The 72089-nt window shown below is 43.4% G+C and overlaps 1 protein-coding gene across 1 annotated transcript; it reads left to right on the plus strand.

Annotated features, from left to right (window-relative positions):
• The first annotated feature begins 5591 nt into the window (after window positions 1-5591).
• LOC126263515 (UPF0605 protein CG18335) lies at window positions 5592-58604 on the plus strand. Its single transcript, XM_049960607.1, has 5 exons — window positions 5592-5635; window positions 26120-26243; window positions 32956-33049; window positions 45698-45828; window positions 58542-58604. Exons 1-5 carry the CDS (start codon window positions 5592-5594, stop codon window positions 58602-58604), a joined length of 456 nt encoding a protein of 151 aa, XP_049816564.1.
• The last annotated feature ends 13485 nt before the right edge of the window (window positions 58605-72089 follow it).

The following is a 72089-nucleotide window of genomic DNA, read 5'->3' on the forward strand; positions in this document are numbered from 1 at the left end:
TCTGGCTCCCCCAAGGCCGTCAGTAGTTCCAATGGAATGTTGTCTACTCCGGGGGCCTTGTTTCGACTCAGGTCTTTCAGTGCTCTGTCAAACTCTTCACGCAGTATCGTATCTCCCACTTCATCTTCATCTACATCCTCTTCCATTTCCTTAATATTGTCCTCAAGTACATCGCCCTTGTATAGACCCCCTATATACTCCTTCCAACTTTCTGCTTTCCCTTCTTTGCTTAGAACTACTTAAACCTAACTAACCTAAGGACAACACATACAACCATGCCCGAGGCAGGATTCGAAGCTGCGACCGAAGCAGTCGCGCGGTTCTGCACTACTCAAGCGCCTAGAACCAGATTTAGGTTTTCCGTGATTTCCCTAAATCGTTCCAGGCATTCAAATGCCGGGGGGGGGGGGGGGGGGGAGGGCTTCCTTTCAAATGCCATGGCTATCTTACTTCCGCACCGTAAATACAAACCGAGCTTGTGCTATGTCTCTAATAACCTCGAAGCTGATGGGACGTTAAACCCAGTTTTCCTTTCTTTGTCAACAATCGAGAAGAGCACTGTTTGCGTAGAGTTGTCAGTGGTAACAGATAAGCAACACTATATGAAAGAAGCACAGAAATCAGTGTGGGACGCATGACGAATGTGTCCGTAAGGACAGTGCGGCGGAATTTGATATTGCTGGGCTTTGCCAGCAAACGACTGACGCTAGTGTCTTTGCTAACAGCACGACATCGCCGTCAGCCCGTTTCCTCGCCTCGTGGCTATATGGTTTGGACCATAGACGATTGAAAAACCGTGGCTTTGTCAGATGGGTCCCGATTTCAGGTGGTAATAGCTGATGTTGGGGTTGGTGTGTGGCACACCCCACGAACCCATTGACCCAAGTTGATAACAAGGCACTGTGCAAGCTGGCGATGGCTCAATAATTCTGTGGGCCGCGTTTGCATGGATTGGCCTGCGTCCTCTGCTCCAACTGAAGGGATCATTGACTGTAAATGGTTATGTTCGGCTACTTGGAGACCATCTTCAGCCATTGATGGACTTCCTGTTCCCAAACAGCGATGGAATTTTTATGATGATAATGCACCATGTCACCAGGCCTTAATTGTTCGCGAATGGTTTGATTAACAGTCTGGAGAATTCGAACTAATGATTTGACCACCCACATCGTCCGATATGATTTACATCGAATCGGAAACACTTCACAATTATGGACGGCTATACAGGCAGTATGGCTCAGTATTTCTGCAGAGGACTTCCAAAAGACATTTTATCGGTAACGCCCGGGTCCGGACACGGTCTCATGTATACTCACGTGTACTCAATGAATGTGACGAAAAGAGTGTAAGATCTTACCGCCTAACTTTATCGACATTTACGCCCGGCAAGAGCGTGAATAGAGCACTTCTTTGGAGGAGCGGACACAAGAAAGAATCATGATAATATGTGGGACCTGAATCTGTACTTTCGTAAAATAATTTTCTGAACTCCGATTACTTAACAGCGCACGACTCACCGTGTTGTTAATATAGGATTGCGAGAGGCGCTTTCCGAATTTGTTGAAGCTGATGTCTACGTCGAGCGATCATACTGACACAAAAAAACTTAAACATAATCCCAGGGATTGTATTTCGTGTTATCACGTTAAAATATTGCTGCAGGATATCTTTACTGTAGTAAAGTTTAATTAAAAGCAACCATGTAATGAAAGAAAGTATTTCCCTTTTTTAAAAGTAATAATCTTCGTCTTGCCGAGAAGCGGCCAATATCTGAACCTAACTGGATGTTCTTAGTTTTTACCTTAATTCCAGATAAACTAATATATTCACTCCCTTTTCCTAAATAATTATGTGCGAGTCTTTTAAAGCGTCGATTGATGACGGAACGCAGTGAAATTATAATGAAATTATTCCTACGCAAGAGGTCTGCCGAGAATTGTCGATAGTTTGGCTGTTCTTGTTAATTACCCAGCTTACTGAAAACCTTACAAATAATACGAGGGACGTTCAGAAAGTAACCTCCGGTTGATTTAAAAAAATACACCAAGTTAAATAAAAATATTTTAATATATACATCTTACAACTACATGTTTGCACTATTTTTCTACATAGTCTCCATAGCGATTGAGGCACTTATCGTATCTCTTCACAAGCTTTGAAATTCCTTCTGCATAAAAATCACCCGCTTGTGCCTGGAGCCAGCCTGTGACCGCATCTTTGAGCTCTTCGTCGTCATCAAACCGCTGTGACCCGAGCCATTTCTTCAAATGCATGAAGAGGTGATAATCACTTGGCGCCAGGTCTGGGCTGTAAGGTGGATGGTTGATAACGTCCCACTTGAAGGACTCAAGAAGGGCCGTTGTTCTGCGACCAGAGTGAGGACGGGCGTTATCGTGCAAAAAAACGATACCGGAAGTCAGCATACCACGGCGTTTGTTCTGTATAGCCCGTCGTAACTTTTTTATTGTTTCACAGTACACGTCTTGATTAATGGTCGTACCACGTTCCATGAATTCAACCAACAACACCCCTTTGGCATCCCAAAACACCGTTGCCATCAGTTTTCTGGCAGAAAAATCTTGCGAGGCTTTTCTTGGTTTGGTAGGAGAATTTGAATGTGCCCACATCTTTGATTGTTCTTTTGTCTCAGGGTTCACGTACTTAATCCAGGTTTCGTCACCGGTCACGATTCTGTTTAACAATGGTTCTCCTTCGTCCTCATAACGTGACAGAAAGTCTAATGCAGAGGCCATTCTTTGAGTTTTGTGGTAGTCGGTAAGAATTTTGGGCACCCATCGTGCACTGAACTTACGGTAACCCAATCTTGCTGTCACTATCTCGTACAAGAGAGTCTTAGAAATCTGTGGAAAACCAGTAGACAACTCCGACATTGAGAAACGTCGATTTTCACGAACTTTTGCATCAACTGTCTGAACGAGTTCGTCAGTCACCAATGATGGTCTACCACTCCTCTCTTCATCATGAACGTTTTCTCGTCCACTTTTAAATAAACGTACCCATTCACGGACAACTCCTTCACTCATAACTCTTGGTCCGTACACGGCACAAAGCTCATGATGAATAGCTGCTGCAGAATATCCTTTGGCTGTAAAAAAACTTATGACAGCACGCACTTCACATTTGGCGGGGTTTTCTATTGCAGCACACATTTCAAACTGTCACAAAAACTAAACTAGCGCAGGTACGACGTTCACTCGACCACGGCTTGATGCCGACTGACCTGTTGAGTGCGTGAACGCACAGATGGCGTCGCTACTCCCCCCACAACCCGCACTGTGACCAATCGGAGGTTACTTTCTGAACCGCCCTCGTATTTTTACTTCTGCATGAAGGTCACTAGGCATATGAAAGGAAAATGCACAATCAGCATAAATTACCCTATATTATTTAAAATTCAGAGCTTACAATACGAGATGTTCGCCGTATCGTGTGTTATCTCCAAGACTAGAACAGAGAGTGAGTAATACCACTACTCTTTTTAGTTTCTTTCGCCAGCAAGTAAAATAAGAATTAATTACCACAAAGGTCCTATACAGTTATCTTATAGAGTCTGTTTGTAACATTATTATTTCACTTCATTATGAATTACCGTTAGGACATCTAACTGCACACGCATTTTCAGAATTTTTTACAATTTCCATTACTTTGTTTTGTGTCTGACTTGTCGTCGCACGATTTAATATTTTGCACCGTGTATCGGTACACCATGCCACGTCGAGTTTCTGCACTTCTCTGGGTAAATGGAGGTCCGACACGACATTAGGAGATATCCCACGACTTTGTCAGCATAGTGCAGTCAGCAGCGATGCCGCCTTTCCCCACTGCACTTCAGCAAACACTGAGACTGCATTAAACGAATGATACGAAACGTATGCTGAAGGAATAATTGTACATGGAGAAAGTATAAGGATTTGCAGATGATATAGCTGTGTTACCCGAAGACAATCGGAGGCCAAACAACGTAATTTCAGCAGCTCAAAAATGGTTCAAATGGCTCTGAGCACCATGGGACTTAACATTTGAGGTCATCAGTCCCCTAGAACTTAGAACTACTTAAACCTAACTAACTTAAGGATATCACACACGTCCATGCCCGAGGCAGGATTCGAACCTGCGACCGTAGCGGTCACACGGTTCCAGACTGAAGCGCCTAGAACCGCTCGGGCACTCCGGCCGGCCTTTCAGCATCATTTAATATAAATATAAATAAGAACAGAACGTGACCGAGCGGTTCTAGGCGCTACAGTCTGGAACCGCGCGACCGCTACGGTCGCAGGTTCGAATCCTGCCTCGGGCATGGATGTGTGTGATATGCTTAAGTTAGTTAGGTTTAAGTAGTTCTAAGTTTTAGGGGACTGACGACCTCAGCAGTTAAGTCCCACAGTGCTCAGAGCCATTTGAACCATCTCTTTAGAATAGAACCTAAATCCTAGTATAAGTTCCATCAGCAGCAAACCTACCTCTGATTGAGATAGTCTGCAGCAGCGGCAAGTACCTGCGTAGGAGAACAACAGAGGGTGGTAGATCATGCTAGGAGATTAACTGTGGAACTGAACAAGCTAAAATAACATTCAACGAGACCAGAAAGCAACTAAAATGGAATAACCTTAATTTAAACAGCAGGGAACAGTATGTAAAAGCTTCTTTTTGGAGCGTTGCCATACGTTGCTGGGCGGCATGGATGATATAGAAACCAGAAGAGGTTACCGGCTTTTGTGGACGTTGTTGGAGAAAAACAAAAGATTTGTTGGACAGGGAGAATGACCAATAACGAAGCGTTCAACATCGTATAACAGAAAAGATCGTTGGGGAGGATTATCAAGGTACTGAGGGACCGATGCGTTAGACACCTATTCAAGTTGAACTTCAATAAAACCGACAAACAGCATGGACGGCTTCTTGACTGGAAATGGAGGAACAAAGGACCTGTGAACACGTGTCCGGAAACACATCGTTGCCACCGTGGATGACGCTGACGAATGACAGTTCCTCTGATCACGTGCCTTGTCTAAGTGATTGTTTTCTTCTTATAATCCTCTTTTGACAAATTTTCGACACATTTTTGCTCTTACGACCTTCTGCATATCGGTTTTGCTGATCCACATCGTACTGTCTAGCAATACATGGTTCAGTTACAACGGTTTGTAATATCAGCGCTTTTATCCTTCTAATACAAAATTCAACAGATTCCGTATAGATACACTTTCAATAATGTGGGTACGAATATAAAATGCATTACTTCTTTGATTTTGCTGTATAATTGTAACTAAACACGCGTATCCCACTGACACTGCTAGGTGGCATCCAACTGCGACGGGTTATAAACAGAAATCGACCTAAACTGTATTTTTACCTAAGTAAATCCGTATTTACTGAAACTGACGTAAAACTGTATATCTTCTATAATAAATCGACTAAGTGCCGAGAAGTATTTATTTCGTTCTTGAAAAAAATTAAGTGTACTGCTGCACAAATACTTAATACCGCAAACAATGTTCGTTCGTTGCTTAGATACGTCTCCATTCAAATTCCTGTGACCTTTTCGGAAAGCTCCTAAATTACCCATTAAAATGACCGAGTTGGTGGCCACAGCCGAGCCGCACCATTTACCTGGGTGAGTAAACGATAACTAATTGTTCATTTTCCTTTGTGTCAAGGTTTGTGTTACTTTAGATTTTAAGTAATGCAGCAAAATGTTTTCTTGCCCAGGATACGACATGAACTTGAAGTAAATCTACGGTAAACTCTTATTTATCATGCTTTTTAAAGTATTTTCCTTTAGCGCCATAACTAAACAGTACGGAATAATAATATGATTCTGGGATTTCGGTACTACTCATGTCTCCACTGTACACCCGAGAAAACACTAGCCAACTCTAAAAGTGTGCACAATATAGTAGGAACTTCCACGCCGGCATAGCGTTTCGTCCTAATGGAGAAGTGTGACAAAAGAGCGTAGAGTCGGACTAGTACGAAACACGATATAAATAAAAATATCTATACTGTTTCTAATGTATATAAATCGTGATTTACCGTAATGTTTATGATTTATTATAGACTGTAGTTGGCATCATAGTACCTCCGAGACAAGACAGTGAGTACACTTAGTTAGAAAGGTGAAGCACGTTTGGTGTGATTTAAGCTGTGATTAGTGGACGGTGTTTCACAAGAGTGTAAAATTTGACGAATATGGGAACAATACGCACAATTTTCATGTCATTCAGGCTAGCAAAAGACAGACATCATTGCAAATGGAGCTAGTAGCGTAAACATTGCCTTGTCGGGATTCACAAAAACATGGGATGTACTCAATGGAGATGTAAAAGCTAAGGTGAAAAGAAAATGGTTGGTTCAAATGGCTCTGAGCACTATGGGACTCAACTGCTGTGGTCAAAAGTCCCCTAGAACTTAGAACCACTTAAACCGAACTAACCTAAGGACAGCACACAACACCCAGCCATCACGAGGCAGAGAAAATCCCTGACCCCGCCGGGAATCGAACCCGGGAACCCGGGCGTGGGAAGCGAGAACGCTACCGCACGACCACGAGATGCGGGCGGTGAAAAGAAACTCATATTGGAAATTGTTATAAGAGACCCAGAAGACGTCTGTCACGAATGGGTCAATAATATGAAGAGCGATGACCTGTCAACATTCTTAAACTGTTTTAATTTGTGTGGCAGATCTCGTATCTCACACAATATGCGCAAAACATCTAGTTCACCAAGTTATATATATAGGACGTCCATAATTAAACTTCCAGTTTCAAAACGCTGTTCCTCAGTTTGCGTCCCAGACGCCCAGCATGACTATCTTCGTGAAGGATCACTCGCGGCATATGAAGCTCTTTTGCAAGAACGGTGACTGTTCGCCAGTAACAGAAGTTTTGGTCACTCAGGAGCATGAAAAAAGGCACTGGTCCGATGTCTACGAAGGATTTGGAGAAAATGATTACTAAATTCGAAAAGACAAGTTCTTTCGAAGAGCAATGTGGCAGAGGGAGGAGAACAGTTGATCCGACGACTATCGAAGATGTAGCCACAGCTCTGCACGAGAGGTCGAACGGTGGTGTGCAAACATGATGTCAATCGACCGAACATTTGACATGCCAGAGAGCACGGTGCAAAAAATCCTACGAAACATCCTTCACTGCTATCCATAAAAAATCATCCATTTTCAAAAGTTGCTTCCTGCTGAGTGGCCAACAAAGCAAACTTTCGCTCTGTGGTTTCTTGCTCGCGTGTATGTGGACAATGAAATGCCTTGGAACAATCTGTGGACAGACGAAGCCCATTTCCGTCTCCAAGGATATGTAAATACGCAGAATTGCAGATTACTGGCAACGGAAAATACGCTCGCATGTCATCTGGTACCACCTCATTCCGTAAAGATGACTGTGTGGTGCGAGTCGGTGGTATCGTTTATAGTAGGACACATTTTTTTCGTGGAGGTGAGCATTTTTAAGCAAGAATGAACTTCTCTGCACATTGCACAGCCAGTGAAGCAATTGCTGCAGAGATATTTCGGAAATGCTGCGCGTTTCCCTACAGCCTGATCACCCAAATCACCTGATCTTAATCTGCGTGACTTCTGGTCACAGGGTTATCTGAAAAATGTGTTCACAGCTCCATTCACGACCGTAGCTAAATTAAAGGTACGCATTACGCAATGCATTCTGAACGTGGCCCCCGAGACACTCCGATCCGTTGTGGAACACGCTGTTTCTCGACTTCAACTGGTGACATAAAACGGTGGACAGTGTACAGAACATGTCTTGTGCTAGTCTTACAGCAGGAAAACACTGATGTCATTTTGCTTTTCTTTCGGTTCTTGGCGCCAGATACAATTAATAACCAATTTTATTTTGGTTTTTATGCTATTTTTGGCCCAACGACAATTAAAACTGACTTCATTTTGCTTCTTATGTGTTTTGTGGCCTCAGAACAATTAAAACTGCCATCTCACCACCCGATATGGTACGATGTTGCCTAGGTGACTGGGCTTACCTAAGTTACTGTGCCACAACTGTTGATAGCCAATCTTGTGCAACCATGCACAATGACCATTACTAATGGTGTAATGTGCAACTTAAACTATAGCCGTCGTATTGCGATTCATCTGTCATTTTTAACTGACGCCCTGGCCCGTTTATGTTAAGACGCTTACATCGCCGTCTTCTGGTAGTATTTTCGTGTAATTCTTTCTGTTACTGTTTTCCTTTTCATGACGTCTGCCCCTGCGTCAATAATATGCTGTTCAATTTTTACATCATTCTGAGCAGTGGTACACTTTTACAGCGTTTTGGAACTGGAACTTTAATTATGGATACCTATTACATCCACATCCAAATTATGAAGGACAGTGTGAGGCGCTGTTAGAGTGATCTCTCCATAGTGCCACTATCAGGGTTTCTTCCATTTCCAGTCGCTTGATGTATTTTACGAGAGTTGCATTTACTAATTTGAATACTGAACAATTACAGCTATAAGGGCTAATATGAACACAGGTCTCATATTCCATCCTTTTGTAATACTCTTGTTTTCTGCACAACTACATCCACTTGACATAACTTGGTTGTAGCCAAGTCTTGTTATCCTCCTGCTATTTTTACCACTTACACTTCCCTCTACTGCCAGTTTAGCTACTCCTTGAGGCCTAAAAATGTTTTCTGATTTATTTGTGTCTTAAAAGTCTTTCTTCATAAGTTATCTGGTGTACCAAACTTTTCATCAGCGTTTTTCAGAGACACCAATTTCCCCTATCATACGGACTCTTCGTGTACAAGTCATCTCTTAACAGAAGGATGCAAGTAATACCGTTTTACGTCTGTTCTTGGTTATATCAGCTGGGCTCATGATTGAAAAAAGAGTTACAGACATCACTAATCGGAAAAGACAGGCTGTAGACTGTTAATCGTTCTTTACTCGTAAACAGCGGACGCAGTGCAGCCAGAAATGAGAAGAACGGAAATCCACTGTGCACAATGGACATCAAGTCACGACGTATGACGGGAATACTCCAGAGGCCTTGAAGAATCACACAAATGCTGCTTCTCCTAGTCGAAGAGACGTACCTGTGCCTAGATTCTAGCCTCTACAGCCTGCAGATATGTGCCTCCTTGGACCTACCGGCTGAGCCACGGGTCTCAGTGGCTACTGGATAGCGGAAGCCTTGAAACCTTTCCATCGAGGTTATTAACAGAGGACTTCAGATTGTTAATTACTGATTGACTTGAAACGGATCTTTGTACGCTAGGGTTGTAAGCTAGTCTCTCACGCCGGCAGCGTTTGGATTAATTTAAAGCTCTTTGACAACGCATTCAAAAATCCAGAATGAGATTTTCATTCTGCAGCGGAGTGTGCGCTGATATGAAACTTCCTGGCAGATTAAAACTGTGTGCCCGAGTTCGAGTCTCGGTCGGGCACACAGTTTTAATCTGCCAGGAAGTTGCATTCAAAAATGTTCATTTCTTTTCACTTTATGTTATTAAAAGACATGAAGTGGAGGACTGCCTGTGACTGTAGCTTCTTGGTTAAAAATTTTATAATAAGCTCTTCCAATGAATGAAATACAGGAAAATTTTATGGTTTTAGTATCTGTTGGTAACAAGTATGTTGTTACCTTTCTATTTTCTTCCTTTGTCATGGGATTAAAGAGGTGATAAATCTTATTGCGGATGATGACTAGCAAGTACTAGTGGCTGTTTGTTTGTTTAATGCAATTTCATCAACAAGATCATGCTGTGCTATTGGGATACTCACTGCCCTATTAATCATCTATATGCTTCTATTTTGTGAGTAGCCAGAAGGAATGAACTGCTGTGAACAGTTTGTTCTGTAGCAGTTTTCTTTTTGTATGTGGTGAAGGCGTGTCTGTTGTTTTCTATGCAAACAGTTAAGTCTAAGAAATTTAACGTGTTGTCTACCTCACGTTCGACAATCAGTTTTGTGTTGGGGTGGAACTGTTGAATAGTCTACACAGCTATCCTACTTCAGTGATTTTGCACTGTACAATTATGATTATCCCACCAACATATCCGTAACAGTAAATTATTTTACTAACTAACGCTGACTAGACAAAGAACCTGGTTTCCTAAATTATCAACACTGATGTCAGCTAACAAGCCAGAGAGACCTGATCCCGCGACGAGTCCATCTGGCTCTTCGTAAAATTAGTTGTTGAACTGAAAGTAATTATGGTTCAACACAAATTCACGGAACTCCATGAGAACTTTAACTTCTGTTGTTGCAATTAGGTTATTTAAATTTTTCTTAATGATGTCTAATGTTGGTTTGATTGCGACACTGGCATAAAAATTTACAATTTCAAAACATGTTAGTGTAGCTTTACTGTTTACCTGCAAGTCCTTGACCGCCTGAGTGAATTCTCTATTGTTCTTAATAGATCTGTTACTTTCAATGGTGCTTGTCTTCTTTAGAATGTTGGACAGTTTCTTCTTTAGCTACAATCCTGGGCTTCTTCTAGAATTAGCTACAGCTCTGACGGGGCACCATCCTTGAGGACTTGGGTTGGGACTGAGGTTTCAGCATTGTTATATTTTTAGTTTCTTGAATTTTGAAACACAGTGTTGGATTTTTCCTAATTTCTTTGGTGCTGTTTTTGACGAAAATCTTCACTGTTTGTACAGCTATCTACCTCCATTATGACAGTGGCATTTTCTTTATCAAATTCATCTACATCTACATCTATACTCCGCGAGCCACCTTACGGTGTGTGGCGGAGGGTACTTATTGTACCACTATCTGATCCCCCCTTCCCTGTTCCATTCACGAATTGTGCGTGGGAAGAACGACTGCTTGTAAGTCTCCGTATTTGCTCTAATTTCTCGGATCTTTTCGTTGTGATCATTACGCGAGATATATGTGGGCGGTAGTAATATGTTGCCCATCTCTTCCCGGAATGTGCTCTCTCGTAATTTCGATAATAAACCTCTCCGTATTGCGTAACGCCTTTCTTGAAGTGTCCGCCACTGGAGCTTGTTCAGCATCTCAGTAACGCTCTCGCGCTGACTAAATGTCCCCATGACGAATCGCGCTGCTTTTCGCTGGATCATGTCTATCTCTTCTATTAATCCAACCTGGTAAGGGTCCCATACTGATGAGCAATACTCAAGAATCGGACGAACAAGCGTTTTGTAAGCTACTTCTTTCGTCGATGAGTCACATTTTCTTAGAGTTCTTCCTATGAATCTCAACCTGGCGCCTGCTTTTCCCACTATTTGTTTTATGTGATCATTCCACTTCAGATCGCTCCGGATAGTAACTCCTAAGTATTTTACGGTCGTTACCGCTTCCAATGATTTTCCACCTATGGCATAATCGTACTGGAATGGATTTCTGCCCCTATGTATGCGCATTATATTACATTTATCTACGTTTAGGGAAAGCTGCCAGCTGTCGCACCATTCATTAATCCTCTGCAGGTCTTCCTGGAGTACGTACGAGTCTTCTGATGTTGCTACTTTCTTGTAGACAACCGTGTCATCTGCAAATAGCCTCACGGAGCTACCGATGTTGTCAACTAAGTCATTTATGTATATTGTAAACAATAAAGGTCCTATCACGCTTCCTTGCGGTACTCCCGAAATTACCTCTACAAATTTGGTAGTTATGTCTTTATTTTCTTTCAGTTTTTGACTAATATTATTGATTTTTTTCTCTCTTTAACTGTGACATCCTACAGTTATAAGTCCGAAGTGGCCTTATGAGTCAATATTACCTTCTCTGAGGAGAATTTTATTCCAAATTTTGCAGTTTTTGTAACAACACTGACAGTATGATCCATTATTTGTTGCTGTAACTTGTACCTAATGTTTTTACCGAGGCCTTTCTCCTGCAGACAGATTTCGTCCTTCTCAAAGTGAATACCTTTTGTCTTTATGACTGGAGGCTGGCACTTTTGCGTATGATAGTGAAATGTTGACGGATATCGTCGTGTTTTAAGCTTCAGCAGATTTCTGGAAAGAATTTCTTCTACTTTTTCGTTGTTTCTGCCACTGTATCATTAATAGTGTTTATTATGTTTTCATGTTCGTTCCTATGTGTAACCATGCCAAGTTGCAGTTGTAATGTGTATAAGACTCTATTGATATATTTCTTATTTATATAAGGGGAGTGCATTTCATAGAGAATCCACAGTTGTTTGGCACGTGCAATCATATCTGTAGCATTTCTGCCGTTAAGTTTCATAACAATCCGAGCATAGGTGGGTATTAGTCTGTTTTTGAACCATGGTCTGTTGAATGTGTTATCGCTGTCGCTAATTGAACCGACTAATTCTTTAACACATACATGCCTCTTTCTGACTGACAAGACACCTTTACGTCATTAATAGACATGAAGCTTTGGGCTGTTCGTGACTGTAACTTCTAGGCTAGCCATTATTAATTAATAATATTCAATCATGTAACCAATTAAGCGAGCTCCACCCTAAAATCAAATTCACCTAAGTATTGTTTTATTTCCTGTTTAAATTTCGCCTGTTGTATAAATGGAAATAGTTGTAAAGGCAATACTCCATTACATCACTGTAACGTAGGTGAAATATGCGACGTTTAAGTTATGTAGTGCTGTCATGTTCATGTCAAATAGTTTCAAAACGTAAGTACAAATGTGGAAATTTTTCACCAATGCAGAAGACGAATGTTATGCGGTCCATTGAAGGTAATATGTCATGAGAATTTACTTCTCTCACTTCTATAGTCTTCTCTGATTAATCCTACCTTAGGTTGGATTAGATTAGATTAGATTTACTTTCATTCCGATTGATCCGTAGTGAGGTGGTCCTCCAGGATGCAGAACATGTCAGAAGAAACAATAATACATGACAAATATTTACAACTGAAACAAATAAGCTACTGTACCTTTCACAGGTCCCAAGTGGAATGATCGTCATTTCTTTTTAATGAACACTAAATGAAAGAATCAGGTTACAAACACTCATTTACGAAGATCGCATTAATGCACTGAACTTAAAATTTAAAAAGAATTTTTTCTATTTATAATTTAATATAGATATAAAATAACTACTACAATACTTATTTGCAATGAACTCATTATTGCACTGAAATGGGGCAGAAGCTAGATTGTACTTACACACACACACACACAACTCAGTTGGTTCTACTGAGAAATTCATCAGTAGAGTAGAAGGAGTTGGCCACCAATAAATGCTTTAGGCTTCTCTTAAACTGAATTTAATTGGTTGTTAGGCTTTTTATCGCTGCTGGCAAGTTATTGAAAATGTATGTACCTGAATAGTGCACACCTTTTGTACAAGAGTAAGTGACTTTAAATCCTTGTGAAGATTATTCTTATTTCTAGTACTGATCCCATGAGTTGAGCTGTTGGTGTTAAAAAGTTATATGTTTTTAAAGACAAATTTCATTAAGGAATAAATATTTTGGGAAGCAGTAGTTAGTATCCCTAGTTCCCTAAACAGATATAGTTTATCTCGTTAAATGTACTGTTACTGGTAGGTGCAAAACCGGAAGGAGACGTAACAGTCGTTATAGTCTTACAGTCTCGAAAACGGAGTTGCATTTCTGAAATGCGTTGGACAAAAATTATTAAATAAATAAATTTTGATTGACGACGATATATTATTAATTGATAATCTCTGACCTTTTAACTTTACCTCACGGTTCAGAATCACAAACTTCGTGTAGCCTATCCAAAACTGAATTCGCAAGAAACCTTTCCCTTGATAATCACTGGCTGAAGAAAGTATAGTTCACCAATCTGGATTTAAGTGGCATGGCCACAGTTTCACATATATAAGAATACCTCCTAAGTAGAAGTCGATCTGGGCTTTGGGGGAGGGGGGTGGAGGAGGGGTGTGTTAAGCAGCTGGAAATATAAGCCGTTATCAGATGCTGAATATCGAGTCCTAAGCAGCTAACCAGTCTAACACTCTTTGACTAATTTCAAGCCTCCTATTGCGTCCAAATACAGATGTACGTCTTCATAGAAAAACGATATTGTTCCGATAAGTAAAAGACACAGCGCAGGACGTTGAGGATCCATCGGATGAAACACTTCACAATAACGACACCTAATACTGCATTAAAACATAAATCTAAAGGGACAGCATCCAATCCCAGAATTAAGATTCTTCCTCTCGAGAGATCACAATACTCAGTGCCTCATCGATTCCGTGCTCGAGACCAGGAGCTACTTCGAATTTAACTAATATGTCGCTGTGCTAATGCTGCTTTTCTCAGCGCGATTCGGGGGATGGCCTCAGCGCGATCATTCCGATGTACAACAGAAAATGCTATTTGCTTCAGTCATCAGTTACCAATTTCAAACCGAGCGAGGTGGCGCAGTGGTAGCACACTGGACTCGCATTCGGGAGGATGACGGTTCAATCCCGCGTCCGGCCATCCTGATTTAGGTTTTCCGTGATTTCCCTAAATCGCTCCAGGCAAATGCTGGGATGGTTCCTTTGAAACGGCACGGCCGACTTCCTTCCCCATCCTTCCCTAATCCGATGAGACCGATGACCTCGCTGTTTGGTCTCTTCCCACAACCAACCAACCAAACCAATTTCAAAGAGCCTAGATAGCTGACAAGATTTTTCTAGTACTTCTATAATTATAAGCCATCTGAAAAAAGCACTATTGGGTATTGTATGAATGCATGGTCTCGCGCCTATGTGAATGAATCTTCTCGACCGTCCAAGTTAGGTGGGGCAGTGGTCAGCTAACTGGATTCACATTCGGGAGGACGGGAGATCAAATGCCAATCCTACCACTAAGATCTAGATTTTCCATGATTTCCCCGAACCGTCTGAGGCAAGTGCCAGGAAGATTTCTCCTAAGAGAACGACCACTTTTCTTCCACCTTCGTACCCAACTCGAGTTTGTGCTCTTCTCCAACTACCTCGTTGTCGATGGAGCATTAAACCGTATTTCTATTTCCTTCCTTCCTCCGTGCACCCATCTGAGTCAAGTGGTCAACGGGCTGCCATCCGAATACTCCTCGGTCACTGTCAAGAGATAGCAGTGAGTTTGCAGGCCAAGTACTTATATGGTCGTGGTACTGGCTGTGGTGTACCCACCAGTCAGTACACATACAATGACGAGTCATTAGTCCTACAACCTCTCAAAAGCCTGAATAGCCACCTCTTGCAGGGCGAACCACAGCGAGACCTCCATGAGGAGAGTCAGTGAGGTTCTGTAAGCTACCGACAGGGATGTGGTGCAATACCGACTCCAGTGCCATGGCCAGCTGCGCTAGGTTTCTCGGTCATGGTCCATGGCGCAAAAAGCTCGAGCGTCGTGGTTCCACACATTGTCGACTGGATTTAAATCCAGGAGCCTGGTGGCAAGTGGAGTACGGTAAACCGAGCCTGGTGCTCCTCGTTGCACGCACGTACACTGAGAGCTATGTTGCACCTTGCATTGTCCTAGCGGTCTCGTGTCGAGGAAAAATCGAACTGCATGTAGGGGTGCATGTGGCCGCTAAAGATAGATGCGAACTTATATTGAACCAGTGTGCGTTCCAAAATGACGAGATCATTCATGGAATGCAACGATAACATTTCCCAGATCATAACGCTCCCTCCTTCGACATGGGTGTATGGTCTGAGACGTTTCATTCCGTATGCGACAAAGGCTATGTGTAGAACGGAATTTACACGCCATTACTGCTACTGGAGGTCCACTGAGCACTGCACAGACCCATACGCAGCAACGTCGTCTGAAGGGCCGTTCAGGTAACGTTGTAGCTAACACTTTGGTTCATCTGGATGATCAGTTGCTCAACAGTTGCACGTCTATTCGCCAATACACATCTCCGTAGCCATCGTTCATCCCTGTCATCTATGGCCCATGGTGCACTATAGTTGCCTCGGCGACAGTTTTGGATACTGCCATTTTGCACTGTGTACTTCGACCATGGTAGCAGGCGAACAGTTTACGAACGTAGTAGTTTTAGAAATGCATTCACCCTTGGCCCGAAAACCAACTATCACGCCCGTGTCGCCGTCAGTTTCCGCATTACGGCAATGGCTGCACTGTTTTAGAATAGTTATTGCAAGTTGACGTCTAACATAGGCCGTGGCAACGTTAATGTGACTGGACTGTGTTTGTACAACACAATCTTTGGCTTCTAGTTTGACGCGCTCGCTTTGGCCTCAAGATAGTCGGACTGCACAATGTGCTGAGCTTCAAAAATCCGTATTTGTTAGTGACTTTACCAGCGCTTTTGTCTTCTACAGATTTTTTAATTGCACTGTAGTAAAAGACATTAGCTTTCATGATGACAAGGGTCTCGTTGAGTGCAGTTTTATGTCCCTTTTTTCCAAAGAATGCCGTTGGTACATCTCAGTGGCACCCATGACGTCATCAGGTTCATGGCGGATATTTGAAACGACGGTACCTTTCCTTTCCATGATTCCCTTATCCACGGAAAACTCACTAGATCCTTCGGTGTTCCTTTCTCAGACCAGGAACTCATCCGTTAAATACAGTAATGGAAAAAAATCGCAACACTAGAAAAGATTTAATATATAGCCATGAAACTCCGGGAGTACATCTAGGTAACATGTGTAAGTGATTAACACTAGGAGGTAACAGGTTAAGATAAACGCGAGATAAGTCATTGCCAATGTGAAATGGTGATACATTAATAACTGGAGTAAACGCCAGAATCTTGAATGCAAGAATTCAAACATGCATGCACTGTTTGTACAGGAGCTGGATGTCAGCTTGTGGGATGCAGTTTCGTGCCTGTTGCACTTGGCCGGTGAATACGGGGACAGTTAGTACTGTTTGTGGATGACGCTGGAGCTGTCGTCCGATGATGTCCGTTATCTGCTCGACTGGAGACGGGTATGACGTTCGAGCAGGCCACGGCAATATGTCGACACTGGGTAGAGTATTTTGGGTCACAACAGCTGTATTTGCGTGAGCAATAGCCGGCTGGAAAACACCTGGTAGAATGCTGTTTATGATAATGATGATGATGATGCTTGGTTTGTGGGGCGCGCAACTGCGCGGTTATCAGCGTCCGTACAAAGTCCCAACCTTTGTTCCGTCCAATCTCGCCACTTTCATGAATGATGATGAAATGACGAGGACAACACAAACACGCAGTCATCTCGAGGCAGGTGAAAATCCCTGACCCCGCCGGGAATCGAACCCGGGAGACCGTGCTCGGAAAGCGAGAACGCGACCGCGAGACCACGATCTGCGGACATCTGTTCATGAATGGCAGCACAACAGCGTCCAGACTGAGGTCCAGTTTTGCCGTCAGGGTGCGTGGGATAACCACGAGAGTGCTCCTGTTGTCGTACAAAATCGCATCCCAGACCGTAGCTCCAGATATAGGTCCAGTGTTTCTAGCACGCAGACAGGTTGGTTGCAAGCCCTCACCTGGCCTCCTCCTAACTAACACATGACCCTCAGTGGCACCGAGGCAGAACCAGATTTCGTCATAAAACACAACAGCACTCTATCCTGCCCTTCAATTAGCTCTCGCTTGACAGCAATGAAGTAGCAAATGGGGGTGATTCGGGGTCAGTGGAATGCACGGTAGAAGTCGTTTGGCTCGGAGCTGTCCCTGAAGTAACCGATTTCTAACATTTCGTTGTGTCATTGTGGTGCCAACTACTGCCCAGATTACTGTTACAGATGCTGTACGATGTGTCAGAGCCATACGCCAAACACGATGGTCTTTCGTGTCGGTAGCGCCTCATGCCCTCCCGGAGCCCGACTTTGTTGCGACCGAACATTCTCGTCACCACCGCTGCCAGCAAACAAGCGCAGTGGCTGCATTATTGCCAAATTTTTCTGAAGTATCGGAGAAGGAACGTCCAGCTTCTCGTAGTCCTATTACACGACCTCATTAAAACTCAGTAGGATGTTGATAACGATGTCTTTGTCGCCTTAAAGGCTTTCTTGACTAACATCAACTCACCACGTCCAATCGCAAAGGTAACTAACGCTCAGTACCGTTACAGTGTCTATTTAAAGCAAACCTTATTTGCGTCCTAACAGCGGTGAAACTAGTGCCACTCTTATCCGACTGGCGCGAAATCTGAACAGACATTATCTTTCAGATGTAGAAACACGCATACCAACTGCAACTGTCTTTACGTCGCACAACTCCTTCTTGGTGCTGAGACTTTTTTCCGTCAGCATGTATCATCCTCTCTGATGTGTCGGCAGAAGTGCCAACACCGTGTTGTTTGAGGAAGCCGAAATGCACGCTATAAGCTCACGCAGGATGGCGTGAGGTCTGAAACAGGATACGTAATGAATGCTATAAAGAAAAGTACGTAGCTGCTGGAATACTTAACTTTAATCCACAACTGGTGAACATTGGTCTTGTTACTGTACATGCTTCATTAGATACATAGCAAAGGATAAATGGCGCCTTGCTAGGTCGTAGCAATTGACTAAGCTGAAGGCTATGCTAACTATCGTCTCGGCTAATGAGAGCGTAATTCTCAGTGAACCTTTCCTAGCAACGTCGGCTGTACAACTGGGGCGAGTACTAGTAAGTCTCTCGAGACCTGCCGTGTGGTGGCGCTCGGTCTGCGATCACTGACAGTGGCGACACGCGGGTCCGACATGTACTAATGGACCGCGGCCGATTTAAAGCTACCACCTAGCAAGTGTGGTGTCTGGCGGTGACACCACACTCTCAATCACTCATAATCAACCCTACCTATCCTGAATGAAACCTCAAACGCGTCCTTTCTTTGCCCTGATATCATGCCACTCATCTCCTGCACCTATGCTACTTACATATGACTCCTTCAAAGCATCCCTATAATGAAGGGAATGTACATCAATCACCATCATAGTTTCTAAATATCATATATTTCACCTTCTTAAATTTCTTATATTAAAAATGTGACTCATGCAGTTCTGTGACTGAGAAGCAGCATTTTGTCCACAGGTAGCCTGCTGTCACTTGAAGTAACGTAAATAGATCAGAAACGAAAAGAAAACACACAACCACAGCGACCCACCCACCCATCCACGCATGCGCGTGCACACACACACACACACACACACACACACACACACACACACACACAAACACACACACACACACAAACAAAGGTACTTGCAAACAGAATGTCATCAGCATGTTATGCCCTTAGAATCCTATCATCAGTGTGTAACATGCAGTGTTTTTTAGTTACAGACTATTCATATGTACATTCAGTTCTTAGCTATGGCATTCTTTTTTGGGGAACAAAACGCACAAAGTATGGAAACTATTTTCAAACTCCAGAAAAGTGGCGTAAAGAATCATAACCAAAAATGGTAGTCGAGCTAATTGTAGAGATCTGTTCATAACACTGGGGATTTTAAATGCTCCGTGTGAATACATTTACCAATCACTTGTACACATCAAAACTAAGATTGATAATTACTGCACAAACAGTTCTGTACATGACCATTGAACAAGAGCTAGACTCAAATTACATTTACCAAGAAAAAATAAACATAAAACTCGACACAGCATTTCCTACCAAGGTATAAAACTGTACAACAAATTACCAAAATAGACAAAACAAATTGCATAAATACATTAAAAAAGGCAGCTAAAAGTACCTGTTATGCAATACATTTTATACAGTGAAGGATTACTTAGATAAAACAGAGTAGGTGTTTGGTAAAAAAAGAGTTGTACAAATAAATAACAATAATGATTATAAAACATCCAACAATCCATATAACACCTTACCACTATATTTTTCCTTATTTTTTTTCCTTTTCTAGAAAAGCTTACCCCTAAGCTATGTACTGCACGATACTAACACCTCTTCCTCGTTTTGAGCTCAACATGTCACTCGTTATAGAGGGATGCTCACTCAGTTTTTAGGATAGCAAATGGGAAGTTGTGGTACAGAAAACGGCCCAGAGATCACCAGTGTGTGTGTGTGTTGCTGTGTGTAGTGAGTGAAGTGTTATGAAACAATGTGTGTATAGTGTGTGCAGTGGCTGATAGTGAGATATGAGTCAACAGTATGGCATTACATTCTTAACAGTTATTTGTAAAAAAAGTAATGCATACCAGGAGTAAATCTAAAGATTGTCTCTAACTATAAATCTGTAAATGTATGTGTATACATGCTAACTTATTTTAAATTGGTCTAAACTTGTAAATACTTTGACATGTCCTATATCCTTGTAAAAAGAGATCTACGTGTGAATAAAGCTACTACTACTACTACTACTACTACAACGCGCCCACACACACGACTGTCATTTACCACATCACAGTTGCCGAGAAACACTCTGCTCAGTGCTCGTGGAGGTACAACCACTTGACCCGATTTACAAGTCCTATAATGTTTCGTGTATTACTGAGTAGCAATTAAACTTCTGGCTACTCTTTTTGCGTTTAAAATACGAACGAAATATATACCAAACTGAGATACGATACTTACACCGCGATATTACTCATGGTAGGTCAGATAAGTCTGCAGAACGGAGACAGCACTGACATAAATCATTTTACATATTTTACAAATGTCACGATTGTAGTAAAAGTAACGATAATGACAACTGTCAACGTAAAAAGGTTTTTTCAGCTCTGAGCAGTTTCGGAGCCTAGCTGTTATTTTAACAGTTACTGATTATGCTAACAAAATATTGATGGTATCGCTTAGGAAAACATAAGCGGTGACTAGGAAGTAATATAAAAGTTTTCATCAAGACGCAATGAGCAAGCATACCAAAACTTCGCAATGAATACCAAACCGTGCGCGAACAAGAGACGTCTCATGGAATCCTTCTTCTTCCGCAGACCACTGTTTAGGTAGTAATGCCTGTTCTGAGCTCACATTCGTACTTGCTCCCATATTTCCCTATGTCTTCCAGAATCTCTCCTTCGCTGTGACTCATAAAGGCTTATCTTTTTCGGCAGTTATCTTCATTCATTCCGTTCATATGTTGTTTTTTTTCGGTTTCTTCGTAATCGTTCACTCTTTCACCAATAGGTGAACATTAAATTTTGTTCTTATGTCTCCGGTACGTATTCATTTATTCTCTTTGCATCCTACTCATTTCTGTCTGTGTACGTGCCCAAGTATCACACCCATATACACTCCTGGAAATTGAAATAAGAACACCGTGAATTCATTGTCCCAGGAAGGGGAAACTTTATTGACACATTCCTGGGGTCAGATACATCACATGATCACACTGACAGAACCACAGGCACATAGACACAGGCAACAGAGCATGCACAATGCCGGCACTAGTACAGTGTATATCCACCTTTCGCAGCAATGCAGGCTGCTATTCTCCCATGGAGACGATCGTAGAGATGCTGGATGTAGTCCTGTGGAACGGCTTGCCATGCCATTTCCACCTGGCGCCTCAGTTGGACCAGCGTTCGTGCTGGACGTGCAGACCGCGTGAGACGACGCTTCATCCAGTCCGAAACATGCTCAATGGGGGACAGATCCGGAGATCTTGCTGGCCAGGGTAGTTGACTTACACCTTCTAGAGCACGTTGGGTGGCACGGGATACATGCGGACGTGCATTGTCCTGTTGGAACAGCAAGTTCCCTTGCCGGTCTAGGAATGGTAGAACGATGGGTTCGATGACGGTTTGGATGTACCGTGCACAATTCAGTGTCCCCTCGACGATCACCAGTGGTGTACGGCCAGTGTAGGAGATCGCTCCCCACACCATGATGCCGGGTGTTGGCCCTGTGTGCCTCGGTCGTATGCAGTCCTGATTGTGGCGCTCACCTGCACGGCGCCAAACACGCATACGACCATCATTGGCACCAAGGCAGAAGCGACTCTCATCGCTGAAGACGACACGTCTCCATTCGTCCCTCCATTCACGCCTGTCGCGACACCACTGGAGACGGGCTGCACGATGTTGGGGCGTGAGCGGAAGACGGCCTAACGGTGTGCGGGACCGTAGCCCAGCTTCATGGAGACGGTTGCGAATGGTCCTCGCCGATACCCCAGGAGCAACAGTGTCCCTAATTTGCTGGGAAGTGGCGGTGCGGTCCCCTACGGCACTGCGTAGGATCCTACGGTCTTGGCGTGCATCCGTGCGTCGCTGCGGTCCGGTCCCAGGTCGACGGGCACGTGCACCTTCCGCCGACCACTGGCGACAACATCGATGTACTGTGGAGACCTCACGCCCCGCGTGTTGAGATATTCGGCGGTACGTCCACCCGGCCTCCCGCATGCCCACTATACGCCCTCGCTCGAAGTCCGTCAACTGCACATACGGTTCACGTCCACGCTGTCGCGGCATGCTACCAGTGTTAAAGTCTGCGATGGAGCTCCGTATGCCACGGCAAACTGGCTGACACTGACGGCGGCGGTGCACAAATGCTGCGCAGCTAGCGCCATTCGACGGCCAACACCGCGGTTCCTGGTGTGTCCGCTGTGCCGTGCGTGTGATCATTGCTTGTACAGCCCTCTCGCAGTGTCCGGAGCAAGTATGGTGGGTCTGACACACCGGTGTCAATGTGTTCTTTTTTCCATTTCCAGGAGTGTATTAATTCTAGCATTGTTATTCAATCTTCAGTTTGTAGTACCTCATATGTTTCAAAACAGTGAGTCTTAGTTTCTCTATTACTATTTTTATTGTATCTTATATCTGCTCCTAGAAAGCAGAAGTGAGAATATAGCTCTACGGGTTTTCTTTTTGTTTTGATCTGATTGGATATTTTGCCCAAAATGCCATTACTCTAGTCTTGGGTATGGGACGGTGCAGCGACCGCAGGTTAATGTACCTAGGAACACGTAATGTTTCCTGGTCGGTATTTTAATCTAGTGACTGATTCTAGTATCACAAGAAGGAACGTATATAAACAACTTCCGCTGTTTTCTACAGTTTTTATTGTTGTAGGATATGAGGTTGTTTTTTGTGGAGCGTTTGTAAACATTACGGGATTCACATATTTAGGTGCTGTATAATATATTAAATATAATTGGAGGATACTGTTAATTCCGCAGTTACAGAGATTTATGGTGAGTAAAATTCTGTCTTTTTTTTTAAACTAGTAACGTAACATGAGGACATTTAAGCTATACTTGGTCAGTCATGCACCACCTTCTATCTTGAAACGTATGATCTTCTACCATGGAACATTTGGTACTTGCAAATTGAGTTCCTTGGATGTCTCAGCAACTGTCCCCGCCTTTAATATAGAAGTATGAGTTGGCAGGCAGTAGCTCCTATTTCAAAAAGCTTGTAGTTTTTAACTGCTATTGGATAATATTTAATCTCAGATTGATTTCCATCACTGTTATTGGTATACAGAAGGTAAATGATGTAACATAGACAACTAAATACAATACTGACAAGATTTTTCTCAATTGTAAGCCTTTTAAAGGTAAATAAAATTCTAGTTCCTAGGTACATGACCATGTTGTACCTAGAAACAGTTTTTCACACGTGGAAAAAACTTGATTAACCTGACAACTTACTCTAATTTCGGAGAAATACGGCAGTATCTATAAAGAAAGCTATAATTTAAAAATGGAATAGGAAAAGTTCTATTACAGGGAACACTCTCCCCTGCCGAAATTTTTGTGTTATATTCTTTGGTAATTTAATCAGGTCAGTATACATATCCTTAAAGATCATCCTCTCTTTCCTGTATGAATGTAGGATTATCCACAAGCAACTAAACAGCTACTGCTGTACTAGTGATTTATATTTATCCCAGACCTCTGTTGTCCATTCTTTAACGGTATGGTAAATGTATATGTTAAATAATGGGAACGAAATGCTGAAAACGTCTCGTCATTTCCACCGTCTCCTCTCCCTTTTGCTCTTACTAATTCTGTCTCCATCCAACTCTCTTTTCCTTTTATTTCCCCTGTCTCTCACTGATCATCAGTTTCTCCTCTGTATCTTGTCTCCCACTGCTGTTGTCTTACCCACGCTCTAAGTCTTTCTCCGTCGCTTTATCTTTCCCTCCATCACTTTCTCCTCTCCCTTGCTCTCCCTCTGACGCTGTCTCGTTTCACTTTCACTTTCCCTGTCTGTTTGCTACTCTCTTTCCGCAAATGAATATTACAGTCTGCCCAAATATTTGTGAGGAAGGGGGAATGAGGATTGTGGGAACTGGTTCCCAGTATTTTGTCAGAGTCTTTCAAACAGGAACATATCTGCCTTTTTTGTGCTCCGAAAAGAGCATTTTCCAGCTGATTCGCCTGTTTTTCGTGTTGCAGCAGGGTGTGCTACCTATATAAAACAAATTCTACAGACCAGTGAAGTTTTCACAGTTTATTTATATACTTCGAAACATTTGTATAGTGTTACAGATATAAACGACAAATAATCCTCATAGTATAAGGTTAACACAAAATTGTTTGTTTACAATTTTTCTGTATACTTTGCTTATCGATGGCATTTCGTCGAAAATACTTGGCCTATGATTTGTATCTAAAAAGAGTAAAAAGTTATTAGAAACATTTTACTGAATTTTTAGTCTTTCCAGTTTTACATAAGTTTGGCAGCCATTTTAAGTCCTTTTCAAGCGTGTTAAGACCGTTTTTACCCCAGTTTTTGTCATTGCAATTCCACGTTGTAGTGCCCACTATACAGGGACAGCGCTCATGAGGTACTATTGGTGAAAAGATGCTGACTGGAAACGTAGTTTGGCGATCTCGAAACTCTTGCGATGAACCTAGTACCCTTTCCACATGTTCAGTACGTCAATTCAAATTGCATTTACGCCTCACACCGGATCTTACGCGCATATTTTACGTGCGTAAGTACGGTAACTTTGAACCTCTGGATCTCGGTAATGAATAATGAATAGAGAAAAGTTTCAAGCTTCTCCTAAAACATGAGCTTAAGAATATGTGGTAATAGCTTCGACGATTTCCCATAAGTAGAAATTATGGAAATGGCCATCCCAACAACTGGTACTTTTGAAATGCAAGGGTGTATCCCGATAACGGATACATATTGTTTGAAAACACGAAAATGGCTTTTCTAAGTGAATGCCTAAGGAATGTAGGTTAAACTTTGACCTATTTGCTATGGTTAGTTCCTTAAATAATGCTGCCCACAGTGCAAAAATGATTAATAATTCGCTTTTGCGTTTTTCTCTTTTTTTCCCGCATAAGTACGGTACATTTGAACTTCAGGATCTCGGTAACGGATAAGGCGAAAAAAGTTTCGAACTGCACCGAGAATGTCATCGTGAGAATATATCGTAAGAATTTCGACGATTTTTCACGAACAGAAACTATAGAAGTGGTCCTCCCCACAACTGGTACTTTTCGTGCCCAAAAATTATGGTATTTCGGTGATTTCTCAGGAACTGCTCATGAACAAATGGTGCTTTTATAAACCGTCCACCATGGACCACACCCATTTTCTCAGTTTGCCTGGGCGTAGGAATTGGGTAATGTTTAAATTCTGACCCTGTACTGCAAGATAGCTACAATATGCCTGTTTTTCCGATAGGTATACAAGTGGTCGCTAAGCCTAGGGCTGTACAAAACACCCACCCTCAGCCGGTAATGCCATGGCGACGGCCTTCCGGGTCTCTGAAGGGATTGTTCTGTTTGATATCCTACATCATGGTTCAACAGAACGCGAGATATGACCTCCTGCAAAATTGCATTTTAGCGTACCGTTTTGTTGAACATAATGGTTACGTCCACTGTCGTACATGGGCCGATAAATGCAGTTAAGCAGGCTAATCCTGCTGGTGTTTTCGCAGTTTTTTCTTTCATCTTTTTTAAATGAAGATATTAATCCATTCGTATGTCATGCAGACGGTGTGTCGTACTTCTTCCAATGGTCGTTTATTAAGTGTAAGAGCCGTGGTTAAGAAAACATTCCCCTATATTTTAGCAGTTCAAAGTCTACACCACAAGCTCTTCTATTTTTTATCTTTTAATGTTATTCTTAATGCAGATGGTGTTATTGGGACAGCTGTACTTAAATCTCTATAAATGTTATCGTGTACATCTTTGATCTCCAAACACTATAAACTTTCCTAGATTTTTTCTCCATATTTCATCATCAGTAGTGGACTTGTTCTGCCGAATTTTTGGAAAAGCTCATTGCATTAGAAATGAAAGTGGCGACTAAAACGTGGATCCGGTGCGCAGGTACACTGGCCACACGCCGGGCCTCAAGTACGTTCTGGGCCGCACGAAGGGACACGCAACACACGTGCTGCTCGTGGGGAAGGCGCTCACCGTGCTGGCGCCCATCAAGGGACCGCCCTATCAGGTCAGTACAGCGTCCATGCAAACCGCCGGCTGAGAACAAGTAGTTCTCTCATTACATTGTTGTATTTGTTGTTGTTGTGGTCTTCAGTCCTGAGACTGTTTTGATGCAGCTCTCCATGCTAGTCTATCCTGTGCAAGCTTCTTCATCTGTCAGTACTTATTGCAACCTACATCCTTCTCAATCTGCTTAGTGTATTCATCATTTGGTCTGCCTCTACGATTTTTACCCTCCACGTGGCCCCCCAACGCTAATTTTGTGATCCCCTGATGCCTCAGAACATGTCCTACCAACCGGTCCCTTCTTGTTGTCAAGTTGTGCCACAAACTCGCCTTCTCCCCAATTCTATTCAATACCTCCTCATTAGTTATGTGATCTACCCATCTAATCTTCAGCATTCTTCTGTAGCACCACATTTCGAAAGCTTCTATTCTCTTCTTGTCCAAACTATCTATCGTCCATGTCTCACTTCCATACATGGCTACACTCCATACAAATACTTTCAGAAACGACTTCCTGACACTTAAATCTATACTCGATGTTAACAAATTTCTCTTCTTCAGAAATGCTTTCCTTGCCATTGCCAGTCTACATTTTATATCCTCTCTACTTCAACCATCATCAGTTATTTTGCTCCCCAAATAGAAAAATCCTTTACTACTTTGAGTGTCTCATTTCTTAATCTAATTCCCTCAGAATCGGCCGACTTAATTCGACTACATTCCGTTATCCCCGTTTTGCTTTTGTTGATGTTCTTCTTATACCCTCCTTTCAAGACACTGTCAATTCCGTTCAACTGCTCTTCCAAGTCCTTTGCTGTCTCTGACAGGATTACAATGTCATCGGCAAACCTCAAAGTTTTTATTTCTTCTCCATGGATTTTAATACCTATTTCGAACTTTTCTTTTGTTTCCTTTAGTGCTTGCTCAATATACAAATTGAATAACATCGGGGAGAGTCTATAACCCTGCCTCATTCCCTTCCCAACCACAGCTTCCCTTTCCTGCCCCTCGGCTCTTATAACTGCCAGCTGGTTTCTGTACAAATTGTAAATAGCCTTTCGCTCCCTGTATTTTACCGCTGCCACCTTTAGAATTTGAAAGAGATTATAGGTCCTTTTCCTCCATAGATCCATAGATAGGAGATACGTAGGCCCGCAGAAAATGTTTTAAAACAAAAATACATAATACATACACTTGGGCTGAGACCTTACGACCATTGTCTACCGGAAGATTCAGTGCCTCTTGGGCTGAGACCTTACGACCATTGACTACCGGAAGATTCAGTGCCTCTTGCTGCCGTTGCAAGGACGCGACTCCGCAAGGAAAGTACGGTGGGGCTTAAATAAGTACAGCAACACATTTTTTTCTCGGTCATTTTCAGCTGGAAAAGATGCTGAATTTGTCGGGGGACACCGTGGAATATTCTTGCTTCAGCCCCTGAAGGACTATAAATTTCTGATAGGAGGAGGCCCTATAAGTAGCCATCACAAAGGGGTCTGTAACAGAGGTGCGTTCCAAGGACAGAACTGTCACTGGATTTCTATTAGCGGAAACCAGAGCGAAGCTGATATTCCTAGGCACTTCCAGAATGTCTAAGAAGCCCTGGCCGTGAACCATAGCAGGTCGAGTCGTTGGGCAAAGCGTGTACCATCATCGCAACAAGATCGCGCGAACCTGTCCGATCTCGTGCGGGCCGTCCGGCTGCACGCAACCGTTAATCCTGCAGTATTGGAACGTGTGGACACTCTGATTCAAGGTGATCGACGGATCACAACCAAACGCTTCACTGGTCAACTGGACGTCTGTGCTGGTAGTGCTGGCACAGTCGTCCACCAGTTGCGGTACTCACAAGGGAATCTCTCCATCGCACCCCCCTCAGATTTAGTTATAAGTTGGCACATTGGATAGACCTTGAAAAACTGAACACAGATCAATCGAGAAAACAGGAAGAAGTTGTGTGGAACTATGAAAAAAATTAGTAAAATATACAAACTTAGTAGTCCATGCGAAGATAGGCAACATCAAGGAGAATTGGAGTCTAGGTGCGCCGTGGTCCTGTGGTTAGCGAGAGCAGCTACGAAACGAGAGGTTCTAGGTTCGAATCTTCTTTCGACTTAAGATTTTAATTTTTTATTTTCAGTTTATGTGACAAACTCTTATGTTTTCATCACTATTTTGGGAGTGATCATCACATCTACAAGAAAACCTAAATCGGGCAAGGTAGAAGAATCATTTTACCCATTCGCTAAGTGTACAAGTTAGGTGGGTCGACAACATATTCCTGTCATGTGACGCACACGCCGTCACCAGTGTCGTATAGAATATATCAGACGTGTTTTCCCGTGGAGGAATCGGTTGACCTATGACCTTGCGATCAAATGTTTTCGGTTCCCAGTGGAGAGGCACGTCCTTTCTTCTACTAATCGCACGGTTTTTCGGTGCGGTCGCAAAACACAGACACTAAAATTATTGCAGTAAACAGAAACGTCAATGAACGAACGAATAGATCATAACTTTGCGAAAATAAAGAAAGTAAAATTTTCAGTCGAGGGAAGACTTGAACCAAGGACCTTTCGTTCTGCAGCTACTCACGCTTACCACGGGACCACGGCGCTGCTGCGCTCGCATTTTCCCTGATGTTGCATAACTATACTACATACGGACTACTCAGTTTGAATATTTTACTAATTTTTTTCACGGTTCCACAGAACTTCTTCCCGTTTTCTCGATTGATCTGTGTTCAGTTTTTCAAGGCCTATCCACTGTGCCAACTTATAACTAAATCTGAGGGGGGTGCGATGGGGAGGTTCCCTTGTCAGAGGTACGTGCTCGCTCGTTTCCTCGCCCCTTGACACAAGATCATAAAGATCAACGCATCAGTCGACACAATTTACGTCCTCCGACTCCCTCCACGGCAAAAAATCGAATCAGTCCTCGTGGTTCCTGCTTAGTCGCGTGCGCGTTCGGTACTGGACGACAACTTGTGTGATCACCTTTTCTTCGGTGTGAAGCCACACTGGCGCTATGCAACATCAAACGGTGTGCACGCGTCAGTCTCTCTTCCAATAGATGGCGCCACCACACCTGCAGTTACGTGGTGCCACCTTACGTGTAAGGCTAAGGTAGACGAACTGATCGGGTTTCATTTGAATGAACTTCATGCGTAAGCGAAGCTACTGAACCACGTAGGAGATTTCAGAAAAACTGACTTCGTGCAACTGGCGAGTGAATAAAATCGTTCGATTTTCACCAAAAGAAAGGATAGTCATTTGTTAATAAATATTGGTGGCTGACTTTGAAATGCTGTTTTAAATTTGTGGTTAAACTTTAAAATATAAAGATTACTCATTGTTGGAGTTACGCTGCGTGCCGTTTAGAAAAACCATAATCCGGGAAAAATGGATTTGATGTTTTGAAGTGTGTTATAGACATGAACAAATAAAAAAATCCTACTTTTAGAAAACTCTTAGCAATAATGTGCTATCCCATGGCTACTCTGTCGTACGGTTGCCCTTACTATCGGAATCATATCCACTAATATATCATAGAACGAGGGAAATATCATTCGCGGCAACTACATGTAAGCACAAAACATTACAGTTCCGTTTAGTTCAACCCCAAGCAGGCATATTGCTAGGATAATTTGACGCTTGATTTCATATGCTTTCCATGTAAATGATCTACTTAGTACAGTAACTTCTGGGCGGTTTGGACAAAGAGTTATTGTGTATCCTAAGTCTAGAGGACTACATTCTCGGAACGTGATGTCTGTACTTCACGTTTTACATTTTAATGTGCTGGGAAATAACAGAGAAACCGGCAAGAAAATTTGTTATCCTATACTTCAATCCGTAATTTACATCAAACTTCTTAGCAGAAGCACTGGCTGCTTCCGAACAGCGCTCAAACTTGTTTCTATTCTTTGGACGCTTCGATGACATACTGCTTCGACGCAGCGTTGGGTTCAATGTTTTCGTGCTGTTAATCAAGATTCGAAGGGAACGAATTGTCTTTTTTGTCCATGTACTGACGCTTTTCGACACCAAGCGAACGTATTATTGTTTTGAAATGCTTCGAACTGCACCCAGACACCACAGGAGGTATTGGGTTCGCGCAGGTACGCCGTTTCGGATCATTCGAGGTGCTAGAATAGGACTCACAATTCCACAGAATAACTATTTTCGGAGATTTAACGCATTTAAGCCACTAAAAATGTTTTTTAATTGTACAGTTGTGTTATCCCTTAGTTGAAGAGGCGAAACCAAATTTCCCTGTTACATGTAAATATTTAATACTTGGTAATTGCTATGATAATATGCAAAAGTGCATGATTAACACAGCGCTGTCTTGTAAATTACTTCTTCAGAACTGGTTTCGGTCATAAACCATCTTCGCAGAGGAACATCGCGTGGCGTTAATGCCTTTAAACGTGGAATGAAGAACACTGATGACTTGAGAGACGGAAGAAAACCCAAGCACTCAGTAGTGTAACACTGTCTGAGACAACCGCAGGTAGCTGGGGTAGTCTACTTGCGCTGGTTTGAGCCAGTGGTACACTGCTGAGTGCTTGGGTTTTTTTTACGTCTCTCAAGTAATCAGTGTTCTTCATTTCACGTTTAAAAGCATGAATGCCACCCGATGTTGCCTTTGTAAAAGATATTTTTCCACCGTGAAGATGGTTTATGACCGAAACCGGTTGTCATTTACTAATTTACAAAACAGCACTGTTTTCGTAATGCAATTTTCCCAATGTATTGTTGTTGTCAAAAGCTGCATGAAGAAAATATTGTGGCCATTCTTATCCACGTATCATCAAACAAATAGTTTGCAACACGTAATAACATTGATATTATTACGGTGCTGAATATGTGCAGAAATGAGGTTTTGCGTAACACTTAGGTACTCTGATACTATTAATAATGTCTACATCAACTGCTTCTACTACGAAATCCTTAAGCGTGGAAGAAGGGGTTGACCGCCAACAGTTCCTACACTCTCTTCGTAAACTTTGTCAGGAGCTATGTTTTATATGCTAAATGGAAGATTACTAAAAGTGTGTGTTCATTAACAATGGGCACCTTTCTCCACCAAAGAAAGTGATTTTCAATCTTTATGCGTGTAATTCTTATTTCTAGTATTGATTCCATTAATTGTAGTTTGGTTTATATTACATATTACATATTCCATCAAATTATTGCTCTTGTTGTTAACTCCATGAACACTATTTATAGCGAACTTACATTGGTCTAGTATCGGAATGTGGTGCAGATAATTTACTTGTTCCCATGTAGCTTAGATGCATTACTCTCATTACACTGTCTTCGTAGCAGAATCATTTGTTCCCTAAACCAATCACCGATCCTTTACATGTGGAATATCAGTGTAACCGTTTGTCACATAATTCAGTCACAGCTCAAGCTTTTGGGTCTGTCTGCTTAACATACCTCATTGGCCATAAACTGTAGTACTTTGAGACCTGCTTTGTATGTTGCGAGGGTTCAGTTACTTCATAAATTACCTCGTCGCTGGTCTTCAGCTCCGAGAAGTGTGTGAACCCCCAACTCGATGAAAATTCTTTTTTTGTCTCCAGAAGATCTCTTCTTCTACCAAAACCGGAATTCATCAACTCTGCTTTATAAGGAAGCTTTTCTTATGCCTTTACTTACAAAACGTGGTCTGAGGTTATTCAACTGGACACATGTTGTTTTTTAACAAACTCCAAACTTCCCAAAAAAAAAAAACAAGAGCATCAGTACATCAGTATTTACTTTATTACTATAATCTCCTAGTCGTTGTAATTCCTTGACGCCATAACTCGTTCAGATGATTCTTTTCCGCCTCCGATTACTTTGCACGTCATGATGCCAACTACTGCTTTGATAAACCTAGTACAATATACGAAACGAGAGCTTAATAAATCCTATTACATTTATAATCAGACTTTTAAGTTTTGGACTATTTTTGCGGATAAACAAAATAACAAATCTTTTGCTCATAAGGGTTGTCCATTTACATTCATAACTGGTACGTGATTTCACTCTCAATCAACGAAATGATATATTTCCAAAAACTTTGACTACTAAACATCTGGGAAATCTATTACCTTCACAATGTTCATAGGAACCTTTACTGCTCAGATCCACCCCAACTGGGTGGAATCATGAGTCCATGTTCGTCTTCCTGTTGCCATATTCGAACAAAACAAGATTCACCTACAGGATCGCTATCCATTTTATACTCCCACATCTTAAACCTAATTCTGTACATTATATGTATTACTGCACATCTTCTCTCAAAGAAATGACCGGTGATAATTTTCTGCTTTTTTCCAGTCTATAACCATTACATTTTTATGCTAACACACACAACCTGAATACAGTTTATGTTTTGTGGAATAATTCGCAACCGGGTTTCGTCGCACGTATGTACATCTAGCTTCGATAGAGACACCATGTGCAGATATGGTCACCGAGAGAATCTAATGAAAGGGTAAGGGTTAGAAATGGACTGTTGCACTGTTGTCTCCTTTCAGTTACGAAGAGTTTCCCGCAAATTTTAGAATATATATACTGTAAGACCACCTACCTTTCTTTTATTGAATTTCCAGAAAGTTTCTCAGGCGTATACGCCAAGGCGGCTCTGCGTAAATGAGAGAATTTTCTCAGTTGTAATGTTTCTGATTTGAGAAAGACTTATTTTTTCCCATATTCCAGGAGAAGCGCCCGACTCAACGTGACATAGAAATTGTGCAGCACCGCACCTGTGGCATCATCAAGTATAGCCATCCGATGATTCCTGGATATGCAGGTACGTACAAACCTACAGTATTCGCCACACAGAAATCTCGATTAATGTAAATGTGGGTGTAAAACATAATTTACGTTGCGGAATCCAGTATTTCCACGAGCACGTGGAATGGATAGTGAAACGACCGCTTAATAGAGATAAGCTGCGATTTTTTTCAAAATGTTGAATATGAACTTCTTTTGCAACAGTCGTCCCCCTATTTTTCGTCACAATCCTCTTCAATGACCGTCTGCTACAATCACTCAACACACACTTTTGTCCACGTTGTGATTTAGGAGCAAGATATTTTCCCTCTTTCTCTCTTTGTGGAACAAATCTTCAGTACAGTGCCTCTTGAAGCACCAAATATTTCAGCTACCTTGGTTAAGGAAGAAGCCACCAAACTAACAACAATTTCACACATTCGAATTCACTTAGATCCGACATAATGCTAACAAAATTACACAACACTATTACGACCACGAGTGACACCTGCAACGTATTGAATACATTGCATAGTTGCCGTTCACGATCAAATGTTACAGCTAAACCGTCAGGATTTGCTAGTATCGGCATTTAAGGTTCTAGCATTCATTTCTAGCGGTGTTTCCATATTTTTGTCCAAAATGGCTGTCCACATACGAGAGGAAATTTGGTTCCTCCTGTGCAAACCAAGATTTTGGATTCTGTGGCCAAAACAGAGGTAAACAGAGTGCCACTCGCGAGATTAAACCTGTGTTTGACTCACCGCCGCTACGGACTGGTAAGGTTTATATCTCACTGTTTCCTCTTCCCTGCCGTCTTATAACTGTCTGTAAATTCTTGTCTTCCATTGTAGAACTAATTGACACGTATGCGCCGCCCGCGGTGGTCTAGCGGTTCTGGCGCTGCAGTCCGGAACCGCGGGACTGCTACGGTCGCAGGTTCGAATCCTGCCTCGGGCATGGGTGTGTGTGATGTCCTTAGGTTAGTTAGGTTTAAGTAGTTCTAAGTTCTAGGGGACTTATGACCTAAGATGTTGAGTCCCATAGTGCTCAGAGCCATTTGAACCATTTGACACGTATGCACTTCACGCCCATAGAAGTGATCATTACTAAAATTACCATTTGTCTGATGCAGTTGATGCGCACTGAAAAGTCCTTGCACAATACTGAAGCGCTTTATTAATTATTAGCGCTCTAATCTTCACTGAGATAAATAAATACAAAATCAAGAAATTACACATCATTAAAACCGAAAACTATGATCAGAGGTGTCAGAAAAACAATTATACTCGTGGATATCTAATAATTTTGTGATTTAATATAGTAATATAATAATTATATATTCATCGGTGCCGAAAGGCGATTTGTGATCAAATAAATGTAATTTTGTAGAACATTAGGAAGTGTCTTATCTAATATTGCAGCAGCAAATGGGTACAGACAGAATGTACTGAACTCGATAACTGGGTGTTTCTCATACAAACTTGCTACGCTAAACGTGTATAGTACATGGGCTAGTTTTAAACATGGCAACGGCTTTGCCACAGTGGATACACCAGTTTGCGTCAGATCATCGAAGTTAAGCACCGTCGGGCGTGGCCGGCACTTGGATGGGGTACCATTGGGACCACCATGCACTATTGCCATTTTTCGGAGTGCACTCAGCCTCATGATACCAATAGAGGAACTACTCGACCGAATAGTTGCGGCTCCGGTCAAAGAAAACCATTATAACGGTAGGGAGAGCGGTGTGCTGACAACATGTCCCTCCTATCCGCATTCTCATCTGAGGATGAGACGGCGGTCGGATGGTCACGGTGAGCCACTTGCGGCCTGAAGACTGAGTGCTAGTGAGTGATACTTTTGTACATACACTGAAAGGCTTCTTGGCTACCGTTACCTTGTGTTGGGGCATATGGTTTTTGAGTGTTAGCCATAACTTCTTTCTGCCTAACGTTTCGACTCCGGTGTTTGTAAGTGCTGACAGTAAACTGCCTATCGTTTTGGTTAATACTATGTACTTTGTTCTTTTTCCTTATCTACATCTATATCTACACACATACTCCGCAAGCCGTCATACGGAAAATGGAGGAGGGTACCTTGTACCACTACTTGTCATTTCCTTTCCTTTTTTGCTCGCAGTTGGAAACAGGGAAAAACAACTGTCTGTATGCTACCGTACGACTGCTAATCTCTCTTAGCCTAACTTCACTCTACTTACCCGCTATGTAACTCTGCGGCAGCAGAATCGTTCTAAAGTCAGCCGCATCTGCCATTTCTCTGGATTTTCTCAATAGTACTTCGCGGAAAGAACGTAGTCTTCCTTCCAGGATTTCCAATTTGAGTTCACGAAACATATCCGTAATATTCACATGCTTATCGAACCTACCGGTAACGCATCTAACAGCACGCCTACGAATCGATTCGAAGTCTTCCTTTAATCCGATCTAGTTGGGATCCCAAACACTCGAGCAGTACTCAAGAATGGGTTGCTCTGGTACTCTATACGTGGCCTCCTATATACATGGAGAACACTCTCTTAGAATTCTCCTACCAAACCGAAGTCAACCACTGACCTAGCGTGCATCCTTCTATAATCACGCAACAACTTTAGTTTCCCGTTCACGACAGCGTCATAGCAAACAGTCGCAAACTGCTGCTCGCTCGGTCTGTGAGATCTTTCAAGTGTACAGAAAACAAGAGCGGTCCCATCAGATGTCCCCTGACGTACTGCTGACGATACCCTCGTCTCTGATGAACACTCTCTGCCCAGAACAACGTACTGGATTCTATTACTTAAAACTTCTCTCAGCTACCCACGCACCAGGAAATCTACTCAGTATGCTCGGACTTCCGTTAACAGTACAAAAGTCTACAGTGAAGCACCATGTCAAACGCATTCCACAAATCTAGCAATATGGAAGCTGCCTGTTGCACTTCATCCATAATTCGCAGGACGTCAAATGAGGGCAGGGCAAGCTGAGTTGTGCTCGAGCTTGCTCACTTTCTTTGTGGCTCTGGCACTATGGAACTTAACATCTGGGGTCATCAGTCCCCTAGAACTTAGAACTACTTAAACCTAACTAACCTAAGGACATCACACACATCCATGCCCGAGGCAGGATTCGAACCTGCGACCGTAGCGGTCACGCGGTTCCAGACTTGCTTACTTTCTCCTCGGCGGTAGAGACCCTGTAGCGCCTTGAACTCTCTGACAATCGCAGCCCAGTCTTGACAAATTTCTGCACGCTTCGTCCATCTTCTTTTTACTCTCTTTCTCACTTCATCCTTCACATAATCCAATCATTCTTTCCGTGCTCCTTCTTTGGACCTTCTGCCACCTGGATTTCCTCTGTAGTCCTTGTTGTCAGATCTACTCTCCGACGTTCGCGCTACATGGCCCAACCACCGTAATCTGTTCCTTCTGATTTCCGAAACTAGGTTAGCATAACGGTATAGTTATTTCAGTTCCTTATTTTTCTGTATTCATTATTACCAAAACTCGCTCACTTGTGCAAAAATCTGTCTGAATATTTTTCTCTCCCATCTTCTCAGGAACTCCTCTTCTGCCACAGTCATTGTCCGTGTTTCTGAGCCATTTGCTATCACCGGACCTATAACCGTATGACAGACAGTAACCTTCGATTTCTTCTCTGGAGACGTGGCAGTATTCTTAATCATGGCGCAGTAAGCTCCATTTCTCGAGGCAATCCTGCCTTTTGTTTCTTCATTTACGCTGTTATCATCGGTTACTAGCGCTACTATCTGTTATAATTTCTCACATCCCTCTTAGATGACTCTATTCAACTTGAAGTATTTCTCTTTAACAGCAGCATTTCTCCTGGAAGGGAAGAGATATTGTGTTTTAGTAGTATCGCACGAGTGATACTTTCTAAGTCCAACTGTTCTGCGGACAGAAGATTTTATCTCTCAAGATTTTTTTTTTTATGTTCAGACTTAGAACACGCTCAAAATTTCTATAGCAATCTGGCATTAAGAAAATAGGCCTACAATTTTACAGATCCGTTCTCTTACCCTTCTGATATATAGGAACCAGCTGCGGTTTATTCCAGTGGCTTGGGACTTGGTGCTCGGCGAGAAATTCGTGGTAAATAAAAGCTAAGTAAGGGGCCGATTCCGATTTCTGTATATAAGAAGGGTAAAAAATGAGTCCGAAAAATTTCAGATCAATATACTTAACGTTGGTCTGCCGTGGAATTCTTGAACATACTCTAAGTTGAAATATAACAAATTTCCTTGAGATCGGAAAGCTCCTGTCCACATGGTTTTAGAAAGCGTCGCTCGTGTGAAACTCGACTTACCATTTTCCCACATGAAATATTGGGAACTGTGGATGATGGCACAGGCAGATTTCACATTTCTAGATTCCCGAACAGCATTTGACACTGTGCTCGAAGGAAGTGTGATATTCTCTATATACACTACTGGCCGTTAAAATTGCTACACCAAGAAGAAATGCACATGATAAACGGGTATTCATTGGACAAATATATTATACTACAACTGACATGTGATTACATTTTCACGCAATTTGGGTGCATAGATCCTGAGAAATCAGTACCCAGAACAACCCCCTCTGGCCGTAATAACGGCCTTGATACGCTTGTACATTAACAGAGCTTGGATGGCGTGTTCAGGTACAGCTGCGCATGCAGCTTCAACACGATACCACAGTTCATCAAGAGTAGTGACTGGCGTGTTGTGACGAGCCAGTTGCTCGGCCACCATTGACCAGACGTTTTCAATTGGTGAGAGATCGGGAGAATGTGCTGGCCAGGGTAGCAGTCGAACATTTTCTGTATCCAGAAAGGCCCGCACAGGACCTGCAACATGCGATCGTGCATTATACTGCATTCCGCGGGGATCGAATGAAGGGTAGAGCCATGGGTCGTAACACATCTGAAAAGTATCGTCCACTGTTTAAAGTGCCGTCAGTGCTAACAAGAGGTGACCGAGACATGTAACCAATGGCAACCCATACCATCATGCCGGGTGATACGCCAGTATGGTGATGACGAATACACGCTTTCAATGTACGTTCACAGCGATGTCGCCAAACACGGATGCGACCATCATGATGCTGTAAACAGAACCTGGATTCATCCGAAAAAATGACGTTTTGACATTCGTGCACCCAGGTTCGTCTTTGAGTACACCATCGCAGGCGCTCCTGTCTGTGATGCAGCGTCAGGGGTAACCGCAGCCATGGTCTCCGAGCTGATAGTCCATGCTGCTGCAAACGTCGTCGAACTGTTGGTGCAGATGGTTGTTGTCTTGCAGACGTCCCCATCTGTTGACTCAGGTATCGAGACGTGGCTGCACGATCCGTTACAGCCATGCGAATAAGATGCCTGTCATCTCGATTGCTAGTGAGACGAGGCCGTTGGGATCCAGCACGGCGTTAAGTATTACCCTCCTGAACCCACAGTCATTGGATCTCGACCAACGCGAGCAGCAATGCCGCGATACGATAAACCGCAATCGCGATAGGCTACAATCCGACCTTTATCAAAGTCGGAAACGTGATGGTACGCATTTCTCCTCCTTACACGAGGCATCACAACAACGTTTCACCAGGCAACGCCGTTCAACTGCTGTTTGTGTATGAGAAATCGATTGGAAACTTTCCTCGTGTCAGCACGTTGTAGGTGCCGCCACCGTCGCCAACCTTATGTGAATGCTCTGAAAAGCTAATCATTTGCATATCACAGCATCTTCGTCCTGTCGGTTAAATTTCGCGTCTGTAGCACGTCATCTTCGTGGTGTAGCAATTTTAATGGCCAGTAGTGTACATGTTATTCCGCAAGCTCTTCACCTCAACTGCAGAATGCGTAACTCTGCGGGTACGTTGTGCTCTGCATTCTATCATGTTTCTTAGAAGGAACGTGTTGCACCACATTCATTTTGAGAAAATTGCAAGTCCTGGAGAGAATATTTTTCCTGTCTTGAAATTCCACACAGTTTTCTTCTTTCCTAGAGCAGAAAATGGCACTTCTTCTTTTAACTTATGCCTTTCTGTCCATAGATGGATTATAGATGAACATACCTACAGTAACCCGCGGTCGTCTACTGCAAAGCAGGCTGGGTAAGCATATGTGGGTCATCTTGGTCCTGCAACTGTTGTGCAGGTGGTGAAGGGCTGTCGTTGTGGGAATTCGCGACAGGATGTCAGGCTAGTATATTGCACCCCTATGAGGAAGTGGCTCTTTTCCTGCGATGTTCACACCTCCTTGACTGACAAACAATGCTGGAACTATCCCCGGCATAATTTCAAAATAAATGGTTCTGAGCACTATGGAACTTAACTGCTGAGGTCATCAGTCCCCTAGAACTTAGAACTACTTAAAACTAACTAACCTAAGGACATCACACACATCCATGCCCGAGGCAGGATTCGAACCTGCGACCGTAGCGGTCGCGCGGTTCCAAACTGTAGCGCCTAGAACCGCTCGGTCACACGGCCGGCGGCATAATTTCCCGACAACAGAATGATAACCAAACAAACCGAAGTTACGTAGCAAAAAAAAAAAAATGTTCAAATGCGTGTGAAATCTTATGGGACTTAACTGCTAATGTCATCAGTCCCTAAGCTTACACACTACTTAACCTAAATTATCCTAAGGACAAACACACACACCCATGCCTGAGGGCGGACTCGAACCTCCGCCGGGACCAGCCGCACAGTCCATGACTGCAGCGCCTCAGACCGCTCGGCTAATCCCGCGCGGCTTTACGTAGCGCATACTAGAAGCACACTGTTTTTTGTTGAAGCAAAATGTGCAGTTGAGACAGTTATTTGTAAAATTAAGTGACGAGTAAAACATCTGCGGGAAGGTGCAGGTGTCCCTGTCTTCCTGCTACGTTCATGACTGCAAGGTATGCATTAGTTTAACTTTGTATGACAAGGACCGAGTAGCGAGGGTAATGGTGTACGCTGGGTAAATTATCTATCCGCTAAAGCTTGTATCTCTCAGCCATGTGTGAGACCATTCGACTTTACTGGGTCACAAGTTGGTTTGTTGATTGCTTATCTTCCTTCGCGCCCACAGTGGTCACATAATCCACTCCCCCCCTTCCCTCTTTTTACCTCCTTTCTGTATTAATACGAGCGAATGCTCTCCTCATTCTGTAAAACATGCGCTGTATTTTCACAGCAGACGTCGTTTCTGAATAGCAAGTAGCGCTTGACTAACACGAAGCGCGTATCGCAACACTTTGTTTGTCACGCTGTAACGCTATACATAATGGATGAATCCGGACCTGGCGCCGTAACTGCCTCAGATTTGTATTATACGGCTTTCACAGTTACCGCAGAAGCTTTTGCTGATAACAGCACCGAGATACGCTCATGTTGACGGGCGGGCTACAAAACATCAGAGACTGGCGCCAATTAAGCGTCAGAATGTCACTACCATTTACTTTGTAATGATAACAAAGTCTGCGCGTCACCTTTACGTGTTGTGAGAGGTTATCACCTATCTGCTGCAGAGTTAACGCTGAAAAATGGCTCAAATGGCTCTGAGCACTATGGGGCTTAACTGCTGAGGTTATCAGTCCCCTAGAACTTAGAACTACTTAAACCTAACTAACCTAAGGACATCACACACATCCATGCCCGAGGCAGGATTTGAACCTGCGACCGTAGCAGTCGCGCGGTTCCAGACTGTAGCGCATAGAACGTCCCCATCAGTTGACTAAGGGATCGACACGTGGCTGCACGATGCGTTACAGCCATGTGGATAAGATGCCTGTCATCTCGTCTGCTAGTGATACGAGGCCGTTAGGATCCAGCAAGGCGTTCCGTATTACCCTCCTGAACCCACCGACTCCCTATTCTGCTCACAGTCATTGTATCTCGACCAACGCGAGCAGCAAGTCGCGATACGGTAAACCGCAATAGCGATACGCTACAATTGTACCTTTATCAGAGCGTGGTGGTACGCATTTCTCCTCCTTACACGAGGCATCAGAACAACGTTTCACCAGGCAGCGCCGGTCAACTGCTGTTTGTGTATGAGAAATCGGTTGGAAACTTATCTCATGTCAGCACGTTGTAGGTGTCGCCACCGGCGCCAACATTGCGTGAATGCTCCTGAAAGCTAATCATTTGCATATAACAGCATCTTCTTCCTGTCGGTTAAATTTCGCGTCTGTAGCACGTCACCTTGGTGGTGTAGCAATTTTAAAGGCTAGCAGTGTACATAAATGATCTGGCGCACAGGGTGGGTAGCAATCTGCGGTTGTTTGCTGATGATGCTGTCGTGTGGGCGAAAGTGTTGGAGGTGCATGGCTGTAGGAGGATACCAGATGACTTAGACAAAAGGTATAGTTGGTGTCATGATTGGCGCTAGCTCCAAATGTAGAAAAATCTAAGTAAATGCGGAAGCGTAGGAGAGACAAACGCATAATGATCGAGTACAGCATTAGTAGTGTACTGCTTGACACAGTTACTTCATTTAAACAACTAGGAATAACGCTGCAAAGCGATATGAAATGGAACGAGCGTGTGAGGATTCTACACTCCTGGAAATGGAAAAAAGAACACATTGACACCGGTGTGTCAGACCCACCATACTTGCTCCGGACACTGCGAGAGGGCTGTACAAGCAATGATCACACGCACGGCACAGCGGACACACCAGGAACCGCGGTGTTGGCCGTCGAATGGCGCTAGCTGCGCAGCATTTGTGCACCGCCGCCGTCAGTGTCAGCCAGTTTGCCGTGGCATACGGAGCTCCATCGCAGTCTTTAACACTGGTAGCATGCCGCGACAGCGTGGACGTGAACCGTATGTGCAGTTGACGGACTTTGAGCGAGGGCGTATAGTGGGCATGCGGGAGGCCGGGTGGACGTACCGCCGAATTGCTCAACACGTGGGGCGTGAGGTCTCCACAGTACATCGATGTTGTCGCCAGTGGTCGGCGGAAGGTGCACGTGCCCGTCGACCTGGGACCGGACCGCAGCGACGCACGGGTGCACGCCAAGACCGTAGGATCCTACGCAGTGCCGTAGGGGACCGCACCGCCACTTCCCAGCAAATTAGGGACACTGTTGCTCCTGGGGTATCGGCGAGGACCATTCGCAACCGTCTCCATGAAGCTGGGCTACGGTCCCGCACACCGTTAGGCCGTCTTCCGCTCACGCCCCAACATCGTGCAGCCCGCCTCCAGTGGTGTCGCGACACGCGTGAATGGAGGGACGAATGGAGACGTGTCGTCTTCAGCGATGAGAGTCGCTTCTGCCTTGGTGCCAATGATGGTCGTATGCGTGTTTGGCGCCGTGCAGGTGAGCGCCACAATCAGGACTTCATACGACCGAGGCACACAGGGCCAACACCCGGCATCATGGTGTGGGGAGCGATCTCCTACACTGGCCGTACACCACTGGTGATCGTCGAGGGGACACTGAATAGTGCACGGTACATCCAAACCGTCATCGAACCCGTCGTCCTACCATTCCTAGACCGGCAAGGGAACTTGCTGTTCCAACAGGACAATGCACGTCCACATGTATCCCGTGCCACCCAACGTGCTCTAGAAGGTGTAAGTCAACTACCCTGGCCAGCAAGATCTCCGGATCTGTCCCCCATTGAGCATGTTTGGGACTGGATGAAGCGTCGTCTCACGCGGTCTGCACGTCCAGCACGAACGCTGGTCCAACTGAGGCGCAGGTGGAAATGGCATGGCAAGCCGTTCCACAGGACTACATCCAGCATCTCTACGATCGTCTCCATGGGAGAATAGCAGCCTGCATTGCTGCGAAAGGTGGATATACACTGTACTAGTGCCGACATTGTGCTTGCTCTGTTGCCTGTGTCTATGTGCCTGTGGTTCTGTCAGTGTGATCATGTGATGTATCTGACCCCAGGAATGTGTCAATAAAGTTTCCCCTTCCTGGGACAATGAATTCACGGTGTTCTTATTTCAATTTCCAGGAGTGTAGTAGGGAAAGCGAAGGGTCAACTTCGGTTTAGTGGTCAGTATTTGGGAAACTGTTGTTTGTTCATAAAGGAGGCCTTTTATAGGCTGCCGGCTACTGCCACTATTCTAGCGTACTGCTCGAGTGTTTGGCATCTGAGCCAGGGATGATTGAGGGAAGACATCGAAGCAATTCAGAGGCGGGCTGCTAGATTTGTTACCGTTAGGTTAGAAGAAAACGCTGATATTACAGAGACACTTCGAGAAATGAAATGGGAATCCTTGAGGGAAGGCGACGTTCGTTTGGAGGAACACAGTTGAGAAAATTTAGAGAACCAGCATTTGTAGCTGACTGCAGGACAATTCTACTGCAGCCTGTTTACATTCTGCACAAGGACTGCGAGGAAATTAGGGCTCATACGGAGGTATAGACACTGAAGCGCAAAATAAACTGGTGTAGGCAAACGTATTCAAATGCAGTGATATGTAAAGAGGCAGAACACGGGGCTGCGGTCGGCAACGCCTCAACAATTGTCTGGCGCAGTTGTTAGATTGGCTGCTGCTGCTACAGTAGTAGGTTATCAAGATTTTAGTGAGTTTGAACGTGGTGTTACAGCCGACGCACGAGCAATGGTACACACCATCTCCGAGGTAGCGATGAGGTGGGAATTTTCCCGTACGACCGTTTCACGAGTGTACCGTAAATATTAGGAATGCGGTAAACATCAAATCTCCGCCTTCGCTGAGGCTGGAAAAATATCTTGCAAGAACGGGACCAACGACGAATGAAGAGAAGCGTTCAGCGTGACAGAACTGCAAACCCTTCCGCAAACTGCTGCAGATTTCAATGCTGGGCCATCAACAAGTGTCAGCATGCGAAGCACCCGACGGAGCATTATCGATATGGGCTTTCGGAGCCGAAGACTCACTCGTGTACCCTTGACGACTGCAGGACCAAAGCTTTACGCATCGCATGGGCGCTTCAACATCGACATTGGACTGTCGAAGACGGGAAACATGTTGCCCGGTCGGACGGATTTCCTTTCAAATTGAATCGACCGACTGGATGTGTACGGGTATGGGGACAACTTCATGAATCCACGGACCCTTCATGTCAGCAGAGGACTGTTAAAGGTGGTGGAGGCTCTGTAATGGTGTGCGGTCCACTGATACGTCTAGATACCACTCTGACAGATGACATGTACGTTAGCATCCTGTCTGATCACCTTCATCCATTTATGTCCATTGTGCATTCCGACGGACTTGAGCAATGCGACACCCCACAGGTCCAGAATTGCTACAGAATGGTTCCAGGATCACTTTCCTGTGTTTAAACAATTCCGCTGGCCACCAAACGCTGCAGATATGAACATTATTGAGGATATCTGGGATGCCTTGCAACGTGATGTTCAAAAGACATCTGCACACTCACGTACTCCTACGGATCTATGTACAGCCCTGCAGGATTCATGGTGTCTGATCCCTCCAGTACTACTGCATGTATTAGTCGAGTCCATGTCACGTCGTGCTGCAGCACTTCTGCGTGCTCGCGGGTCCGCTACACGATGTTAGGTGGGTGTACCAGTTTCTTTGGCTCGTCAGTGTGCATGGGGGCTTAATTATAATAAAATGCAAATAATTTTAATTTTTTGATTTAGTAGCTGTCTGTTCGATTACGAAGTCTCGTAAACGGTTGGCCCTGACTAGTATTGTTACGTTATCTGACTGCTTAGAACAACAACAAAGAATGAAATGAAAATTTTCATTAACACAATTAATTAATTAAGTCCCCAGCAACTATAAAACCTACGAAACCAAAGCACAAGTATAACTGTTCTGTATGTGGAAGTATGACTCAACGCACATCTGGCACGGTTCTTCTTCAACAAGACAAGAATTTTTAAATACCAATTATACTGACGTGATAAAAGAAAATTAGAAATACTATAATTGCGCAAAAAACCCTGAATTACACTCTAATACAAGAACACACGCCGGATGCTTTGTTGACTGAACCTGTAATGACGCATTATTCAGGACATTGAAATAATGAGAAAGAAAAGAAAAGTAGTTTGTTACCTTAATTTATATTGATGAAAAGCACTCTAGACATTACAATCTCTCCACACCGACTCGCTACTATCACATCTGAACAAGAACTTTTCAGTATCACATCTCAGCAAGCACTGCCTACTAGCTCATTTCAACAAACACTCCTCACTACGACATCTCAGCACAGACTACCACGAGTTCTCCCAAAGCACTGCCCACTACGAGTTCTCAATAATCACTGCCTACCACGAGTTCTGAACAAGCACTGCCCTCCGCTACATCTCAATAATCACTGCCAGTGGAGGCGGCGGAACAATACTCTCTAGCGCGATCTCTGGCGCTGTGGCTCAGTGTAGCCACCTTTCAAGTGTATATAGTAATTTTTTTCGTCGCTTTATTTGCGACAAGGACAGGTGAGGTAGTCACTACTAGTAGTGTAGAGCTCCCTCCGCCAAGCACCGTACAGTGGCTTGTGGCGTATGTATATAGATGTTGACGTAGAAGATAATGGTTTGCGCAGAAGTAGGCGGAAAGTTAGACACAATATTTTGCCAATGGAACCAGTCTGTCTCAGAGACAACGTCACTATCAGTTTCCTTGTCGATTGGCTGTGTAAAGCAAGAATTTGAGTGCTGCTGACAATGGTCTCGAAGTATTACCTGCACAGTGATGGCTGCGCGCCTTTAACTGTGCAGGCCACGTTCCCGGGGAGGCGACCAGCGCGCAGCCCGGCCTGCGCTTCTCTGTCGCCGCCACGGAGTCTCTTTCCGAGATGTACGAGCGCCGGAAGCGGCGGCAGCAGCAGGACACAGAGAAGGACTGTCAGGTGAGACTGCAACCACTGCTCAGCCAACACACTTTTCCTCCAGTAAAACTGCTTTACTATATACACACCTATAGTTTTAGGAGAGGACTTTTTATTTGTCGCACAGGATGTGACAACATGCGCTACCTTATTTGTTCCAAAACGCCGCGCATTAAAACGTGATTCTTTGGGGGCTCATTTCTCGGGTTTTCAGGAAGGTAACGTTCTGGGTAGCTCTTGGATTCGGAATCATTTGTATACCTAGCAGAAGAATCGTCTTTGTGTCAGTATCCTACATCACAGGGTCAAAGTATGAATACTACACACTTCCTCCTGCTTAGACAAATGGAGAAAATCTGTTGGACCTTTTTGCGTCTGCTGTCATTCGTGGTTGGCCTCAAGGAGCTTTTGGACGCACCACTATTTCATGGGCGGTTCCTTAGAAAATCAAAATAAGAGGTTTTTAACTTATTTTCGTTCCAAGCCCGAGCCGGATATGCACAGAAAATGAGTGTAATTTTTTTGATGTATTGGTAAGACCACAATCTCGAATTACCTTGAAAACTTTCTTGATATTTTTGCCCGTTTCTGATATACAGGTTCAAAGTTACCCTACCTGTACATGTAAAACACGGTGTCAGACGAAATCGTAGTACTGTAAAGAGTCTCCGATGTCAACAGAAGAGTTCTCTGAACCCCACGTTGTAGTACTGTAGCGCATGGAAAATTTTTGTGCACTTGCAATCTGGTATGATGTGTAAAATTAATGCTACGCTCTCTCATTTTCACGTAAGTAGACTGTTAAAATTTTACTGACCCAAAAGATCTTTCCATATTAGCAATAAGGACTGCTGTATCAGGGAAAAGAAGGCAACCAGGAGAAAAATCCTCCTTTTCGAACACAAAAGATGCTTCTGATAAAAGAGTGAATGAATAATTGGGTTCCAGCTGCCACGTTCTACCTTCCTCAGCAGCTTTAAAAAATTTCCAAACAATTCTTGCAGCGAACACATTCGCGCTTTTCTTATCATTAGAGAAAAGGAAACATTGATAGTGGGAAAGAGACGGAAGATTGATAAATAGTGAAAGATAATAGACAGTGGTTGTGGTACAGAAAGGGCAAAGGAGAAAATGGCAGTGTGATAGAAACAGTGGGACGCACGGGCATTGGACCATAGTTGATAGTGATAGAACAGTGCTAGGGAAAAAGTGAAGGAGACAATGCCATTGGGAGAGGAATAAAGAAAGAGACGTTGAAACCTAGAAGTGGGTGGGAGCCATTGATAGTGAGAGACAGAGTGTATGACAATGACAACGAGGAACACAGAGATAGTGACAGTGAGAAGAAACAGCAACAATGGGAAGGAATGAATGAGACAGTAGCAGTATCACGAAGCAAGAGGTAAACAGTGACGGTCAAAGGAGGCAGTACTAGAAGGACAGAGCGGAGGTGGCTATGGCTGTGAGACAGGAGACAGTGACAGCTATAGAGGCACAAACAGGTGTTGAAAATAAGTTGTGATGAATGAGTGAGTGAGAATGGTCAAGTGGGAGTGGTGGGAGAGGATGTGAATGGGGACATACAGCGATGGACTAGTGGCTATGAGCGAGTTACAGTTATGAGAGTTTGGTGAGTCACAGATGAGTAGCATGTTATAAACAGCGTGAAATCTTCGCATGCCAAACTTGCAAGGAAAAATTTTTAAAGGTGCTGAGAAAAGCAGAATAAGGCATCTGGTACCCCATCTCAGAGTATTTTAAACAGGAATATATTCGCCTTTCTTTTGCTAATTTATTTATTCCGAGGAAGATAGGACACCCAATATATACTATCGGCAAAGGGGACAACCAGTTTTCTTTCACCCACCTTGTAGGCCTTACGACAATTGATCACTACAGTTATGGTTGCCTGCCGAAGCAGCGATCTGGATAGAGAAGTGGCTTTTCCTAGCCTACAGGTGTTCCTTAATTCCAGGAAATGTGAGAAACATCGGTTATACCGAAGCGGACTCAGAAACACACTAAAAATCCACGGTTTCGGCAGCTAGTGGAACTGCTTGGCCTCATTTTGCCAGAATGAATCCACCCGACCAGAGTACCTGTCATTCACGATTGATCTTTCGTTTAGCGAAATTTTCCGCCCTGTAGCAGTTAGATAAAGACCCAGTTCATATGAAAGACGAACGCTGTGACTACATGTAATGCTGTTAGAAAGAGGTGCGCGAATTGAATTGGCGGCAGCTGCCGTTAACATACGAAGTCAGCCTGCGGAAGATGCACGCTAAACTCAGTAACGCCTTTGACGACCACCCTAGTCGTCCATTTCATCGCCCGTATCTAATTACATTCAGAAAATGTGTTATAGGTACACGTCACGGGTTCAGTCCCAGAGTGTGGGCAACGTTTGAGAAAAATTAAGCTGCAATAGCGGCCCAAGACTTCCAGTAGAAGGAGTCCCTCTCATTCGGCCAGCGGCCCGTCCAAGAGGGCAGGAGAGAGAGACTAGAAGTTTACGGCTCCATATTCCCCTTGATGTGAGAAACTTCCCAATAAACAGTAGAATCAGGAATTATGAAATAAATGAGACAAAGAAGGCAACGTAAACCACTGTATAAAGACGTATAAAGGTGCTGACGTCTCTCCATCGCCAAAAAAAAAAAAAAAAAATCAGGTTGGTCACCATTCAGATCTTCAGGAGATGTGACATGCGAAACAGGTTGACAAATCGACGATAGTCTAAGAGTCGAGAAGTAGAGAGTCGAGGAGAAGAAGAGAAACTAAAAGGTGTTTAAAATGAAAGCAGATGCTCAGTACAGATGTAGCAGGAATTAGTGAAATGAAATTGAAAGAAGAAACCTTGCCTAACAGAAGAAATACCGAACTTCAATTGATCGACGAAGAAATGAAAGGTTCAAGAAAATAAAAGTATACAGCAAATAAGTCACTTAAGAATGAATTAAAAGTAAGCGAAGAGAAGGTAAAGAGAAAATGCTGTAGGAATAAAAGGATAAAATTGAATAGAATGGAAAGGTAAGGATCGTAGATTCAGCATACAGAAAAGTAAAAATAACTTTCGCTGAATGAAAATGTTAAGCATTAAGACTGTTATGCGCTGAGGAGAGAGTAGGGATAAGTAGAAAGGGGAGCAACTGCCTGATGATGAGACAGGAAAAGAAATCGAGCTCACCTTTGAGGAAAGGTAAAGGGAAACTGCGGAATTTCTGAAATGACAGGAAGAAGTGACAACCAACTCCAGTTAGTGTGCAGAATCCATTAGACTAGAGTCATACAATGAAAATTTCGGAAGAATACCATCCACAGAATCCGCAAGATGTCAAAATGCAGACAAATTTGAGGTATTGCAGAGACATTTTAACTACCCATGGCGCCAAAGAGCTGATAAGATAAGCATACAGAATTGAGGAAGAGAAAATTGTGAATCTATTAGACTTCGGTCAGTATGGTGCTAGGTAACGTAAAAGTAGAGGCAGTTCTGGAATTGCGCGAGAGGCAAAATTTGAGAAAAATCAAGAATTCTTCATAGAACTTATCGCAACAGATAAAGAATTCGACAACGTAGATATGTTTGAAACTCTCAGAAGTAGTAGGTATGAGCTGTGGGGAAAGACTGGTAATTGAAGCTCACTGAAGTAAATATTTCTTACCCTGTTAGAGGAGGACACAGGTCACTTCGGAGAGCAGTAGACGGTGTAGAACTGGTGCCAAGTCCTCACGTGGTCCTCCACTGGTGGCGTAAGTTGTGGTAGTCAAGTGCTGTGTACATGAGCCCCGTAGCTGCGCGGTAAACTCGGCCGAATTGGCCTGGGGGGCTCGATTCCTCTCCGTGTCGGAGAGTCTCAACCCTCTGGGACTGGGCGTTGTGTTGCCGTCACAAAAAAAATTAAAAGAATCTGAGTATGTGTCAGTCGGATGTATAAAATCAGCCCAGTATGGTGAGTCAACTTGGAGACATGACTGGCTAGGTTAAAGACAAAGATCATGGGGTCTACCGGGATTCGAACCCACGACCTCTCAGCTTCCTCGGACGTGCTTTCCCAACTGACCACCAGGCCCATTACTTTACCAATGATGCAAGGCGTCAAGTGCACTGACGACCCATTATTTTTATTTATTTATTTTTTTTTTTTTTTTTGTTCATCAGTCTACTGACTGGTTTGATGCGGCCCGCCACGAATTCCTTTCCTGTGCTAACCTCTTCATCTCAGAGTAGCACTTGCAACCTACGTCCTCAATTATTTGCTTGACGTATTCTAATCTCTGTCTTCCTCTACAGTTTTTGACCTCTACAGCTCCCTTTAGTACCATGGAAATCATTCCCTCATGTCTTAGCAGATATCCTATCATCCTGTCCCTTCTTCTTATCACTGTTTTCCTCATATTCCTTTCCTCTCCGATTCTGCGTAGAACCTCCTCATTCCTCACCTTATCAGTCCACCTAATTTTCAACATTCGTCTATAGCACCACATCTCAATTGCTTCGATTCTCTTCTGTTCCGGTTTTCCCACAGTCCATGTTTCACTACCATATAATGCTGTACTCCAGACGTACATCCTCAGAAATTTCTTCCTCAAATTAAGGCCGATATTTGATATTAGTAGACTTCTCCTGGCCAGAAATGCCTTTTTTGCCATAGCGAGTCTGCTTTTGATGTCCTCCTTGCTCCGTCCGTCATTGGTTATTTTACTGCCTACGTAGCAGAATTCCTTAACTTCATTGACTTCGTGACCATCAATCCTGGTGTTAAGTTTCTCGCTGTTCTCATTTCTACTACTTCTCACTACCTTCGTCTTTCCCCGATTTACTCTCAAACCATACTGTGTACTCATTAGACTGTTCATTCCGTTCAGCAGATCATTTAATTGTTCTTCACTTTCACTCAGGATAGCAATGTCATCAGCGAATCGTATCATTGATATCCTTTCACCTTGTATTTTAATTCCACTCCTGAACCTTTCTTTAATTTCCATCATTGCTTCCTCGATGTACAGATTGAAGAGTAGGGGCGAAAAGCTACAGCCTTGTCTTACACCCTTCGTAATACGAGCACTTCGTTCTTGATCGTCCACTCTTATTATTCCCTCTTGGTTGTTGTACAAATTGTATATGACCCGTCTCTCCCTATAGCTTACCCCTACTTTTTCAGAATCTCGAACAGCTTGCGCCATTTTCTATTGTCGAACGCTTTTTCCAGGTCGACAAATCCTATGAAAGTGTCTTGATTTTTCTTTATCCTTGCTTCCATAATTACCCGTAACGTCAGAATTGCTCTCTCGTCCCTTTACTTTTCCTAAAGCCAAACTGATCGTCACCTAGCGCATTCTCAATTTTCTTTTCCATTCTTCTGTATATTATTTTTGTAAGCCGCTTCGATGCATGAGCTGTTAAGCTGATTGTGTGACGACCCATACATCTGATTAAATCGCACTGTCTTAAGAATAAAGCTCAGATCTGAGGTGGTTGTGTGGTATTTTGGGTGTTGTGAATCTGTAAGACTTGAGCCCAGTCATTTAGGTTACCATGAACCTGAACTTCATATTTATTTCAAGACACTTTTTGACGGAGTGTTACCCTTTTTTCTACATCTTCATGGTGACTGCGTTGTGATCACGCAGCGTCTTCCAGGATGACAAAATTCTTGTTCACAAGGCAGCGTGCATTGGCACCCAGTTTAAAGAACACTCAGGAGACCTTTCTTGCTGCCCCGCTACATCTCCCATTTTAATATCATGGAAAATGTCCCGGACTACTTAGATATACCCGCACTTTAGTGTTTCTACGGGATCTAATTATCAACGAGGGGCTCCAGATGGATAGGGCATACCACAAGACGTTCGTGGACCCTCTTCCTCGCAAAACATACATAATTAACTGGATAGAAGTGGTGTCACGGAATTAGCGTGGTTTCTCATAGGGATGACAAATTCTTTTGCTGTGTTGTTACAAGATGTACAAATTCCAAGGGATATTATTAAGAATCGTAGACCAAGAGGAGTTCAAATGGTCCGGAGCACTATGGGACTTAACTTCTAAGGTCATCAGTCAGACCAAGAGGAGTGCTACGAATAAAAAGAGTGTAAGCGTTGTTGCAGTTATCTCGCCTACTGTTCAACCTGTACATGCTAGAAGACAGACAGAAACAGAAGACTTCTTCAGCAGCGGTTGTCAAAATCAGAATGAAAAGATATCTATGATTAACGTCACTGAAATTGTTATTACCTCAAGTGATACAGAGAAAGAGTTACATGATGTGATGAGTGGAATGAAGAGTCGATCAGACTGAACATGGACTGAGTGTAAGCCAAAGTAAGACATGAGTAATGAAGGGCTGGATAAATTACATTCTTCAGTTTCAGTATTTCGTTGACAGGAAAGAGAAACTTTGTTTAAATTCCTTAAAGTGTTCATCAAAGGTTGTACCAACGTTCACAGTATTTTTCAGGCGACTGGTTTTGAACCCTTAGTGGTTGATTTTCAAGCCTGGCAAACTGAAGCTGCACTTACAGTGCCTGATCTTGATGTTTCTTATTAAGTTCTGTGTCTGTGCAGCCTCAGTACCCCAGGCTCGAAAATGAACCTGTAAGGGTTCGACCTCTACCGTCGCAGGTTCGAATCCTGCCTCGGGCATGGATGTGTGTGGTGTCCCTAGGTTAGTTAGGTTTAACTAGTTCCTAGTTCTAGGGTACTGATGACCTCAGATGTTAAGTCCCATAGTGCTCAGAGCCATTTGAACCATTTGTAAGGGTTCGAACCTAATAAACACTACAACTGTTGACAGAAGCATTAATAAAAGCTTTCAGGAATAAGTAACATTGTTGTTAAACCCCACATGAAAACTAAAGTATACTTGGCAGATGAAGTGAATGATTTCTACTTGAGTGGAATCAAAATAACGCATGACAGACGAAGCAGAAAGGACACATGAATCAGAAAAACAGTTACAAACGCAGCATTCTTCGGCAAAAGTATTCTCCTAGTATCAAATATAAGACTTAATGTGAGAAAGAGACATAGAGACATTGCTAATATACGTTTGGAGCACAACACCGTATAGACAATATTCATGGACTGTGGGAAAAACACCAAAGGAGAGAATCGAAGCGTTGGAGCTGTGGCATTACATAAGAATGCTGAAAATTATGTGGACAGATAATACACGATATAAGACGGTTCTCCTCAGAATCAGCGAGGAAACTGATACGTTCGAAACATTAATTACAAGAAGTGACAAGATAATAGGAACTTTGTTACGATGTCAGGGAAAAATTTCCACAATACTACGTGGAACTACAGGGGGTACAACTTTACTGATGTCAACGGCCGTGAGTGAGGCAGCTTAGTGCAACGATCTGTTACCCAATAGTATAGTCTTCATTCACCCGTTTTCGACAGATGCAAGCGATTTGCCGAAATATTGTGGGACTTCAACGATCTCATGCGGCTGGACACCGGAGAGCCCCGGAAACAACAAAAATATCACGCAATGCTCATTGTGGTCAATGTACGTCTAGTATTAATTCCGCTCTCCTTTCAGAGAGGAACCTGGTTCTCTCTGTCACATGTCAGAGCTTACTTGGCGTTTTCGCCTTCGGTTGACGCTTATTAATATGTTTATATTTATTGTCCGCATGTAAACATTAACCTGACAGTTTGCGTGAGTTCTTAGACAATTAAGACCACACAACCACGAATGAACAGCATTCTCAAAAATCAGACACATAATGAAAGGTGTCCCATTAATAACGCAATTTTTAAATTGAGCACCTCACTCAGTTTGTTAGGCTCCTGGACCTGAAATTTAACCGCTTATCATTTCTTGAGTCCGCCGCTCGTGGTTTCGCGGTAGCGTTCTCGCTTCCAGAGCGCGGCGTCCCAGGTTCGATTCCCGGAGGGGTCAGGGATTTTCACCTGTCCCGAGATGACTGGCAGTTTGTTGTGTCGTCTTCATCATCATCATTCATTCCCATTACAGTCGGAAGAAGGCAATGGCAAACCACCTTCATTAGGACGTTGCATAGTGCGGCGGTGCGGGTCTCCCGCATCGTTCCCCTACGCTCTGTCAGTAAGCATGGGACATCATTTCTTGATACTTCGATTACCGATTGTTATGGTCATTTGGCATTCAGGCGTGTTGTTGTTAGCTAAAAAGATCTTGAAAGTGCCTTTCAAGTACGGTGAACGCTGTGCAGAGACCGTTCGAAGAATTTATGCAGTTGTGGTGGGCGAAATGAGGCTAATGTGTCAACAGTACGGAGACTGGTGAGGAAATTGGAAGATACAGGATCGACAGTGAACACCTAATCACCTGGACGAATGTTATTCTCGTCGATCGGTAGCGACCGCCGCTCTCATCAGTGAGACAGTCGTCATTTTAACTAAAGATTTGCATCTGCATTCTTTTACGATCTAACTAACACAAGAGCTGAAGCCGATGGACCATTTGAAGGGCCGAACATTTGCCGATTGGGTACTCGCAATACCAGAATTCTATAGTGATTTTCATAACAAAAAAAAGTTCGATGATGAGGCACAGTTACACATTATTGTTTATGTGAATAAAAAAATATTCGATTTGAGCACAGAGAATCCTCGCATGATCCGTGAGACGTGTGTTAATCTAAAATGAGTGATTCTTTGGTGCGAGTTACGGGCAGGCTAACGAAATGGGCTACACCTTTTTGAAGACGAGACTGGAAAAGCAGTGACAATGACTGGTGATCCATATAGCCACATGATCACACGGTTTTTGTGGTCGTCATTTCGAGAATTGAAAGTGGAACATATGTGGTTCCAACAGACCGGGCTACCTGCCACACTGCTATTGAAACAAGAATGTCGCTAAGAGAAAGATTCCCTGTTCGTCTCATCTCTCGCAAAGGCGAGGTCATGTGATTCGACACCATGTGACATTTCTGGGGGAGTATGTAAAATTTTGTATTTATCTGAACAATCCACGAACCATCCGAAAAGACAGAAATAAGACGTATCATGGGTCAAATTCCAGCGGAACTTTTCCCTGGAGTCTCCAAAAATTTTGTACACAGAGTAGACGTGTGCAGACGAAGCCATGGAGTAAATTTGCCTGATACTTTGTTCCATGTTTAATCGTAGTCCTTATGTTACAAACAGACGCGATAATTCTAGCACTTTTTAAATAAATTATGTCTTCTATTATAAAATTAAAAATTACGTTCGTTATTGGACAACATTTATGAGGTTTTAGGATTTCACGGCCAGTGTCAGTATGAATAAAATCGCTTTCGCTATTAGGCCACGTCAGTATGAAATACTTAAGACAAATAAAATAAGGTACCGACGTTTCGACTGTATTTGAAGCAGTTCTTCCCAGGGCGACTAAATTCCGGATTCTGATGATTGTCTTCCCCTTCATACTGCCTTAATTCGATTCTCAGGTGATTACCAATCTCATATTCTGGGATGCCGTTTGCGAAATCGAAGTAAAGATTGCTAAACAGGGATTGTAGCTCCGTGGTCAGCCTTCCTGACTACTAGGCGGCGGATGAGGATTCGATTATCCATATTACCAGAAATTTTTCCTTGATGGGAGGACTGGACTGGGCTCCACCTGAGTCTCGTGAGACCAATTAAGGAGCCACTTGACGGACTAGCAGTGGCTCCAAAGTCAAGAAAGCCGATGACGACAGAGACAACGGTGTGTGCACACCGTGCCATTCCGTACGGCACCAAAGTGAAGCAATTGACAGAGGATGACACGACTAACGGTCAGTCTTGATTGATTCATCTGTGCCAAAATGCGAAGTTTCTATGTGGACGGTTGGCTGTACTGTAGGCTATTTGTCTTCATTACAACGGCAAGTGACTCGGAGGCAATACCGAATCGGCAGCTTGTATTCAGTGTCAATCTTTCCTGCAGAGACACGTTGATACCGAGCGGCAGTTCTCTTGTGGCCACTTCCGTATAGCGCCAAACCAGGGTCATATGGAGCTACTCGCTGTTGAACACATGTTCTCCGCTGGTCGGGAATCGCTGGTATCCATGTTGCCGATTACTTGCAGCCGTCCTACCTGTTCATGCCGCTGGGGCGTTTAATTATTTCGATAGCCTTTCTTATTTCTCACTGCTGCATCCACGGGTGCCTAGCGAGCACAGGAAGTTCGTGAAATTTATTAGATCGACCACAGTCCTGGTGGTTTCCCGCTATATCTAATTTCTCGTGTTGTTCCAGTGGTCCGTAGCCTTCATGCTCTGGCATGAGAGTGCTAAACAGTCTCCCAATTTCACTGATGTAGATTTCACGGCATCACGTCAAGTTCGTAGGCGCCTACAGTGTAGAAGCACTCTATGAATCCTTTGTGGGTCTTAATTCCCATGAGGTGCAGCACTTTACATACACTGTCGATGACGCATCTCACGTAAGAGGGTCTTCTGTTCATTTGTCTGTCTTATCCTCACTGCGCCTCATAGCTGGTTGTATGTTGAAACGGCGCTCCATGAAGAAATTATCCGAATGGGACTGAAATCGGTAGATGTGATGTACATGTACAGTCAAACAGATAGCTACGGTTTCAGAAAAATTGGATGATTTATTCAAGAGAAAGAGCTTCGAAGATTGAGCAAGTAAGTAAAGCGTTGGTCCACCTGTGGCCCTTATGGGAGCACTTCTTCAACTTGGCACTTATTGATAGAGTTGTTGGGTGTTCACCTGAGGGATATCACTCCAAATTTTGTCCAACTGGGGCGATAGATCTCCACCGTCCCGAGTTGGTAGGAGGACCCCGCCCTTAATGTTCCAAACATTCTCAGTTGGGGAAAGATCTGGCGACTTTACTGGCCAAGGTAGGGTTTCGCTAGCAGAAAGACAAGCAGTAGAAACTCCCGCCGTGTACAGGATCACGTTATCGTGCTAAAAAGTAAGCAAAGAATGACTTACCATGAAGGTTAACAAAACGGGGCTTAGAATATAACCGTCGACGTAGCTCTTTGCCGTAAGGGTGCCGCCGATGACAACCAAACGGGCTCCGCTGTGAAAAGAAGTGGCATTCCTGACCATTACTCGTAGTTGTCAGACCGTTCGGCGAGCGACTGTCAGGTTAGTATACCACCACTGTCTGGGGCGTCTCCAAAGGGGTCTTTGCTAGTCATCGAAGCTCAGTTCGCAGCGGGACTCATCAATGAAGATAATTCTACTCCTTTCAATGAAGTTCCAAGCCGAAGACGTGTCGGAAAAGGCCCGGGACAACAGTGGGATAACAAGTACACTGTCGCCATCCACACAGCGCGATAACCAAGAGTGACGGTGTGCGGTGCATTTCTTTTCATAGCAGGACCCCTTGGGTTGTGATCCGCGTCACCCTTGCAGCACAGCAGTAGGTCGACGATATTCTACGCCGCGTTTTGTTGCCCTTCACGGAAAGCCATCCTGAGCTTACATTTTAGCAATATAATGCTTGTCCGCACACGGCGAGGGTTTCTACTACTTGTCGTCGTGCTTGGCAAACACTGCACTCGCCCGGTTAGCCGCGCGGTTAACGAGCTGCTTCCCTAGCAGGAAGGCGTACCGGTGCCCGGCACGAATCCGCCCAGCAGAAAACACCGTTTCCACCTTCGCATACACCATAATTACTCTACCATGCAAACATTTGGGGCTACACAAGTCTGGTATGAGACGTTCCTGGGGGGGTCCACTGGGGGTCGAACCGACAATAACCGGGTTCGGTGTGGGGCGCCGTTGGGGTGGGTGGACCGCTGTAGCCTGTTGTGGGGCTGTGAACCACTGAGGGCTACGGCTGGACGAAGTCTCTCCATCGTTTCTAGGTCCCCAGTGTAATGCAATACAATACAGTAGAATACAATTGGCAAACACTACCTTGCCCAGCAAGGTCGCCGAATCTTCCCGCAGTTAACGACGTCTGGAGCATTATCGACAGCCCTCTGTAGCCATCTCGGGCTTCTGACGATCTGACTCGCCAGTTCCGCAGAATTTGGTACAATATCCTTCGGGAGGACATTCAACAACTGTGTCAATCAATGCCAACCCGAGTAGCTGCCTGAGGTGAATCAACACGTTACTGACTTACCAACTGGCGAAACTCTTTGTCTTGAATGAATCATCCAATTTTGCCGATGTTGTAATCATTTGTTTTCCTGCACAAGTACGTCACAATTACCGATTTCGTGCCAGTCGAATACTTACAATTCCTTCTCGTTGGTCGCTTTTTCTTATTGTTGTCTTAAAGTGTACGTTGGTGTATCTCGGTTTCCTGTATACTTTAAGTCCCAGTTGTCCGCTTGATTATCGTATACTTCTACATCTAGGAAATGAATCGCTCCATCAAAACGAGGTTATTTTAAATTTCTTTAGTATTTCATAATGAAGCGGCCTGAACACAAAGTGATCTTTCTCAAATGAAGCCTACATTTCTTGCAAATACTAAATTTAAGAAGTTACCCTAATTAGTACTCTACTTAACACAGTCAACATCTCGTTTCTAAAGTAATAAGACGTATTTTTCGCTTTCTGCTACGCCTATCTGTGTCTGCAGACATATGATGGTTTCTATTAAGATCTAACAATATTGCCTCATTCTTGCAGTATAACATTACTCACTTCTTTCGTATTTTTATTTGTAAAGGGAAGGTAAATGCGCATGGAGATACCTGCAGAAGTACGCTCAACATGCACTCATGAGATATTGGGATGATTTACAGAAATTGCTTTTTTCGCGTTTTCAGCCCGAGGTCAGCCTGCCGTTGACACCACTGCCGCCAGAACAGCAAAAGCTTCCGTGGCATTAGAGGCAACACCCGACGAGGTGAGATTTTATAAATGTAAGATATCACACAGTCAGCTGTATAAGTTGTATACTATCATTAGGACCACAGCAATTAACATCAAAATTAACGTAATGGCAGCCGTAATCTTCAGTGCAAACTTCCATCTTATGGTGGACCACATTTCCGAATCATTCCATACTGTTTCAGTGCCTAACGCCAAATATGTATTGTATATTACTGTTTGGCGATATGCTATTTATCTTGGGCATTGGATATCCACAACTATTGATATCAGTTTTATTATATCTCAGCTGGATGGAAAAGCATTTATATACCTGTATGGGTTTTCCCACCAGGGCAATCATAATATGGGCGATAATTTATGCCTATGTAAAAAGCGAAACATGTTTCCTAAAATCAGACAGTAGCTCCTACACACATAATAGTATAGTTATCAATAATGTTGCATAACAAATGGTCATAACAAACATTTGTTGTGAAGTAATAAAGGAGAGGCGTTCAGTAAGTAACGAAACACAATTTTCTCCTTCGGCTAGTTTCAGTTGAAAAAATGCGGAATTTGTTGTGGGATATCGTAAAACATTCCCGCTTCAGCCCCTACAGTGTCATGGATTTCGGATAGAGGTGGCTCTATACGCAACCTTCCGAATGGCATATGTAACGCGAGTGCGTTCCAAGCAGAGAGCTACAGTATGTGATCACAAGTATCACGACACCTGGCTGAAAGTGACTTACAAGTTCATGGCACCCTCCATCGATAATGCGGGAATTCAACATTTTGTTGGCCCACCCTTAGCCTTGATGACAACTTCCACGCTCGCAGGCCTAAGTTCAATCAAGTTCTAGAAGATCTATTGGGGAATGGCGGCCCGTTCTTCACGGAGTGCTGCACTGAGGAGGGTTATCGATGTCGGTTGGTGAGGCCTGGCACGAAGTCGGCGTTCCAAAAGATCCCAAAGGTGTTGTACAGATTCAGGTCAGGACTCTGTGCAGTCTAGTCTATTACAGGGATGTTATTGTCGAGTAGCCATTCCGCCACAGGTCGAGCATTATGAAGAGGTGCCCGATCGTGTTGAAAGATGTAATCGCCATAACCAAATTCCTCTTGAAATGTGCTTAAAACAGAAACGCAGGCCTGTGGTGTGATACTGCCACGGAAAACAACAAGGGGTGCCAGACCACTCCATGAAAAACACGACCACACCATAACACCAGCGCCTCCGAATTGTACTGTTGGCGCTACACACATTGGCAGATGACGTTCACCGGGCATTCGTCATATCCACATCCTGCCATCGGATCGCCACATTGAGTACCGTGATTCGTCATTCCACACAACGTTTTCCACTGTTCAATCGTCCAATGTTTACGCTCCTTACACCAAGCGAGGCGTCATTTGGCATTTACCGGCGTGATGTGTGGCTTATGAGGAGCCGCTCGGCCATGAAATCCAAGTTTTCTCACCCCCCCCCCTAACTCTCATACTACTTGTAAGGTGTCAGGAAAATCCAACACCTTCCATGAAAACCCTGACATGATAAGCAAATCCAGTAGTATGTCACATAGCTCCGAATAAATCGTGACATTAAATTAACCAAAGTAATACGAGTAACGAGTGGGCAAATGGAATACCACAGACTTAACACAAGAATGCCTAAATGCATGTCATACCTTCCCACCATGAGACAGACGCAGTTACGAGGGGAGAAACGAGAACAGAAGCCGAGAGCAGAACCGTGTTAAGCTGGAAGGCCCTATGATAAGGGACGGACGGACACCCACGTCACCAACTAACCGCTAGGATAACACCACGCGCAAGTTTTAGCGTGAGACTTTTTCGCGTCTTTGTTACGTTAGGACCACCCCACAGCCCATGTTAAAAGATAGAGCCCTCCTGAAGAACAGTATAGATCTTACGATAACGCTAAAAGGACCACACCAGCTGCAAGTCTTAGCGTGAGACTTTTTCGCGTCTCTGTTACGTTGCAAACTTTAAAAAACATTGCCCCACCACGAAAAGTATAACGTTTCTCATTGGATATACAGAATTTTTGTAGGCGGAGCTTAAGGTTAACATTGAGACCCTGATTGGTCAGATGAAAACACAGCCAGATAGTGTTTTTTTTTTAAACCAACTTCGGTAAATTGTAGTAAGGAGAAGTTAGAGAGCAGTTCCTTCCGAGACGGCGAGGTGAGCGGAGCTGTGCTGTCCGCCGCCCCCTGACGAACACCGACAAGTTAATGAACGCACGCGATGCCGCATAACAGCGCATAAAGCTTCACTCAGAGCTGCAGAAGTCTCATCTGTTACACCCCTCTTTACGTAATACTAGTGTCGATCGTCAATTAAAGCTCATGGTGTTCACATTTGCCACTTGAAGTAAAATCCGAAACGCGATGATTTTTCTGTTATTTAGTTATTGAGAAGCCACATCAGCCACTGTAATTTACGACAAGTTAGATAAGTAATTAAAGATAACTGAGGGTCACTGTAGACGATTTTGATAGTTTTCTCTCTTGTGAAACTTAATTTAAACCTAGATTATAGATGTGATATGGCATAGGTCATCCTTCGATCCATTGTAGAACTTGGAAACTAACTCAGGGAATATTCGTTCACACTTTTGTTGAACGCAGTTGGTTTTTACCATCCTGTATTAAAACATTTCCTTTTATCAATAGTGCAATTTATAAACAATGTTTTGTGAGTAGAATAAAATTTCCAATGGTAAACTTAACTGCCTTTTCGACGTTATTTTACCAGCTAACTAAAAATAGGAAAGCCTTGAACCCCTTCCACTAAATTTAGTTAGTATTAAGATTCTTTTACAGAGAGTGCAGTGGAGCTGACGCTGAAATCATTAAGTATTTGGTTATATCATCGCTAGTCTCACTGAACTCTTCTGAATTCTACATGTCATGTGTGGTCTGGCGTCTCCTTACCAGCAACAGGTCCCAGGTTCAAACTAGTCAATTCCCTAAAAAACACGCTCAGAGCGTCGTTGCGCGAAAGTGGTAGGGAGACACGATATAGAACAACAGACACCACGCAGAGTGCTTAGATACTTGCAATGGATCCTGATGCAGTTTGGAATTCGAATGTAATGGTCTGGATAGATGTCTGCCTATTACACATTACGACCATCTTCAACTATCATCGGCCTCTGTCAGTCATTAGACGAGGTCGGCCTGTACACTTTTGTGATGTACGTATCCCTTCACGTTTCCACTTCACTATCACATCGGAATCAGTGGACCTATGGATATTTAGGAGTGTGAAAATATCGCGTACAGACGTATGGCACAAGTGACACCCAATCACCTCACCACGTCCGAAGTCCGTGGGTTCCACGGAGCGCCCCATTCTGATCTCTCACTATGTCTAATGACTACTGAGGTCGCTGATATAGAGTACCTGGCAGTAATTGGCAGCAAAATGCACCTAATATGAAAAACATGTTTTTGTCGGTGTCCGGATACTTTGATCACATAGTGTATCACTCTGTCCGATCTCCCGCTGGTGGCCTGCCGCACACAGCTATGACTCCTGCAGCGTTGGAACTTGCTGAAATTCTCATTCGATCATAGTCAACTAGTTCTCTCCACTGGTGAACGTCTCTTTTAGTAATGCTGACACACTCGTCCACCAATTGCAGTAATGAGAGATTGATGCCCACAGGGTTCTCTCCGAATAACATAAAGTGCAACGAAGTACCATCTGTGCCAAATTTCTCGGAAATTGCGAGGCTGATTGTGACAAATTTCATCGAATATCGTCACGGGCGTGAAACATGTGGTTATCATTTCGATCCGGAAACAAAATGGTATTCCCTGGAGTGGTGCCACACCACTTCTGCTCCGAAGGGAAAGTCCACAACCTCACTCTCAGCCAGCATACTCACGGCACAGGTCTTCTGGGACACTGAAGCGTTTATTCTGTTTAATGTCCTCCATCATGGTGCAACAATCAACCACGAAGTGTATTGTGGTACCCTTAGGAAATTGAAAAGACGACTTCAGCGTGCTCATCGTCATAAAAATGCAAAGGACCAGCTCCTTCTCCATGACAACGCAGTGCCTCAAAAAAGTCTGCGCACCCCAGAAGAGCTCATAAAACTTCAATGGACTGTTTTTCAAAAATGGTTCAAATGGCTCTGAGCAATATGGTACTTAACATCTGAAGTCATCAGTCCTCTAGAACTTAGAACTATGTAAAACTAACTAACCTAAGGACATCACACACATGCATGCCCGAAGCAGGATTCGAACCTGCGACCGCAGCGGTCTCACAGTACGAGACTGATGCGCCTAGAACCGCTCGGCCACAAAGGCCGGCTGACTGTTCTTCCTCATCAACCCTATCGCCTGCATCTCGCACTTCCTAAGTTGCATCTTCTTGGGGCCAATGAAGGTTGCACTCCGGGAAGCAGTACTGGGATGGTGGGGAGGTGATTGATCCAGCAAGACTCCTAGAGTGGTACCATACAGACCCTCCAAGGAAGGTCGCGTAAGACCGTCGCAATTAACAGAAATTATGTTGAAAAATATGGTTTTGTAGGCAAAAATTGGGGAATAATTTGGTGTATTTAAACCCTACATGAAACCATTACATCGGGAACATTGGACCTAGGGATGTTTAGAACCGTAGGGATCTTTCTGGATATTCTAACAAATAATAATAGAGCTCATTCTGGTCACCTTAAAGTTAATAAATAACGTTTTCAACATGATCTCCATGCTTTTCAATGCAAAATTTGATACATTCTGCAAGATTAAGGTGAACTCGATGGAACAGGTCTGAATTACCGTCGATTTTAGCCCACTGACTGGTAATGCGTTCTGTCAGGTGGTTTAAATTTGTAATCTACAGCGAGTAAACTTTCACTTTCAGCAAAAGAAATCAAAGGGAGGAAGGTCTGGCGAACAAGGTTACCTCTGTACATGACCTCTTCTCCCAATCTAGTGAGCAAAATTGTTATTCAACCAATCTGTAACAGCTGTAACAAAATGGACAGGGCCCCATCCCGCTGAAACCGGTCTGGAAGTCTGTCTTCCAGACGCTCAGTTTGAGGCACCAGTTTGTCCCTCAACGTGTTCCGACAAGTCTCACATGTTACATGTACATCAAAGAAGAAAGACCCTAGCACTTGGCCTTTCCACAAACCACACCATCACCTTTTGGCAGTCCTGCTGTTTGGATGGACTCATCCCATGTGGATTGCCTTGACACCAGTATCGAAGATATTGTCCGTTCCCTTCACCATTAACATAAAACACAGCTTCGCCACTGAACAACACACAGTCTTAAGTAAAACTGATATTTTCATCCAATTTATTTCCAAACCATTCAACATCTGCTTGCCTCTATTGGGGTTATCTTCATTTAAGTGATGCAATTTCTGTAATTTGTACGGATGAAACCTCTCCACTACCACGGTTTTGTGGATGGTTGACCTTGGAACACCAAACTCCGTTGATGACCGACGAAGCGATTTCTTTGGGCTAGCATAAACCTTCGCCACAACACCTCTTTCGTTTCGTCTGATGTCTTTGGTCTTCCGGAACGTGATTTGAGCGACAGACTGCCGGTTTCTTTAAACTTGCTGATTAATTTCCCGACGCCTGTAAAACAAATAGGCTCACGATGACAGTATCGAAGAATAGATTCTTCCGCAATTTTTCGATACTACCATACTTCTTGTCTACTTAAAAGTAGCAACTCCACTCGTTCTTCTTCAGACAGAGTCATCATTCAGTTCGGAAAGAAATTATAAGAATTTATTTTATTGTTAGTTATTTACTTGCTAATCTTTATAGAATATTGAATATTTATCAGAATTTATTAGAATTCACTGTGAACCCACTCTTTGTGGCCATGCAGTACATAGAAGGAATAGCAACCCTTGACAACCGAGAATGTTTAAATATACATTCTGGTTGTCATTCACGGCAACAAAAATATGTGTCCCCTAGTTATATTACGGAAAACATTCCAAAAAATGAAAGGAACATCTCGGACCTGAATGTAGCTCCCCCCCCCCCCTTCCCAAGCACCAATTTGGAGTCGGTACATTCGATGGCGTGTATCATGTGAAAAGAGGCAAACTCGAGACTGACCGGACACTGCATTGCTTAGCTGTGACGACGTACGGCGTTATATGCCACCGTTCATTCGAACACGAGTTGAGGTGAAACAGTATGCACCAATTGTTTTGGGATTTTAGATCTGATGTCACTAGGCCACCTGTCACCAATCCCCGTCGGACTGTTCCAGCTGTTTATGTCACAGTTCGGGAAATTTCGGATTCTGTTCAATCTTTTGATCGGCCTGCGATCTAGTTACTTTTGTTGATACTATGACGACAACTTGTCTTCGCATTTTCAATGCACTGCGGATTTTAACAACAAAAATAATTCTGAAAGAGGGACTGAAATATCTTGTACAGGGCAGGTCACACATAACTACGACAAGTAATAAATAAATAAAAGATTAAATCATGATTGCGTGTAATTTTCGAGATTTCGCTCGTTCCGCAATCAAGTGCGTTTTATTTGAATGTAGCATTCTTGTTTTCAAACTGATTAAAATCTGGTAAAGTGTTTATCAGTTATTCTGATGTGTGAACAGGGATTGAATTGCTATTTTGCAACCTACTTGGTTAATCATTACCAGCTCTCGTAAGGAAATAAAATATTATGCCGGTTTCACTCAAAGAATTTTTTTTATTTTTGTTTTTGGAGGACTATATTTTCAACTTTGTCTGTTACCTGTACTTAAAAGCGGCATAAATGTTTACATCTACGTACATACATACATATATACTGTATGAGACCTCGTATTGTAAATTTGTTTAAACACAATACGAGTTTGTGCAGCGGCAGGATACAACGCTGCTTGCTCCACTGTTTCACAAAATTGTAAAGATTATGCAGAGTCATAGTTTATTGTTGTGTGAAGTTCCTCTTTGGGAGGAGTATATTTATTTATATTTTTTCTCATTTATTTGGTGTCTTTAAAAACACGAATGAGTGTAATAGTGTGGTCCAATACGCAAAAATTGTTAAGTGATTTTTACATGAAAGCTATCATTCAAAGAGATTTTAATGGTTCAGTTATTTAACTATTTTAGAAAATTATTTCAAAATTGGTTTTACTTTTACGTAACTCACAACTGAAGTATAATCATGAAACATAATCGATTGACTTACTTCCGGGAATATTACTTGAAAATATAACAGTATTATAATTAGCCTCGGCGTACTTGTACTTTAAGAGCACGGATTCAAATATTGAAATTTTTTTGGTCCCACACAACACTCTAAGAATACTCCTCTCACCATCATATTCAGGCTGTGGTAATCGAATCCTGGCTTTTGGCGTGAGCTGAAAAGTATAATCTTAAAACTATTGTTGCTCTCAGCTGCGGCTCACTGCTGTGAAGGAATGTTTGTTAAATGTTAAAGCGGGCGATCGCTGTGCTTCCGCTAAGATTCCGCTTTATAGGTCGACTCGTAAAGGCGTCCGTTGACGCAGCGGCCGCTAAAATTATGGAGCCGTAAATGTCTTATCAAAACTCAATTCAGTGCAAGGACCATGACAGACGGCTCACTGTACATCGAAATAATTCACATATAAACTTTAACGTACTATATTAACAAGGTCAACAGTACACACGCTACAAATGCTTACATTATTTCCGCGGTACAATACGTCTGCTTCCTATTACAAGAAACAAGCGAAGAGAGAGGGAGAGAAGAACAATCTAGGAGCATTATTCTCTCTTATTAATTGCATAGAAGTTATTACATTTAAGGAGTTTACTCCTTGATACTAAGATGAAATTGAATATTTACTATAAAACAAGAAAATTTTACGATGCTTAATCCGTCTGCGAAACACATACGGTTCGTGTACATTTATTTCTACGCTTTTTTTATGTCTTTACGACAGTTGTTGCTTTGACGGCGCATGTGTCAAGTTCGTAGTTTCTTGTGTATCCCCTGCATTCGTTCCGTGCGAGTCAAACGTTACGTGGTAATTCGAACAAGCTCGATACTCTATCGGATGCTGCGGTGTTTCGGGAAATCTCGATCCCGTTCGAACGCGAGTATTGTTTGCCAAGCCCTACACTTCACTGTCATTACTTACGACAATGGTGGAGTGTCACGTGATCATCTGTTAGCAATTCCGCATCAGTTACAGAGCCCCGAAGTGTTCAGTGTGCTTATTAAAGTGGCTGTCTGATATTTCATGCCATCTCCTTACATCAGCGAAAAATAATAGCACGGTAAGTTTGCGATGGCATCAGAGTGGACGACAAGCAATATTGTTCATAGTCACATTTCTTTAACTGTATGAGCGACAGATTATCTTCAACTTCTGCAGTTTTTAGACTGCTTTTACAAGTGTCCAAGGACATGAAAGAGGACAGTAGTTGAGAAGTGAGTGAGAAATAGGTCAAGGAGTACAGTAAAACAACAAGAAATTCCGAGAGGAGTGGAGGTTCAGGGACGGAAAACGAAACTTTAAGCTCTGATGATGTCATATTAATTTTGCCAGAGCCTGTAAACGTCTTGCAAGATCTTGAACGGAATGGATACCGAAAATGGATAATAGTAAAAAATGTTGATGTCGCGCATTCGAATTAAATTAACTGAATATTAGGGAATCTGATTAGGAAATGTGGTAGACAGGTTTTGCTATTTGGGCAGGAACTGAGGATGACAGAACTAGAGAGTATTTCCCTAAAGTGTAGCATTATGTAATATCTTCATAAAGAAGATAAACAGTACGGATAAGAAAAAAGTAGCTGTGTCTGAAATGTGATGTTACAGGAGAATGGTGACGTTTAGATGAGTGGGTAGAGCCGCGGATGAATACATACTGAACAGAATTTGGCGGTAAAGTGTTTCATGGCGCAATTTTAGTAAAAAAAGCCATATATTGCCAGGACACACAGTGGCACTAGAAAGAATTGTTAATTCTGTATTGCAGAGAAGTGCGTGAGGGGTGAAACATGTGAAATATTTTGAGAGAGGTATAGACTTGAACACAGCTTGCATCTTCTAATGGATGTAGGCTCCAATAGTTACGCAGAGCTAGCAGTAACTGATCGGGACGGACTAGAGTGAAGAGCTACGTCAAACCTACAGCAGTAAACGTTACCAGTGTGGCTACCTTTATGTGGTCGTCCTAATACTGGTATCAGATCAACGCGGAATCCGAAACGACAAATACCACAGCTGACGTGGTGGTTCACACATCCAGGTCCCTGTGCCCCATTTATCTACTTGAAAAAATTATCATACAGTCGGAAGTTGACTCATCTGGTCACAAAGTATCTTGCCATGTCTTCATGTTTTTACTCAAGCTACGAGTGAGTCGTACAAGGGACAATTTAGCTCTAAATTAAGCTGATTTTATTTCGAGATGTTGCTTGGTTTTGTTGAATAAAACTTGTTGCATTTGTAGCACATCTCCTAGAGCCCTTCCCCTTTAACATACGAAGAGATTTTTTTCCTAGCGCTTGAAATGTAAAGCTGCTGGTAAACCACCACAGATGTTTGTGATGCAATGTAGATTAAGTAAAAGATCAAACAGAACAAAAATATTATTTCATGAAGTCCAATAATGCTTCGTAGACTGACAATTTTATGTGGATTATTTTGTAGGTATTGCTCCCTTCCATTCGCATAAGGGAGAAAAAAAGGAAGTAACTGTCCACAGCAGACATCTTAATCATTGCTTAATTCTGACACATTTCTATTAATAAATGATAATTAACAGAATCCCTCAGATGCCGATAGGTGTTGTCGATATACCTCGATGGGGACTGCTCTATCCACCTTAGCCACCAAGGACACAGATGAATAGCGCGACTGCAGGGACTTACGCCTTGCACGCCTCCCGTGAGATCCACATTCCCAACTGTCCACATTCTACATAGTAATGTACCTTATAGATATTTGCCCATCCACTCAGTACTCGCGCCAACTTAGTTAACTCCTCTCAGAGGGTAACATTTACTACCACGTAATACCATATTTGGTAATACACGTTGTGCCAGTGCAACAAACGACGCCGTAGAGTGTTATATTTGGTTTTTCCCGCTACAGCACTATCTGTTGGGCAGTAAGAGTTCAGGCAGCCTGTGCGCATTCGCACAGACGAAGGTCAATGGCCGGGTAGCCATTTAACTATATATGAAGACAGTAACTGTTCTCGAAAGAACAGATGCCATTGATGACCGTGCAACTTTTCTAGAATAAATGATAATTAATTGAACCCCTCAGCTGCCGACAGGTGTTGTTGATATACCTTGATGGGGACAGCTGAAAATGTGTGACCCGACCAGGACTCGAACCCGGCATCTTCTGCTTACATGGCAGGCGCTCCATCCATCTGAGCAATCGAGGACACAGATGAATAGCCCCACCGCAGGGACTTACCAAATGGTTCAAATGGCTCTGAGCACTATGGGACTTAACTTCTGAGTTCATCAGTCCCCTAGAACTTAGAACTACTTAAACCTAACTAACCCACCGACATCACACACATCCATGCCCGAGGCAGGATTCCAACCTGCGACCGTAGCGGTAACGAGGTTCCAAACTGAAGCGCCTAGAACCGCACGGCCACTCCGGCCGGCAGGGACTTATCCCTTACACGCCTCCCGTGAGACCCACATTCCCAACTCACGGTCAATTTAGTTAACTCCTCTCAGAGGGTAACATTTACTACCACGTAATACCATATTTGTTAATACACGTTGTGCCAGTTTTTCCCGCTACAGTACTATCTGTTGGGCAGTAAGTGATATAGCACCCTCTTCCTGTTGCATAATTGGTTAAGCAACGAAGATATGTTGAAAAGGAAAATTTATTATCAGCTGTTTATGGCTTGTATTGGATGGGATCCGCCTTCTTTGATAACATTTGGGTTAATTGCAATAGGCCAAACATCTTTTGTCATTTGTTTTCTTGTTGTGGCTGTAGGTATCTACTGGAACTCTAGACATTCCTCCAGGTTCCGATGACACGCATTTTCTCGTCTAGTCAAATCGGAGGCCATTCACTAAGAATCTTCAGTTAGGCTCCAAATTGGCTAATGTTTTATTCCAAGAGCCCACATACTCGTCAGTGTATTCAAGATAAAGTAAAGCGTGTCTTAGCTTAATTACTACTATCATGTGGTATTCGATAGTGGAACAGTCAAGAATTAGTCTGAAAATGGTTCTATGAATTCTCTGACAAAGACTTATGTGTGAATTCTAGAGCAGTAATTTACATGTAGATGTAGGTGTAAATGTACCTTTTCTGTATCTTAAACCGTTCGTCGTCTACTACGTCTTAAAGGTTTATTTTTATTCTTCTGTACATTGTTTTCGTTAGTAGTTTAAAAGGGTAAGCTGTCATACCAACTTCTGTACATAGGCACAAATATTCTTGGGTACTGTGGTGGCAAGTCACAGATTTCACATATTTTTGAGACCAGTTCATATAAGCGTACTGCAGATATCGGTAACTCCGAAGAGGTATCATCGACCCCTACTCATACGTTTGAGCTGACACCAGTGATCGGTCTGGGAAGCCCAGACCGCATATTTCGACCATATTATATCACTTCCAACTCAACTTACTCTTCTGTCACACTCCTACGACATTTCTTTGCACAGGCCCTCGATGCGTTCCTGTCAACCATTAGAGTTTTGCGCTACATGTATTAGAGCATTTACATCTGTATCTATCAGGTTAATTATTTTACATATTACTTACCCAAACTTACGTATAGTCTACCTGCAAGCAGGTCCATACATAACTTACAAGTCTGTTATTCTCAGTATCTTTACATGCTCATCACATCTAATCAGATTTGGACAATTTTATTCATAAGCAACCTATAATACTGCCTGCGTACCTCATTCTTATGATTATAGTTTCCTCTCTCTTTCTGTAACTTCAACTATTTCCCCCGTTATCCGTGGATTCCTCGCTTCTCCTTTCGTTACACTTATGACGTCTCCTCCAACAATAACTTTAGACACTTTAAGTACACTATGTGGTCACCTGGCTGAAATTGACTTACAAGATCGTGGCGCCCTCTGTCGGTAACGCTGTAAGTCAATATGGTGTTTTCCCACCCTTAGCCTTGATGGCAGCTTCCACTCTCGCAACCATACCTTCAATCAGGTGCTGGAAGTATTCTTGGGGAATTGCAGCCCATTCGTCATAGAGTGCTGCACTGAGGAGAGGAATCAATGTCGGTCGGTGAGACCTGGCACGAAGTCGGCTTTCCAAAAGATTCCAAAGGTGTTCTGTAGGATTCAGATCAGGACTCTGTGCAGGGCAGTCCATTACATCGATGTTATTGTCGTGTAACTAATGCGCCACAAGCAGTGCACTATGAACAGGTGCTCGATCGTGTTAAAAATGGTTCAAATGGCTCTGAGCACTATGGGACTTAACTTCTAAGGTCATCAGTCCCCTAGAACTTAGAACTACTTAAACCTAACTAACCTAAGGACATCACAGACATCCATGCCCGAGGCAGGATTCGAACCTGCGAACGTAGCGGTCACGCGGTTCCAGACTGAAGCGCCTAGAACCGCACGACCACACGGGCCGGCGATCGTGTTAAATATGCAAACGCCATCCTCGATTTGCTCTTCAACTGTGGGAAGCAAGATGGTGATTAATACATCAATGTAGGCCTGTCCTGTGTTAGTGCCACGCAAAACAACAGGTGCAAGCCCTCGCTCCTTGAAAAACACAACGACACCATAACACCACCGCCTCCAAATTTTATTGTTGGCCCTACAGACGCAGGCAGAGGAGTTCACTGTGCATTCGCCATACCCATACCCTACCATCCGATCGCCATATTGTGTACCGTGATTCGTCACTCCACACTACGTTTTTCCATTGTTCAGTCGTCCAATGTTTACGCTCCTTACATCAAGCAAGTCGTCGTTTCGCATTTACCGGCGTGATGTGTGGCTTCTGACCAGCCGCTCGACCATGAAATGCATGTTTTCTCACCTCCTGCCTAACTCTCATAGTACTTGCAGTTTCGAATTCGTGTATGATGGTCTGGATAGATGTCTGCCTATTACACGTTACGACCCTCTTCAACTATCGACGGTCTCTGTGACTCAACAGACGAGATCGACTTGTACTCGTTGGTCTGTACACTTTTATGCTGTACGTGTCCCTTCATGTTTCCACTTCATTATCACATCGGAGACAGTGGACCTAGGGATATTTAGGAGTGAGGAAATCTCGCGTGCAGACGTGTGACACATGTGACACCCAATCACCTGACCACGTTCGAAGTCCGTGAGTTCCGCGGAGTGCCCCATTCTGCTCTCTCACGATGTCTAATGACTACTGAGGTCGCTGATATGGAGTACCTGGCAGTAGGTGGCAGTACAATGCACCTAATATGAGAAACGTATATTTTTGCGGGTATCCGGAAACTTTTGGTGA

Source organism: Schistocerca nitens, chromosome 6 (genome assembly GCF_023898315.1).
Source record: "Schistocerca nitens isolate TAMUIC-IGC-003100 chromosome 6, iqSchNite1.1, whole genome shotgun sequence".
Taxonomy (NCBI): Eukaryota; Metazoa; Arthropoda; class Insecta; order Orthoptera; family Acrididae; genus Schistocerca; species Schistocerca nitens.

Bases quoted from the DNA above. Each gene is read 5' to 3' on its own strand.
- LOC126263515 (XM_049960607.1), top strand. From the start codon at position 5,592: ATGACCGAGTTGGTGGCCACAGCCGAGCCGCACCATTTACCTGG. The intron at 5,636-26,119 runs GTGAGTAAACGA...TCCGGTGCGCAG, and splicing joins GAGCCGCACCATTTACCTGG to GTACACTGGCCACACGCCGG. The intron at 33,050-45,697 runs GTACGTACAAAC...TTAACTGTGCAG, and splicing joins GATGATTCCTGGATATGCAG to GCCACGTTCCCGGGGAGGCG.